The 60,948-nt window shown below is 30.4% G+C and overlaps 6 protein-coding genes and 1 non-coding gene across 8 annotated transcripts; 3 read left to right on the top strand and 4 right to left on the bottom strand.

The window, feature by feature from the left end:
• Positions 1–342: 342 nt before the first annotated feature.
• On the bottom strand, positions 343–5,528 carry 5PT3 (inositol-1,4,5-triphosphate-5-phosphatase). Of its 2 annotated transcripts, NM_001246843.2 has the most exons (12): positions 5,393–5,528; positions 5,198–5,276; positions 4,423–4,488; positions 4,225–4,309; positions 4,019–4,123; positions 3,147–3,891; positions 2,858–3,051; positions 2,558–2,666; positions 2,299–2,447; positions 1,885–2,160; positions 1,398–1,475; positions 343–938 (listed from the first exon to the last, which is right to left on the bottom strand). In NM_001246843.2, exons 1-10 carry the CDS (start codon positions 5,420–5,422, stop codon positions 1,941–1,943), a joined length of 1,782 nt encoding a protein of 593 aa, NP_001233772.1. In that variant the 5' UTR covers positions 5,423–5,528; the 3' UTR covers positions 343–938; positions 1,398–1,475; positions 1,885–1,940. The 2 variants fall into 2 exon arrangements, with proteins under 2 accessions (NP_001233772.1, XP_025887066.1); XM_026031281.2 differs by lacking the exons at positions 5,198–5,276; positions 5,393–5,528 and adding an exon at positions 4,661–4,783.
• Positions 5,529–17,250: 11,722 nt separating this feature from the next.
• On the top strand, positions 17,251–18,775 carry LOC101258376 (chlorophyllase-2). Its single transcript, XM_004240993.5, has 2 exons — positions 17,251–17,672; positions 17,993–18,775. Exons 1-2 carry the CDS (start codon positions 17,412–17,414, stop codon positions 18,668–18,670), a joined length of 939 nt encoding a protein of 312 aa, XP_004241041.1. The 5' UTR covers positions 17,251–17,411; the 3' UTR covers positions 18,671–18,775.
• Positions 18,776–28,228: 9,453 nt separating this feature from the next.
• LOC138349384 (secreted RxLR effector protein 161-like) lies at positions 28,229–28,744 on the top strand. The gene has a single exon (XM_069299715.1). It carries the CDS (start codon positions 28,229–28,231, stop codon positions 28,742–28,744), a length of 516 nt encoding a protein of 171 aa, XP_069155816.1.
• A 5,875-nt stretch (positions 28,745–34,619) lies between these two features.
• LOC101257776 (heat stress transcription factor A-6b) lies at positions 34,620–37,390 on the top strand. Its single transcript, XM_004240991.5, has 2 exons — positions 34,620–35,629; positions 36,551–37,390. Exons 1-2 carry the CDS (start codon positions 35,357–35,359, stop codon positions 37,283–37,285), a joined length of 1,008 nt encoding a protein of 335 aa, XP_004241039.1. The 5' UTR covers positions 34,620–35,356; the 3' UTR covers positions 37,286–37,390.
• Positions 37,391–38,246: 856 nt separating this feature from the next.
• Positions 38,247–38,319, bottom strand: TRNAE-CUC (transfer RNA glutamic acid (anticodon CUC)). The gene has a single exon. It is a non-coding gene; the product is annotated as a tRNA-Glu (tRNA).
• Positions 38,320–40,118: 1,799 nt separating this feature from the next.
• LOC101257476 (calmodulin-like protein 8) lies at positions 40,119–42,306 on the bottom strand. The gene is made up of 4 exons (XM_004240990.5): positions 41,967–42,306; positions 41,611–41,768; positions 41,410–41,490; positions 40,119–40,461 (listed from the first exon to the last, which is right to left on the bottom strand). Exons 1-4 carry the CDS (start codon positions 42,040–42,042, stop codon positions 40,327–40,329), a joined length of 450 nt encoding a protein of 149 aa, XP_004241038.1. The 5' UTR covers positions 42,043–42,306; the 3' UTR covers positions 40,119–40,326.
• A 13,031-nt stretch (positions 42,307–55,337) lies between these two features.
• On the bottom strand, positions 55,338–60,221 carry LOC101257179 (protein LIKE EARLY STARVATION, chloroplastic). The gene is made up of 4 exons (XM_004240989.5): positions 59,627–60,221; positions 57,491–58,131; positions 56,570–56,760; positions 55,338–56,036 (listed from the first exon to the last, which is right to left on the bottom strand). The coding sequence occupies exons 1-4, from the start codon at positions 60,078–60,080 to the stop codon at positions 55,661–55,663; spliced, it is 1,662 nt and encodes a 553-aa protein (XP_004241037.1). The 5' UTR covers positions 60,081–60,221; the 3' UTR covers positions 55,338–55,660.
• Positions 60,222–60,948: the final 727 nt, after the last annotated feature.

Genomic DNA, 60,948 nt, shown 5'->3' with positions numbered 1-60,948 from the left:
TATATATATGGTTAGAAACTAAGTGCTATATTATTAAAAGTCATGACGGCAAATATTCTTGTGAAGCTTACTTTTGGTCGTGAGTACTAATTTAAATTCTGTACTCTTTTGTTAATTAAAATGTGCGTGTATTTTTGAAAATTTTTGTAGTTCAAGAGTGTACATAAATGTTAAAATGTTTTCCAATTTGACTTCACAAATTCTTTTAGCACCGATCTCTTTTTAAAATTAATCAACCTAAATTTGACCGGTCAACTATTTTAAACGGATCTTAAAAGATGTCTTATACCTTCCCTTCAAAATAAATTAGAACCCTTACGTAGAATCATATAAAGTTAGTAATTTAGTAAAATAGATGTCCTAATTCACCTTTTAACATAATTAGGTGGCGATTCTTTAAAATAGAATCAAGATTCACCAATATGTTGTACACAGTACGAACCTCAAGTTAAAATGAGGTATAACAATCTGTTCTTTGTTTTCTTAGTTTGTGTTTTTGTGTTCCTCTGAAGTTTGTAATAGAGTACACACCAGATAATCAAACATGATAACTTTCCACCATGTCTGGTTCTCTTTATGCCGTTGAATCTTTGGTCTAAAACAAATTGAACTGTCATTTTCTCTCTTGGTAGTCCTATTTAACCGTAGCTCGAGCTCATCTTGTTAAAAATTGACCAAACAAGAAGAAGCTAATTAGTATCGTGGCGAGGCATTAGCTTCAGCTTCCAATGCTCAAGGGGAAAAGAGTCCCAAAGACAGTTTGTTCTGTTGACTGTAGTTAACTTCACCTTCTCAAGGACCTACAACAACTTGATCTTCCATAACTGAGATACCAAAAGCAGACTCGTAGCCACAGCTCAGACATCAACTGTGTTGACACACCGTGCTCTCTTGCATGGCTGGCCATAATCTCACCAAAGCCACCAAGCTCGAAGATTCTGTAATAAAGCGGACAGTTACTTCAGTGGCGTGAGTTGCCAAAGGGATTCAAAACAAAATAAAGAAACAAAACACACGAAGAGCTAAAAAGCCATTAGAAACTATGGCTAGCACGAAAGTCAGAGAATTTGAACCCCCTTTATCACTGAACTGAGCTTTTGGTTTGTGTTGGGGGGATTCAACATCTAATATAGATACACAAAACAAAATTTTGTTCCTATATACAGAGTTATTTTCTGAAGGGGGTTTGGATAAATCCTCTTTGATCAGCCCATGATATTAACAGGCAGATAACCTATGTTTACAAATAATGCTGAAGTACATCATAATTACCTAACAAAATGAAGGAAAGATGACAACACTATGGAACATCAATATTTTGCTACTAATGAAGTGTTAACTTGCAAGGGAAAAGAATGTACAGTTCAAGTCTATCTTAAGGACAGAGAAGGAATAACCTTTTTCAATTTGTGGGATATGGATGGTCCCCAGTATCCCTTTGTGGTTGAGTTTTCCAAAGCAACGCCTGCCCGAATCTGGTGAGGGAAGAGAGATAAGATAAGTACCACTCACTAATATACTTAGACGAACATTTAAAGGTTACAAGCACTTTGGAGTTTTGAGGCACAAGGCTAATTAGGAGACTTGAGAAATAGTAGTATCACGAGCAGGTTCAAACATATGCCAGAATATTCTATTGAAGAGCAATCTTACTGAGAATCTCAGAGACCAAACCACAACATCATGCCTGGAAATGGTACATGTCGATATCTACTTTATCCAGAATTTGAGCAAGACCAATTAAGAAATCTTGGGAGAAAGAAAAGAGAAAAGTACAGAGCTTTCTTTCCTCATTGGGCACTTCATGTCCTAGTTTGCACCCCATAGAGATCATATACAAAAATAAGATTCACATAAATAAAGAAGTCAAAAGATAAAGTGTACCTAGACAAAAAAGGGGAGTACACCAGACACTGAGGATTTATGTCCTCACTTCTACTTCAAAAGAAGCATAGTTCGGTATAACCATGTGAGTAAGGCAAGAGCTCCTCCACCTCAATTCTTGAGCTTGAACGTCTCACTTTCCTCAATCTAATGTGTTCTGATTCAACCTCGGCCAAAAACATACTGAAAACAGGTCTATGATCTGAAAATCTAGACTCCCCACGGACATAAGACAACTGTTGGAGACCCCCACCATGCCACAAAATACGATCACACCTTCAGATGGAGATTGCACAGATTAATTCTAGACTTGTATATAAATCCTGATCCTCCACTAGATATTTTGATAAACCGTATAGAGATTTTAGATTGATAATATATGTTCTTTTTGGTAGTAAAAAAAAAATCACTTACCATGCAGGTGTTCTACGCTTGTCCTTTGGTTGCATGTCATCAACTGAATACCTATCTGAATTCCTAGAATATTTATATGTTGGTGGGAAATATATCTTTCCTTCTTTCCATCCCTCAAAAACTCGACCACGTCTCTGTTCTAACCTCAGCTGTAAGGAAATAGAAAACAAGATCAGTTGATTATTGCCCTATGACATTATTTAAGTGAAATAAATTTCAAGCATGAAAGTGGGGAAAAAACACAAAATTGCAAGGAGACCTGGTCATTTCCCAACAATGCTCTCCAGTTTTGCATCTCAACAAGTGCTTTTGCAGAACGATAAGAGAGTGCAATTCGATAGTTCAGATCCCCAAGCCAAATAACCCGGCTGAAGAGAATTGGAAAATCATCAGAAAATGGATGCATTGGATAATCTCAGATGAAACGAATTTATAACCTAATCATGGTTGTACATGTAAGCAACTATATTAAACTCAAGCCTTTCCATCATTTTCATTTTTCAGTTAACTACATGAAACAGCAATAGAAATTATTCCAGAAAGTAAACAGCCTTCTTACTCGTGCTCAAGAATAGTTTCTGGTGACTTCTCTTCATCCACACGACTAACTTGCGGAAATCTTGTCTTCTTTAGGATCTCCATGACATCAGAATTTCTGCGCAACTCATCACCCTCTTTCTGACCAGAGGTTAAGTGAGTGCAGACAAAGCAAAAGCTTGTTTGATGCAACTGCATACTCATTGAAATAGATCCCTGCAAAACCAAATATGGGATGGTATTTAAGTCAATATGTGGAAATCTCTCAAGTTAGACAAAACATAACCAAGCTCTTTTCCACTTAGAATTACCTTATTCCTAAGGTACCCCATCAACCCTCTGCCAACACATGATACTTTCAGATTCCGAACATGTTCCCTCAAATCACCCCGCACCCATACGGTGAGAAAAATACCAACCATTTGTTTACTTGCTGCTAAACAGTAGGTTGAATTTCGGGGCATTCTATAACCATCTTCCGCAGGAGCATACCCTCTATTCGTTACAGGTGAAAACGAATCGGTAGGTGAATCTCCAGGTCCATACTCATCATCTGATGAGCCCCATCTGGAGACATCACTTGGCCTTTGTCCGCAGGAATAGTCACTAGGCCTATGACCAGATGAATAATCACTTGGCCTATGAAAAGAGGTATAGTCACTTGGTCTGCGAGAAGATGAAAAGTCACTTGGCTTCCGCTCCCTATTAGGATCAAAATCACTAAACCTATGTCCAAAAATTACACGATCACAAACACTGTATCGTCCATCCACACAAAGTTGCGAGATTGATGGATCATTTTCCATGCTTCCATACTGAGGTGTCTGAACTGACCGACGATGAGAGAAGTATGATGTTTTGTATCTATTTGACCCCTCAAAGTCAGCATTCCACTCGGCAATTGGAACAGGAGAAGAAGAGTAGCAACCATAACCTCCACTAGTACCAGGACCGCTGTTTAGTGTCTCCCCGATCAAAGCGATCCACTTTTTAGCAGGGCCACTGTCTTCGGCTCCCAGGATATTACCAGCATTCAAAGGAACAATTTCCTGAAATCTGAAATGTAATAACAACATTTCAGTCAACCATGGTAAAATGTCACCTAAGATAATGTTTCAGTCAACTGTGGCATATGAAAAATTTTGTAAAGGAATAGATGAGAAACAACTCTGAAAGCTCATACCCAAGCACATAGATATCTGCAGGGGGTGAAGAATGAAGCCATTCATCTAGATTCAAATTGCTTAGCGGCGATTCTCCACCCACATTCCATGTAGACACAAAGAGTCTGAGGCAATAAGAAATAAAGCGAAAAAAAGTTCATGTAGTGAGTAGTGAACTATATAGGAAAAAGAGACAAAATCTGAAAAATCTATCAAGAAGACAAACCTATAATCTTGTACATTTATAATCTTAGGGCGATCAAGACTAACACTCCCCCGTGGGAGATGCTCCATACACCTGGTTGATTTCTCTGCTCATTTGAGAGGGCAAAGAGACTAGAATTAACTCAAGTCACGTAAGAAGAATCTCTTAAATACTACATAGGGTATTATAAGGATTTGGAATATTAATCGTGCCACTAACCTGTTTTGGTCTTCTTGATTGCGCAATGTTCCCACTCCAAGATGCTTGTTCTCCGCTCATAACTTCCTAAAGAAGAGAAGATCAACATTAGTTCCGAATTGAAGAGTTGGTAAAAAACTATAACTTACAACAATTTAAACAAATCACAAAAATTGGAAACAGCCTATTGCACAAATCATGGGTTCGAGCTATGGAGACCGTCTCTTGAAGAAATGCATAGTAAGGCTGCATACAATACCCTTGTGAAGTTGTGATCAGTCCCTCTCCGAACCTCACACGTAGCAGGAACTTAGTACACCGACTGAGTTTTCACAAAATTAGGAATGATTATGTTTACCTTAATCTTAAGGGGAGAGACCCATCAATTTCTACTGGAGGTAAAGACAGTGAATAAATACAATTTCAATATGAGACAAAACCTTCACTAATCACCAAACACATGTGCTGCAGACAGAAATTATTATCCATCACGCAAAGTTTTAACACAAGAATAAAACAAAATATTCTATTTAGAATGTTACTCAACTAATAGTTAGTATCTCAAAAAAGCCGTCTTTACTCTTAATTCCGATTTTCTTCAACAAAGAAAGCGACTTTCTTAGCGTATCAGTGGAGTGACCATACGAAGATTTGACTAAATTTTGTAAGTTACAATCTACTAGTTTTAGTCACCCCAGAAGAAAAACCCAATTCAGAATAAACATTTCAACCCCTCAAAAGAAAAAGGGTAAAACACAGATTCATAAACCTAATTAAGAAAAAATAAGATGCTGACCTCCATAAACAGATTCAAATTCTACAGCTTTTCCCTTTGAACTGAACCATTTCCTAACCAATTTTCTGGACCAAGACAGCTTCAGAAATCAAAGGGCAAAAATGTCAGAAATCAAAGTACAAAACCCCAAAAATTGCATTTTCCAAAGAAAAATGAAAGCAAAAGGAGAAAAGGGGTTGTGCTATGAGTATTCACCTTGCTTCTCTTTGAATACTCATCCCTCATTGCATCACTCTTCTTTCAAATTCTGAATTATATATTCAGAATCACTCAATAAAATCAAAATCTGGTAAACCTTCTTCTTCTTCTTCTACTTCAATTTTTGATCAGTAAATGAAATCAAATAACATAAAAAGATAGCAACTTTATAGGCAATACTCTTTATTTTTTGGAAAAATCATTAAATATACACATTGCATTCATTTTATAGGAGAAGAAATTAAGCAAATGAGACAATCACTTTTAATTTAGCAGAAGAAAGAGAAAAAATGGATGTATATAACAGAGTAAAGTGCAAAGTCCAACTGTTTTATTCTCCATTTATTTCTCTAATTTTAACTTTGACTCGGAGTTAAAAATTTTTTTTAAATATTCATAATATATTAAATTAAATTTTGACTCGAAATAAATTATGAAATTTTTTAAATATTTAAAATATGTTAGACATTGTCTAATCTTATAAATATTTGTATGAAAAAAATAAAATTAAGGAATTGTTTTTTAAAAAAAAATAAATTGAAGAAAAAGTGAGATAAGTAAATTGAAACTTAAGGGGTATATCTTTTTCCACCTTTCATATTTTAGTGTGACACTTTTACTCATAATCTATTTTTAAAGAAAGTAATTTTAAATACAAAAATAATGCTAAATTTTTTTTAACATAATCTTTTAACAATAAAAAGATGTCATGACATATTTTTAAATGTTTTTAGATCTAATCAAATATAAAGAAAGTAGTTGTCAATCTTGATTGCTTTTTTTTTCGGTGTTTGATATTTATATTGAAGTTGAATCATTTCAATTTCACGATGTGTAGTTTTTCATTCGGAAAAAATCTATAAATTATTATACATAAACTTGAACTCGAGACATATGATTAAGAGAAAAAGGATATTATTTGTTAATGGTTCTAACATCAAATTATTCTAAAAAAGAATATATGTTATGATTGTCACATCAAAATGGATGGTGTTATTAAAGGTTTACTATATGAACAAACATATTGTTGCAAATTACGTAAAATATTATTAAGAGAATCATATATATATTCAGTATAAAACAAAGTTAAAATAAAAGAATGAGGCTGGATGGCCAAATAAGAAGGGACAAAGACAAAAAGACAATTGTGATGGTTAAAACGATGAAACAACCTGGTCAGCTGCCAAGATTCAAAGAGATCATACTTTTTTTTAATATATATTACAACCTTTAACTAATTTAGATTTGTATAACATCGAGCTTATTTAAGAGAAAAATGTGTTTCAACAGAACTATTGCTTTATATCTTCAGGTCTAAGGATCGAACATGATCTCTGATTAGAATTGAAGAAATCTTATCCATTCTGTCACAATTCTTTTTTTTTTTTTTTATGACAAAGGAAATTGGGAGTCGTTACCCTTTGAGTGCAAATTGGGTAAAATCTCCGTTTCTATGCAATAGCTCGCAAATCACATAGGAGAGGTAACCCACACAAGGCAAATCTGGTGTGACGAGCTCGACCCAGACCCGGCAAATTCCTTGCTTTCGCTGATAAGAAATTTCGAACTTGAGACCTCCAACATAAAATCTCAAGCTCAAACCACTGCCACAACTCTTATTAATATATTTCTTTTATATCATACGTTATTCTTACCCATATTTTAATTTTTTTAATAGCCTCTTACTTTTGGACTTTCTTTTGCATTAGACTCTTTTTAATATGTTGTGCAAGGAATGGTTTAGAGAAAGGTATTGTCGATTGTTCTCCTTGTTTACCTTTCACAAAGAAGATGATCTATCAATATGACTTTGTGGTAGAATAATCGAGATTCTTCAATTTGTTAATTAGATATTTCAAATTTCAATCAGTGAGAGAATTTTTTTTTAATCAATAACATTATTTAAATTTAGTCAAATCTCTACGAAATATATCAATTAGGAGATTAAAAAAGATGAGAGCACGGGTTGTGAATATTGTAAGAAGAAAAGTAAAAGAGGAACTAATTAAGTTTTATGATGAGGTTGAACCATGCGGCATGCACGGTGAAATAAACAATATGCAACTTTAATAATCTAATCATATTGTTTTGTAGGGTATATATCCACCTCTTCATGTCAACAATTAATACATGATCAAGTATGATGCAATAAATATATCCAAATCTAATTAACCAAAAGGGACTAAAATGTAATAATAATTTCTTGTCTATTAATCTAATCAATGTAGTCACTAGACATAATAATTATATAAAAACTGAAAAATATAAGCATGGAGAAACTTTAACAAACGTCATGCATTTAATTAATACGACAGATATGCTTTGTTGAGTTGGTGTAGTGTTATTGTTACTCTTTAATGCAATACAAAATATGTGTGTGATTGAATAATTTGAGGTTGAGAATAGCTAATGTCCCATTGAGAAAGAGTACGTAGTTGTCTCAATTTAGGTTATTGGGGTCCATGTATATCCTTCTCATACAAGAAGCTAATATTTGTGAGTGCGGAGTTAAAAGGGTAAAAAAAATTATCAAAAATTCCAAAAGGACATATTAATTTTTAAAAAAAACTAAAACGGTAAAATCGCTCACCGTGTAGCGATTTTTACCTTCTGAAAAAAGCGAAATCGCTGCAATAGCAGCGATTTCTTAAACTTGCTTTTTTTAAAAAAAATAAATAAAATTAAATAAATCGCTCCACACCGAGCGATTTTCAAAAAAATAAAATAAAATTTGTTTTATAAGTCGCTGCTTCTGCAGCGACTTGCACTAATTTTTTTATTTTTTGCTTTATTTTTTTAAAAAAAATTTGATTCAAATTTTTGTTTAAAAAAAAAATCATTGTCAGCGATTTTTAATTAGTTTTTTTTTTAAAAAATCAAATCGCTGTAAAGGCAACTATTTACACTTAATTTATAATTATTTTTTTTTGAAAATTGAATTAAATCGCTGTAAAAAAAATTAGCCGATTAAATTAAATTTTCAAAAAAAATAAAAATTTAAGTGTAAAGCAAAAAATGTGTTAATTAAGAATTCATTTTATAAACACATATAAAGATCAGTCCCAAAAAATGTGTTAATTATGAATTCAATTTTTTTTTTGAAAACTTAATTTAATCGGCTAATTTTTTTTGCAGCGATTTAACTAATTTTTTTTAAAAAAAATATAAATTAAGTGTAAATCGCTGCTTTACAACGATTTGATTTTTTTTTAAAAAAACTAATTAAAAATCGTTGTCAATGATTTTTATTTTTTAAAAAAATTGAATCAATTTTTTTTTAAATAAAGAAAAAAATTAAAAAACTTAATGGAAGTCGCTGCTTCTGCAGCGACTTATAACAAAAGTAATTTTTTTATTATTATTTTGAAAATCGCTCCGCGTGGAGCGATATATTTAAATTTTTTTTAAAAAAAAAGCAAATTTAAGAAATTGCAGCGATTTCGCTTTTTCAAAAGGCAAAAGTCGCTGCATCGTGAGCGATTTTACCGTTTTGGTTTTTTAAAAAATTGATGTGCCCTTTTGAAATTTTTGACAATTTTTTTTACCCTTTTAGCTCCGCACTCTAATATTTGTGGGGTGATGTATGCAATTGTACTAGAGTATTTGACTTGGAAAATCTTGTGGATTTGGAGCTTCCTTACTTACGAATTAATTATCAATCGTCAAATTTAATCGTAGTTTTAATATGGAATGACATTATAATATAATTAAAAGGAAATTTCATTTCACTTGCGTACTATTTTCCTTGTTATAGTAAGGAAGAAGAACGAGTTGTCTCGCATCACATAGTTGAATTCTGTATTTTGTTCTCATAATAAATAAATGAAGCGGTAGATGCATAATTTGAAGATTAAATACCCTATATATTTTTATCTTAACTTCATATCTGGAAAGTTTGGCCCAAAAATATTTGGAAAAATCTTGAGAAGTGGTGTTTGATCATATACCTTGGCGGCGAAGTATTTCAGATTCTTGAATACTAGAAAAAATCAGTACTTGAGCCAAGTTTTAATGTTTGGGAATTTTAAAAAATTCAAAAATTATCCAAACTTGTATGTTTAATTTTTTTAAAAATATTTTATTAATTTCATCTAATATTTGTTACTACATCCTCCGAAAAAATTTGAAATCTAATTTGAGCGATAAAATTGAGAATATTGAACAATTTGTATTTTATGAATTTAACTATAGTTGAATCAGTGACAAGTTTGAATATGTAATTATTGTATTGTTTTGACTATATTGTTATTTTGTTATTGTTGATTGTTATCAATTATATAATAAGGTTATTTTTAAACGGAACATACTCATTATAAATTGATCATAAACATATGTATATTTCTAATAATTTTTGTAGAACTTGTAGGTATAAATCATATTTTTTGAAATAGTCAAATATTTTTGAAAAAAAAAATGATCCAAACTAGAGTTGTGAATAGGGCTAGGTCCGTTGGGCCGGTCTGGCCTAACCAGGATTTAATAAGGTTGGGCTAAGAATTTTGGAGCCCATTTAAGAAAATGACTTTTTAGCCTTGCCTGAAAAAGTCTGTTGATTCGTAGGCTTGAAAAATATGGGTAGGGTCGGGCCGTGGACCAACAAAAATTAATTAAAAGATATAATATAATTTTAAAATTAAAGAGAGTCCAAATTCAAATCAATTAGTTAGAATTTCTATTTAGATATTTATTATTTTACTAGAAAAAAACTTAATTAATATTATAAATATATTTTTATTTGTGGATTTGATTAACAAGTAGTAACATTAACATCATGTAATATTGCTTTGTCAATATTTATGATAATAATTTTTTATTATAATTTATAATTTAATTTAATAATTATTAAAAAATATAATTTTTTAAAAAGTGGGTTGGCCCGGCAAACCTGTAGCCCACGTACTTGTTGTTTGGACCGATCGTTTTCTGGCCCATATAAAAAATGAGCTAACTCGTCCTGACCCGTAAAATGTCAAAGTCTGCATGGATTAGCTCGGATGGATAAGGTTTTTTTTCAACAGAACATACTCATTATAAAATGATAATAAATTTATGGATATTCTAAATAATTTTTTAAGACTTATAGATATAAATCATATTTTTGTAAATAATCAAATATTTTTTAGAAAAAATTGAGTCTAAATATATGGTAAAACTTCACAAAAAAAGTTTTATACAAATATAATTCGTCAAAAATATTTGAAAACTTAAGACCAACCGTTAGCTAAATCATGGCTTGAATTTGACTTTTCGTTACCTTTGGGTTATAAACTCTCAAGACTCCGTATTTGTTGGTGTGTGTATACTTTCACGCTCCTAAAACAAATAGAAAATGTGTCAAAGTGACAACACATTTCATTTAAACTTAGAATTAATGAGTAAAACTTAATTCATATATTATTATTATTTTATGAATTTTGTATTTAAACTATACTTAATTCACAAATTATCATTATTTTATGATTTTTATACTTAAATTATCTTGATCTGCCTCTGTTTCTACTTAGACGGATTATTTTTGCTTTTTTTGTTAAAAACTTTTGAAAATCACTATGAATCTCTCATACCTGGTCTTCACTTGGGCATACGTACTCCTACTTTTTACATGTCTAAATCATTACAGTCTCACTTTATACATCTTGTCTGCCATTGAAGTCACTCACACCTTATCCTGAATATATTTGTTTTTTAATTTATTTCTCCTAGTGTGCTCAAACATTCATATGAACATCCTCATTTTCATTACATTCATATTTTAAACTTGTGAATCTTATATCTGGTCAAGTAATGGTTTACTACAAACATCTAATCTAAGTCTTCATGGCATGTTTCTATCCCATTAAATATTGTGTGAGCCTCTACTTCATCCATCTCATTCTAATACAATATTTGATATCATCGTCAATCTCTCTATTTTCTTGAATATTTAATAACTCGAGATACTTGAAGTTTTCTCTCTTTGGAATTACCTATGTACCAATCCTCATTCCACATCTATATTATGCATGTAATGCGTCACTAAACTTGCACTTCACGTGCTATGTCTTGTCATTTTCAACCCAAGACCTTTAACTCTATGATCGTGTCTCCAAACTCCTGGTATATCAATGACTTCCTCACATATCTCGTTAATTAATATTATGTCATTAGGGAATAACATACATCATGGTATCCCTCGTCGAATATATATGTCGTGCCAATTCATCCGTTAGCAAGGTAAATAAAGATGGACTTATAGTTGAACTCTAGTGCAACCCAAACTAGACTGGAAAGAAAAAAAATTAAAATTGTATCATACATGTCCTAAATTAATGGACTTTAAGTTACGAATCAACTAGGACAAACTATATACTAAAGTTTATTTAACCAAAAATTTGATTTAATTGATTGAGTTGACAGAGGAATGAAGTGGCTATATCAGGACCCATAAGCCATAAATATTTGTCACAGACAAATAAGATGGAAACCTAACATTGAAAGTTAATTAGAACACTTTACCAGCCAAGTGTAGCTTCAAACACCATGAATGATGAATCCAATAGGTCCCATCATATGATATATCATTAAGACTTGGGGAAAAAAAGTCTTAGATGTTATCCATTAATAATTTAAATATCAATTGATATAATAACTACATAAATGATTTTGGGACAATTATTCATATGAAAATATATAACAACACTTTATATAAACATCGTTAAAGATTCCGTGAGTGATTTTGAATGTAATTGCATAAATTTAATTATCACTAAATATTTTTACGACAAAAATAAAGTTAGTGTCACTAAATGTCGTGATTATATATTAATGTTAGGTGGATATCTTCATTAATTGTCAAATTTAATCAAGACCTTATTTGTCCATTGACTTCTTGGTAGAGCTTCTAGAATTAATCAGGTTTCAAGATCCTTTGAAGTTATATCTATTAGTCAAATTACATGAAACATATACTAATGGAATAGATTTTTTCTTAATTAATTAGGACCACATATAATACGAAACCTAAAAGATGTTTGTAATTATATATTAAAGATTCAATTCCGTTCCAGATTATTGCAATTTGAAATTTTTTTATGTTGCATGTATATTCAAATTTTAAATAGATATAAGACTATGACAGTCTACATAAAATAGATCGATTCCTCCGTAATTAATTAGAACCACATATTACATATAATATGAAATTTACAACATGTTGCCTATGATTTTATAATAAAGATCTAATCTCGTATTAGATTATTAAACTTTTGAAATTTTCTTATTCTACATGTTTATTCAAATTTTAAACCAATATAAGACTAAAAACAGACCACATAGAATCGATTTCCTTGTAATAACATATAATATGAAACTTAAAAACAAATTGACTATGATTTTATAATAATGATTCAAACTCATACTAGATTATTGAACTTTTTTTTTATTTTTTAATTTTACATGTATATTCAAGTTTTAAACAGAATTAAGATTAAGATTTACCAAAATATGTCATGACCTAATTCATTGCTTTGCATATTTAATTATTTATTTTCGAAGTACGACGCATCATTAATGGACTTCTATTATTATATCGTGCTCCACAATGTTTATCTTATTATCAGAAGAAAAATGTTACTATGAAGGGCTTTATAATATGCTGAATTCAATACGTGTTAGTTACCTATTTTTTGAAATAACTATCTAATTAAACAAATATTTCTAATTATATTACAAATTAAGTTTTTCTATATTTTAAAATAATTATCTAAGTTTATCAATTAATATTTGTATAAAGAATTAGCTTGTTATTGCCTTTTTAAGACCATCAATGTGTGTCCTACTTGACGCACCTCATAAAGTTTCTTTTTAATATCATAATAAGATTGTTCAAAAAACTTTAAATTAGTATAATCCCTTCATAAGTAAAATTTCCAATAAAATAAATGAACGGTCTAATTAAATCGATACACAATCATGCCTCGATTAAACCAATAATTAAAGATAACCTATGAATAAACCCATTCTCAATAAGCACAATCGTCTCCTCTCCACAAATTAAACCTAAAATTAATTAAAGCCTCAAAGGCTATAACGATTACATAACTCTATAAATGCCAATGAACATTCAAACTAACATAAACACATTATATTTAATTCAAACAATAATATTCTCACTTAATTGTGTCGCACAAAAAAAAAATTATCAAAAAGAAAAATGGGATCCAATAAGGTTATTGCTGTGTTGTTCGTCGTTATGGTGACAATGTTTGCATCTTCAAATGTAAATGTTGTTGAGGCACAACAAGAACTTGCATATAAAGAGTGCTATGAAAATGGCATGAAGCTTGGTGCGACTGAAGAAAGTGTCAAAAGAGAATGCAGAAATATCGTCAAGGACCATAATATGAATGTCTAGAACACATTAAGGAAGTGATATTTTTCATTTTCTAATCTTTTTCGCTATGCTTTTGTCATTGGCTTTTATATATGTTGTTTGACAACCAAAAAAAAAAAATGTAACATGAAGAATAAATGAAAATTAAAAATTGCAGTTATATTTTCTCTTCTTCTAAGATTTATTTTTTTTCTCACGAATTCGATCTCAAGGATTGAATTATGAGCCTTTAGTTCTATTTTATGAGTACGTCCATTTGCTCGAAAATAGAAGTGATCGTCCTGCAGTTCGATTTGATTTTTCAATTTTCGAGAGTACGTACCATACAAATCTAACAAAGTTGATTCAAACTTGGAGTTTACTTCGGATTTATCAATTTGATTATATTAAATTTTCATTTTGAGTCTGTAGTTGGGCGGCTACTATTTTTTTTTTAAACAGTGGAAAATTAATTAGAATCAGTAGTTACCAAAAAGAAATTGAAACGGATTAAAAAAAAAGGTAAAATCACAATCAAATTGAAATGGAAGCAAAAAATTATATTAGAGCTCCCAATATGGGCTAGTCCACTCCATCCGGGCTAACCCATACAAGCTTCTAAATTTTACAGGTCAGGTCGGGCTAGGCCATTTTTGGTGTGGGTCAAAAAAGGCCAGTCCAACACACAAGTACGTGGGCTACAGGTTTGCCGGGCCAGCCCAGTTTATTTAAAAATTATATTCTATTTATAATTATTAAATTAAATTATAAATTATAAATTATAATTTAAAATTATTATCATAAATATCGACAAAAAAATATTACATGACCTTATGTTACTACATTATAATCGAATTCACAATAAAATTATTTTTATAATATTTATTAAGATTTTTTTCAAGTAAAATTATAAATATCAAAATAGAAATATTAACCTAATTGTTTTGAGTTTGAATTCTCTTTAATTTTAAATTTTAATAATATATTATATTTTAAAATTAATGTTTATTAGCCCACGGGACGGTCCTACCGATATTTCTCTAGCTCCTCAAATCAGCAGGTTTATTCAGGTCGAGCTAAAAAATTCTTCTATCAAATGGGCTTTAAAAATCATAATCCAGCCCTATTGAATCTCGGATTAAGCCAAGCCGGCCCAACATGCCTAAGCCATATTGATGCATCTAATATATATATATATATATTGATTTTTTTTAAAAAAGAACACATTTTGGCAACTAAATGTCAATTGAAATTATATGGCCGTATATTTAACAACCATATTATAGTTTTTATATATGTAAAATATATACTACTTTCCTTTTTATTTTTCATGGCACTGATGGGATGACACATTCTATCAAGTTTTTTCTTTTTTTTTTAAAGCTATGACTCGGAATTGAAACTTGTAATTAAGTAATGCATAAATTTTTCCACTGCACCATATTTTTTGGTAATTATATATATATTGTGCCTCATTTCAATTTGATTGTGATTTTTTTTAGTCTGTTTTAATTTATTATTATTATTATTATTAATAGCTATCGATTCTAACTCTCCACCGGCTTAAAACACCAGAAAAAGTAGCCCAAGTGCCAAACTATACTATAGGCTCAAAATGAAAATTCAGAATAATCGAAAAATTAAAAATTTGTATGGTACGTAATTTCGAAAATTGAAAATTTAAATAGAACTGCCGGACGGTCACTTTTATTTTCGAGAAAACGGACGTACTCGTAAAATAGCACTAAGGGCTGATAATTCAATCCTGAGATCGTATCCGTGAAAAAGAAAATCCTGAAGAAGGGAAAATATAACTGAAATTTTTAATTTTTATTTATTCTTTATGTTACATATTTATTTTTTTGGGTTGTCAAACAACATATATTAAAGCCAATGAAAAAATCATAGCCAAAAAAGATAAAGAAGTGAAAAATATCACTTCTTTAATGTGTTTTAGGTTTTAATATCATGGTCCCTAACGATATTTCTGCATTCTCTTTTGACACTTTCTTCGGTCGCACCAAGTTTCATGCCATTTTCATAGCACTCTTTATATGCAAGTTCTTGTTGTGCCTCAACAACATTTACATTTGAAGATGCAAACATTGTCACCATAACGATGAACAACACAGCAATGACCTTGTTCGATCCCATTTTTCTTTTTGATATATATATATTTTTTTTGTACGATACAATAAAGTGAGAATATTATTGTTTGAATGAAATATAATGTGTTTATGTTAGTTGAATGTTCATTGGGATTTATTGAGTTATGTTATTGTTATAGCTTTTGAGGGCTTAAATTAAATTTAGGTTAATTTGAGGAGAGGAGACTATTGTGCTTTTGGAGAATGGGAGAATTCATAGGTTACCCTTGATCATAGATTAATTCAAGACATTGTGTATTGAGTTGACGAGTCTATTTTTCTAGTAATTTTACTTAATAATAAATTTTGAATCAACTCAATTTATTGAAATAATTTTTCACATCATTTGTAGTATAATTTTATAGTGTGTTTTTAACAAATATATCTCTGAATTATACAAAATGACTATCGAACAAATTGTTCTATTTAAATAGTTTAAAAAGCAAAATGGAGAATATCTCCTTATCCTATTTTGCAACATCCATTTGTAACAGAGATATTTTTGAGCTACTTTGCTAGTTTAAGGCCTATTGAACCAAAACAAAATATTTTCAAGCTAAAAATAGAACGGTAGGTAAAAATAACTCATTTTAATTAGTGTTGAGCATACTTGCTCCTTCTCGAATATATGGGAAGACATGGAATTCCTCATTAGTTAATCACTACTCATTCTAATTAATGCATACGGTTCAAGAAGAAATAACTAGAAAATGTGACGTAGTAGATAAAGTTGATTCTTTATTAATTAGAAGATTTGTGTTCAAACTCAAAATATGTAAAAAAATATTTGATAGGAAGCATTTCTCTTTAAATGGGTCGCACACAATGTGAAATCAAATTAGCCAAGATTCAATATGTTGGATATTATTTACTCTGAGTTTCTTATCATAAGTAGTTTTTTGTTTAGAAAAATAATTTGGATTGGCTAATTATTTTCTTGTAAGAAAAGGTTTAAGAATCTATAAATATTAGTTTATTCCCCGCATTCACAATATAGTCCTACGATTTTGGTTGTTTTGGTTAGGAACATAATTCGTGGGGCACAAATGACATGTGTTATCACTTGCGTGAACCTCTTTGTATTCCGAGTGAATTGATTGAGGTTATTTCTCTCAATATGATATACTCTTATATTTATAATGAATTATTCATATTTTTTGTGAATGTAAGTCAATTGACTGAACCACGTTAAATCTTTGTATATTTTGATGTGTTTCTCATTTATCTTCTTACTCATAATCTTTCAAGGTTTATTTTGCTAACTTTTGCATTACAACTAATTATGAATATCAGACACCAAATAATGGTGACATTTTACCATGCCAAAAAATATCTAAGCAGATTCTAGTTACTTTCTTGCTTTCCCATTGCCTAAGTCCCCAAGTCATCAATCAAACACTAAAACACACAGTAAGGTGGGTCTATGAGGACCACAAAACTGACCCCTATCTTAAAGCAAAAGCAAAAGTAGGAAAAAATCGATGTGTAAATCAACAGAGTAAAAGAAGAACCATCAAAAATGGTGATAACTAGTACTTCCTCTGTTACTTGTTCTACTGTTTTTGATATTGGAAATTACAAGACTAAGCTATTGAAAATCGAGCCACAAACATGTAGCAAACACAATTCTCCTCCAAAATCTCTGTTAATTGGGACCCCATCAGAAGCAGGAAACTTCCCAGTATTGATATTTCTCCATGGCTATCTTCTTTACAATTCTTTCTATTCACAACTTATTCAACATCTCTCTTCTCATGGCTTCATTGTTGTTGCTCCTCAGGTTTCTTCCTCTCTCTGTTTTTTTTTCGCTTTATTGTGCTCCAAGAAATTGATAGTTTTGTACACATTTTTAATTTACCTGGCATCCAAACATCTCACCGGAGGTTGCCACGATAAATAAAAAATTGTACAAAATCTCAATTTAGTTAACGTGTGTGTCTGAAATATTGATCCTAGTCTAATATAACAGGGTACTTGTGCGTTATTCCTATGAACGTTATTTCTATAACTATCATTAACAGCTTTTGGATTGTGAAATTAGTTGGTTCTAACTACTGCTAGTCTGGGTACGGGTTTGCTAATGAACAATTTTCATTTTAGTTATATTTAGTGGAAGGAGCAGATGCAACCGAGGATATCAAATCGACAGCTGAAGTCACCCATTGGTTATCTGAAGGATTGCAGCATCACCTTCCACCTGATGTTGAGCCAAACTTGACGAAACTTGGACTAGCAGGCCATAGCCGTGGGGGAAAAGTTGCATTTTCGCTAGCTCTTGGTAGACTTGCTAGTGACCTGAAATTTTCAGCGTTGATCGGTGTTGATCCTGTGGATGGAATGGAGAAAGGAAAGCAAACTCCGCCATCAGTTCTCACCTACGTTCCGCGTTCCTTCATTAATCTTGATATGCCTGTGATGGTAATTGGCTCGGGTTTGGGAGAAGTTAAAAAGAATCCTCTGTTCCCTGCTTGTGCTCCTAAAGGGGTGAATCATCGCGATTTCTACAACGAATGTTGCAAGCCAGCTTGTTACTTTGTTGCAAAGGATTATGGACATAATGATATGTTAGATGAGGAGACCAAAGGGATTCGAGGCAAGGCTACTTATTGTTTGTGCAAGAAAGGGAAATCTAGAGAGCCCATGAGGAGATTTGTTGGAGGGGTTTTGGTTGCATTTTTGGAAGCTTATTTGGAAGGTAATTCCAGCCACTTGATAGCTATTAGAGATGGCCATGTTGCACTGCCTGTAGAGCTCCAAGATATTGATTTTCTTGTCTAAGCTATGGTTGTGGTTATATTGTACCCTTCGCTAGCATGTATCCAAACCATAGCCGTATATGTGTCTATTTATTCAATTTAAATATTTACTTGTGCACAGCTAAAATTGAAGTGCATAGAGGCCAAATTAAAATCATAGAATCGATACTATTAAGAGCTCAGTTGCAAAGACTCCTCCAATGATTTCACTCTTTATTACAAAAAATCTCACACATGTTATATTGGTCCAGATACACCCTTCGCTATTAAGTATTTTTTTTTTAATCAAATCAGGATCAGAGTAACTACTTTTGCTTCTATGATTTGGTAGGCTAAGGAATTCGTCCGATCTAGTATTTGATAGTTCATGTAGCAATAAAACTTCATTTCTAGAATTGTCTTCTCAACTGTTGAAAAATCGAGTGAGAGTATGCTAAAATGACCCACAAACAAAAAATCTCATCATATGGGAATGCGATTCACCATATTTGGAACAAACAAAGTTGTCCAATACTATCGAATCAAGAATTTGAAGAACTTTAAACTGTACTTGTATTTATAAAAATTCCTATAAGTAATTTAATAACAGTCCAATAACTTTTTAAATTTTAAAATCCAAAATCATATATCTACATCTCCAAAAATTTCCTCATATTATACTAGTATTATTTTTTTACCCTCTGAATTGAGAGTGTCGAAGTCAAAATTCACCGTCAACTTTAATTAAAAAAAATATGCTCTAAAGTAACCTGCAGTAACTACATAAAGATATAAACGAATCGAACATCAATTCGAGTCATTTCCTTTACTTTTACTTTTTCTAAAAGTTACTAATTCCCTATATTAAAATAATTCGAAATGATAGACTATAGACTATACATATTATTGTGTGTGAAATTGGAATAGCCAGACTGAGTGACTACACCTTTTATTAATTTAGGTTTTTAATAACTACAATTGATGTCTGTGGTCTGTCCCTATCAAAATAGAAATAGAAATTATCTTCATGATCTTTTCACAGGGTGCATAGTAAATATAATACATATATTAGTTTCGTATACTATAAATATTTTATTTGGCATAATTTTCAAACCTATTGTCTAACTATTCATATTAGTAATATAATCTATTTAGCATTAAGGTATTTTCTATTAATACGTAAAAATTTATGGTATTGATAATATAACGAGTTTTACTAATGTATCAGTATAATTAAAGACATAATTATCTTTTAAAAGAGTTTTTCATTAAATTTATTATATGTGTAAAAGATAATTTTAAAAAGAAATATTTTCTAATGCATTCAACTAAATATTATATAAGAAATAATTTCAATATAATTAATACAAATGTAATTAATACTAGCATTTTAGCATTTACATACCCTACCAAAAACAATAATTTCATTACTTTTAATTATTTCTTTTTTAAATTCAAATACTGTCCTAACATATATACAATTTTAATATAATATAATTAATGCCAAATGTCGGGGTTTCGACGTAGACGCAAAACACTTTAAATAATAGAGCTTACAACAACCTGGACGGACACCTCTGCCCTCTAATTCCCATACTTTCTCCATGTTAACTTTTCTTATTATTTAAGCTCCGATTAATTTGGCCATGAACGTATTACGCTACCGCCATAAACCTTTTGCGATTTTCACATTTCTTCTGCTGATTTCTTCGTTACTACGATTTATTTCAGCTTTACCCTTAATTAACCCAACTAGTGAGTTCCATTTTGCTTTTATTTCTTAGAAATTCTATTGGGTTCTGATTAACTAACTGTATTTAGTTTGTTGTTTTTTTTTTGTGAAGCAGAACAGCAGCAAAAACTCAGTGGACCGGGTTCATCGCCCCCAACGTGTAGATTCAAGTGCGGACGTTGTTCGCCATGTAAACCGGTTCGAGTCTCGGTTCACCCCGGTTTTACTTTTACTTTAGAGTACTACCCTCAAGCTTGGAGGTGCAAGTGTGGTAACAAACTCTTCATGCCTTGACAAGTTATACATATAATTGGAGTAAATTTAATTAGATTTTTTTATTGTAAAAAAAATAATTTGTAAATTTTTAGATTTGTTTCCTCTGTTTTTCTGAGAAAAATACACTTCTCTTCGTAATTTATACAATTTTACTGGTGAAAATTTAATTCTCCGTCTCATAATCTTTTCTTTCCACTATTCAAAATCTTCTTAATAATTCTGGCACTAGCTACTTATTCTGTGAATTTCTACTTTACTTCGCAAGTACAAACACTTTTTTGGTTTAAAAAAATATTGAAAGAGATTATTTTGTCGTGAGATTATTATGCATACGTTACATGCACCTTCAATGAAAATGATTTAAATATTTGCAAGACCTATTAATAATTTTTTATAGTTTCTTTTATATGTTCTTATTAAATCCTGTTTATACATTGAACACGCATTCTTCTTTCTTTCTCCGTTTATATTTACTTGTTCATTTTAAATTTTACACATTTATTAAGAAATAGTGGTTGATACAAGGATTTTAATTACTATATTACATGTATTATAAGAAAAAATAATTATCTTTTCTTAATTTGTTAAAAGTGATTTGTAAAAGAAAAAAATATATATTTAAAATATTTGGATAAATAAAACTAAATAGATAAATATTTTTTTTAGAATTTAATTCAATAGACATTGAGAATATATTACCAATTTTATATATATATATATATAAAAGAGTATTTAACAAATTATTTTGATTAAAGCATTATAAACGTTTATTTTTTATATAACAATAACAATATAACAAAAAAAATTGAAATCTCATAAGTGATCAGGTATGAGAAGGTAGAATGTACAAAACTTATCATTGTTTCGTAGAAGTAGAAAACTTGTTTTTGAAGTACTCTCGGCTCAAATACAATAAATTTCGATATAGAAGAAAAAGATAATGTAGTATATATAGCAAATAACAAGCAACAATGCAAAAGTATGAAAAAATCATGCGATAACAAAACACCAAAAACAATAATGATACAGGTTTAAAAAAAGCAATTATTAGAGCACACTAATATCATCGCAAACATTAATTACCGTAAGCAACATAAACACTACACTACCTACTATCCTACTATCCTCCGAATGTGAGTCATATCCTAACTCTCCTGTATAGCATTATGACCTCAACTATTTGAAGCTATGTCACATCTTGTGTTATCACCATCTATCTATTCTTAATATAATAAATAATAAATGTGAATGAAGAAAGTACTCAATTATGAACACAAATACAAGTTGAGGAAAATATAAATAATTGGACAATGAGAAAAGGCAAATGTAAGATAAGAAAATTCTTTCAGATGAAAAGTTCCATCAAAACTCACTTTATAAGCAGATAAATTATTAGTACTTCAATTATGAGATATTAGTTGACACGGTTTGTGACAAATTCAGAGAACTGGTTTCGAAATCACCACGGTATTAATAATTTTAATTTTTAAAAACATTATATTAATATCAATTGAATTATAAATTTCACTTATAATATTTTTAATTTTAATTTTGATAATTTACGGTACGATAAATTATATAATACCTAACACCTTTGTAAATCAATTTCATGTGCGTGCACACACAAAAAAACCAATCAATCAAAATATAGTAGAAAATTTTTTAAAATCTAAAGTATAGTTATTTTTTTACTAATACTAATCTGTATAGTATTTATTAGTATTATAAATATATATATGAAGTTAGTTATATTTTGATACTATATAGATATTTTAATATGAAATATTGTATTCATTATCAAAATTTACGAGATACCTAATATTAAAATGGGAAAATTATGCGGCTAAGCAAATTTATATTATTTAATTACTGATCATAGCTATAGTTTGTTATAATTACCACTCGCGACTAACATTACACATTAATTACGTGGTCTGACTTCAAGTTTGTATAATTAGTTAAGTTTGTATATGTATAATTCGCCAGTTTATACAAATATATATGAATAATATATAATTATTTAACCTATATACATATACAATTCACCTATCTCCCACTCTCTGTCCTCTCTCGCTCACCTCTCTCCTCCCTCTCCCAATCTCGCTTTCCATATATACAAATGTATATGTATAATATACAATTATATACATATACAATTCACCTCTCTCCCACTCTCTGCCTTCTCTCGCTCGCCTCTCTCCTTCCTCTCCCGATCTATCTCGCCTCTCTCCTCCCTCTCCCAGTCCCGCTCGCCTCTCTTTTCCCTCTCCCAATCTCTTTAGCCATATATACAAATACATATGTATAATATATAATTTTCTAACCAACATACATATACAATTCACCTTTCTTCCACTCTTTTCCCCTCTCTCTCGCCTCTCTCCTCTCTCTCCCAGTATCACTCGCTTCTCCTCTCTCTCCCAATATCTCTCTCCTCTCTCCTCCATATAACATGTAGCTACAAATTGTATATAATTTATCAAACTATAGCTCTGAAGAGTAATTATTTTAAGTGGCTATATATGAAAATTTTTCTATTAAAATCATAATATAAAAATTCTAATTCGATATCTACGATACCCTACAATTAGAAGCTCTTATCCAGAGATACACACACAGCCGGCTTATCTGCCCATGTTCCAACTGCGGGCTTTAAAAACGTTTGACCGGACTGAGCCCAATGACCACTACAGTACTTGTAGGCCCTACTTATCATGAGAGGGCCCACCAATCCCGGCCCACGTACTGTTGTTACTTGTTCGTGTCCCCATAAAATTGGTGAAACTAAACAACTACACTATAAAAGCAAAATAATAATAAATATATTCATCCTCACTAAATAATTACATTATACACCCTTAAATTAATTTCACTCACTTAATATTAAATCTTAGAAATTACTAATTAGTCAATAATATTATACATACATATATATTTTTTGTGGTAACTTTAAGGTTTATTTGTCATACGCTACTTATTAGTCAATGATACTATATGTGTGTAGTATCATTAAATTTATTGTTTAAAAATTACTCATTAATCAATAATACTAAATGATATTTTAAAGTGTATTACAAATAATATCACTAATAAAGAATAAAATAAAAAAGGATAAAGAAAGTGAAGGAAATTGGACCGGGTCATCCATGTGGGTTAGCCCAGATCCATGTGAAGAAAAATAGATATATGTAATTATGTATTATGAAAAAATTATATATAATAGCAAACTAATAATCTAAAATAAATGGAGTAGCTAGGGTTTGATTTAATTGTGCTCCATAGAAACGTTAGCCAAAGTTTGTCAGGCGCTTCTCTCAAAAATCTCGCTTGCCACTCTCCCATTCTCGCTCGCCACTCTCCCTCTGCTCGCCTCTCTCGCTTTAAACACAGAAGTATATAAATTTTGTTTCTGTTTTATATAAAGCTAGAGAAAATTGTATATACACATGCAAAAACATATATCTTTGTGTTATACACTTAATTATACAATTTACAAATATTTTACTTCAATTCAATTGTAGACAAATGCAAATTTTATACAAATATTGCAGAGGAAAAGACCAACGAATTATACAATTACGAATTATACAATTACTCTGAAATACAATATTCTCTAACTTTATACAACAGAAGTGTATATATTGTGTTTCTGTTTTTGTATAAAGCGAGAGAAAAACATATATCTTCTTGCTATACACTTATAATTATGCAATATACATACATTTTAATTCGATTCTATGCAAAGCAAATTTTATAAAAATATTGCAGCGAAAATAGGCAGCGAATTATACAATTGCAGTGAAATAGGATAGCGAATTATACAATTGCAGCGAAATAGGATAGCGAATTATACAATTGCAGCGAAATAGGTCAGCAAATTATACAATTATATATGTATAGCGAATTATACAGTTTTATGTTTGCTATGGAGCGCAAGTATGCAAACTTTACTATATCATACAAATATAAAAAATTTTATTTGCTATATGTGAAAGTTGCCTATATTATAGTAATAAATATAAGAAAGAATTTAAATGGTTGTGTCCCTTCGGAATTATGAAAAGGATTAAAAAAATCTTTTCATTCTCTACAATTTTAAAAAGACAAACACTTCTTCTAGTTCTTCTCCTCCTTCCTCAACAATTCCATAAAATTCGTGTGAAGAATCGTTAAGGTTTTTTTCCCAAAAAAGTGTTTGATACGAACAAATAATATTAACATATGCGATTTTAAATTATTTCTTTATATAATGTAGTTCGCATTTATATACATGTAATTAGATCTTTTGATTAGTGAAATAATATTTAATGATTCTATAATCTAAGAGTTTGATTAGATTCTTCGGACAAAATAAACAATTAATTAAATTGTAAAAATATTACCATGCCTATCCCTATTTGTTCTTGCCCCATAAATATATAACTATACGAATTAAAATCACATATATATCGTACGGTGCTTACCTACTTTTTAATTAATTTGCCGCTACATCATTTAAAACGAAATCTGTTTTTTAAATTTTCCGACAATTTTTAGGAACAAATAAATACTCTCCATTAATTTGTTTGACTGCACATGAAATCTGAAAAAGAAAAGAGGAACCCAACTCTTTTGGACATATTTTATGTCCTTAATGGAATTATATATGTTATTTTTAGGAAGAAAAAAAAACAATAAAGAGGGTATAAATTTAGTGGAAAAATCATTTCATCAAGAGAAACTAGGAATATAGTTTTAATCGGAGTGGCTGATTATATTTGTCGGTTTAATTTGATTTTATGTATTATTTTTCAGTTTAATATTTTGTATAATGTGAAATTGTAAATTTAAAGTGTCATGACCCAAAATAAGTCATGAATGACACTCATAATTATTCTCCGGGGAGGGGGGGGGGGGTGGACCAATGAATTCAACTCCAACTTATATTTATTATTCAACTTACAAAATATCAAATCATAATACAGAATTAAACTCAAATCTTATTAATGTAAGATATACAAATCTACTAAAATCTATTAAGCATCGTTTTCCAAAGCCTGAAAGTCACATCAAGGACATCTAATTGAAGTATAAATTGAATGTTAAAGTGCAATAACTATAACTAGTAAGGTTTAAGATTAATACTTAAATATTTATGAACGGATAAAAGAGTAAATTACTAAAGTTTTAATGGGTTATTGATTTATCCAATAACTCATTTTCAAAAAACAAAATCGAACCAACAATTACTTTTTAAAAATAAAATCATTAAAATATCGTTAACCCAATAACAATAATAATAAGAGCAGCTTTTCACATATAGCAAATAAAAAATTCATATTTGTATGTTATAGCAAAATTTTCATAATTGCGCTCCATAGCAAACATAAAAATTGTATAACTCGCTATATATATACAGTTGAAGCAAATTGTATAAAACGAAGTGTATAAAGCAACAAAGAGAAAGACACTTGGGCAGAGAACTGTATAAAAATAAAATGTATAAAACGAATTGTATCATTATAAGTGTATAGAAGATTATATACAATTTGAATTTGTATAAAATGAGAAAGAGAGAAAAATAAAAGAGAGTTGACAAGGAATATACAATTGAATCAATATGTATAAAACGAGAAAGAGAGAAATTAGACACAATTTGAAAATTGTATAAAAGGAGAAAGAGAGAAAGGCAAAATAAACTGGATAGGGGAGTATTTTTATTGTATGATTATAAGTGTATAGGACGAAAATATATGTACTTGCATGTGTATATACATTTTTCTCACGCTTTATACAAACAGAAACACAATTTATATATTTCGCTTCTGTTTGTATAAGTGAGAAAGGCGAGGGTGGCGAGCGATATTTGGGAGAGTGACGAGCGAGATCTGGAAGAGGGGAGAGAGAGGAACAAAAATATATGTATTTATACAATTTTCTCTTTTTTATACAATTATAAACAAATTTTTATACACTTATGTTTGTACAAAAAGTGAGAAAGCGAGCGAGAGATTGGAGGAGAGTGGCGAGCGAGATATTTGGGAGAGAGGCGCCTGACAATTTTTTACAATTTGCTATAGAGCACAATTAAATCAAACCCTAGCTACTCCATTTATTTTAGGTTATTAAATTGCTATTATATATAATTTTCCGAAATTTTTTTGAAGTATTGGGCTGGATCAGGGGAAATATGCTGGTAAAATTTTGGGTTTCTTTGTATTTTGAGAAGTGGGTTGAGATTTTATTTACAATATTAGGAATAGGCCTGGAAATGATGTATGGGTTTGCTGGCCCAGAAAAATGACTATTTAAAACTTGACTAAACTTCAATTCTAATTATGTTTTCGATGAGTTTAGTCAAAATTTAAAATAGCTGAATTTATACAAATTAACTAATGAGTCTTGCTTAATTTTAACAAAATAAAATAGAAAAAAATGCACAAGTATCCTCTCAACCTATGTTCGAAAATCCAGAGACATACTTATACTATACTAAGGTCATATTACCCCCTGAACTTGTTTTATAAGTAATTTTCTACCCCTTTTCGGCCTACGTGGCACTAGTTTAAAAAAAAGTCAACCAGCGTTGGACCCACAAGATATTGCCACATAGGTCGAAAAGGGTAGAAAATTATTAATAAAATAAGTCCATGGGGTAATAGGACCTTAATATAGTATAAGTGTGTCTTTGAGATTTCGGACATAGATTGAGAAGGTACTTGTGCATTATCCCAATAAAATAGTCAACTTAACTTAAATCAAATAATTAAAGATATAACTCATTATATAGATAAACTAAGTAGTAAGAACTTATGCAAAAAAAGTAAAATCTTTTTGACGCAATTTTTTAAATATTTATAAAATATACTAATTATATATTAAGAGAAAATGTATTCATTTTTCAAAAAGATCAAAAATAACTAAAATTAACTTGAAAAATATTTGAATTTCATTAAATTAATTATTTTCAATCGTTTGGAATTAAAGAAACTCAAAGATTAATTTATATCGAAGAGGGTTAAAATTGGGTATCAACACTATTGACAGGTACAAGGCGCAATTAATCGCAAAAGGTTTCACAAAATGTCCAGGATCGGACTTTCATGAAACTTTTTTAGTCCGGTTGTCAGACCAACCACCATCAAAATTGTCCTTTCTATTGCAATTCAAAATAACTGAAAAGTTCAGCATCTTGACGTGAATAATGCATTTTTGCAAGATAACTTGCAGGAGCAAGTATCCATGGCGCGGTCGAAAGGCTATCTCAACCCTGACTTTCCCAATCATGTCTGTCGTCTCAAAAATGTCATTTACGGCCTGAAACAAGCTCCTCGTGCCTAGTATGAAGCTTGTTAAGTCTGAATCAGATGTTTCTCTATTTATTTTCACATTGGAAACTGTAACGATGTATATTCTAGTGTATGTTGATGATATCCTCATTACTAGGAATCATCCAACCTGGTCACACACGTAATCAACTCTCTGGCTTACAAGTTCGCCCTAATGAACCTTGGTGAACTCAACTATTTTTTAGGGATCTAAGTTAAACATGTTCGAAATGGGATTGTCTAATCATAATTCGAATATATACTTGAGATTCTCTCAAATGTGGATATGACCGACTGTAAAGGAGTTACGACATCCATGTGCTCAAACTCACCACCTGAAGTAGGGGATGGTTCACCTCCAGTCGATGCAAGCTTGTATCGATGCACTACTGGTAAATGGCAATACTTATCATTCATGCGTCCTGATGTTGCCTTTGCAGTTAACAAACTATCACAATTTATGCAATCCCCAAGTTTGGAGCATTGGAAAGCAGTAAAAAGGGTGCTTCAATACCTCAAGCCTTCATCAACGTCGTGCTTGCAAATCCCTAGCCACTTTGATACTAATATGTATATGTACGCCGATGTTGATTGGACAGGTAATCCCTATGACAAAATCTCCACATTTGGCTACATACTCATCTTGGGACCAAACTCGGTCTGTTGGTCCTCTAAGAAACAACATTTAGTTGATCGTTCCTCTACTGAAGTAGAATACAAATCGGTAGCCAATGTACTCTCTGAACTTACTTGGGTACACAACCTATTGACTGAATTTGCAAACGCCAAGCATTTTTTATGATAATATTGGTGTTTCATATCTCAGCAAAAACCCTATGTTCCACACTAAGATGAAGAACATTGCATTGGATTTTCACTACCTCCACAACATTGTGAAACAGGTAGAGTAGTAGTCAAGTATCTTCTTGTCGGAGATCAAATTGCAAACACTCTCACAAAGCCGTTGTCCAAGCCTGCCTTCCTTCGGTGTTTATCCAAGTTAGGCATTGTTGCATCACACCTAACTTGAGGGGGTGTGTTGACATACTCTATAGTTTGTTATCAATTCTTATCAAGTTGTTAGAGTAGATTTAGATTAAGTTGTTAAAGTTATTCCTTAGATTTAGTCAACTTAGTATATATTAAGTTGTTACAATAGTTCCTTAGAATTAGTCAAATTAGTTTCATCTTACTTGTATTTAAATTGATGCTACATTTGAATAAGATTCATTCAAGTTTGCTTTGATTCTCCATCTCTTTAATCTATACGAAGAGATCCAACATGTACCGCATTTAAAGTGAAAAACTATGTGATAACTTCTTTCTTTTAACAATTAAATCGCTTTAGAGTTGAACATCAAATGAGAGTGACAAAATAATTAATTAAAAACACGAAGTGGAGAGATAAGGTTCCTCGCAAATGCTTTCTCAGAGATAATACCCTTAATGAGAAATCTCGGTCTGCATGCTCTCTGAATCATGAATGGATTACTATCGTCACTAAAGAAAAATATGGAATTAGTTATGAAATTTATCGATCGTTTTTCACTATAATTTGTTACCAAAATGCTTTTCAAAATTCTAGTAATTAGATTATATTGCAAATGAATAAGTATAATTTTTATATCACTCAATTTTATAATTTTATATATCGTAAATGTTTTATTCTCTAATTATATAAATCGTGAATATATATGTTCTTGTTTCTAGATAGACAATTGACAAATCACAAACAAAGCAGTGGATTTTTTTCGCAATAATAATAGTGGGACGAAAAAAAATTCACGAGTTTACATTATAATATTAATCTAATACGGGATTAGTTTATTTATTGGAGTACTATGTGGAGTATTATTTAAATTATAATATATCACTGTTCTGATTGATTATTTCAGTTTTTTTCAGTGGGCTAACGATGCAACATGTGTCTTTACATGTTGATAGTTTCATTTTTTTTAAAAATGAGCTCCATTAATTTGAATTTGTATTAAAATAAATTAATTGAATAATGATAATTGATTAGCTCCGACGCATACACTTAATGGGTATTAATTCATTTATTTTTTGGAAAGTTATACTATTATATACGATTAGAGATATATTAACCATGCTGTGTATATATATCTTTTGACTTTTATATTGTCTAATTTTTTTTTATATATTTTAATGTCTTTTAAGTTAAAATTCTACCTGCTAACAATACTCTAAAATCTCAATTCACATTTTTAATTGAGAGCAGCGAATCTCAATCATACCGTCACATTCTAATCATACTAATAATGCATGTAATCACAAGTACTTTCTAGTTCAATTAATTATTATTATGCTTTTAATGATTAGTATTTGTTTGCCCTGTCCCCCTAAGGCTTTTAGTTGTTTTTTAGAGTATAATTTATGGATCCTCCTTTTTGTTCATGTCATAAAGCAAGAAAGAAATATGGATAGTTTCATAATCATATCGACTGGATTTGGTTCACACTGTGATATGGGATACTTTTAGATTTTGTCTTGTTAGTGTTTTTGTAAAATAAAAATAGAAAGATCATCTAATAATAAATTAAATTAATGTTCCTCATTACTTTATGGTTAGATGAACTGTCACCTATTCAGATTCATTTTTTTCTTGTCCATGTTGTTTGAGCACGCGCAAGGCTTATTTTATAACGGGGTAATGCTAAATGTCAGAAAATTTTATTAGAAAATAAATAACAACTTCTTGCTTTTTCAATGTAATAAATAACAATATTTTCTCTTGTCAACAATAATTTTCTATTATTGACTTGTCAAATGAATTAAGAAATGGTAAATAATAGGAGTAGTTTTACAAAATCACCGTTATTAAATATAAGTCATTTAAACTTTGAAAAATGAATAGTATTAAATAGACACAACATGGTTAATTGTTCATTTATTTTGTAAGCTGGACAAATATTTTTGGACATTTTAAAAAAGTATAGTGGACAAATATTGGACGGGGAAGTTTTTCTTTATCTCAAATTATTTATCGTGATTTCTAAAAGTGATTATAGACTATTTTAAATTATTTGTCATTTTAGAATTTTAAGATAAAATTAAGGGATAATTTCAGATACCTCTCTTCAGGTTTCTCTCTACAACACTCACCTTCACTGTGATTTACGATATTATTCCCTTATTTCAATTTTCTTATAATCATTCTTTAAACTTATTTATAATAAATATAAATTAATCTAAATTTGACAATTTTACCATTCTTTATATGAATTTCTTCATATTAATAAATATTATATTAAAAACAATTATTTAACCAATACTTTGAAAGTGAATCAGCACAAATACATTTTTTTTTAGGAAAAATGCACAAGTACCCCCTCAACCTATGCCCGAAATCCCAGAGACACACTGATACTATACTAAGGTCCTATTACCCCCTGAACTTATTTAATAAGTAATTTTCTACCCCTTTTTAGCCTACGTGACACTAGTTTGAAAAAAAAGTCAACCATCATTGGACCCACAAGATAGTGTCACGTAGGCTTAAAAGGGATAAAAAATTATTAATAAAATAAGTTCAGGGGGTAATAGGACCTTAGTATAGTATAATTGTGTCTCTGAGATTTCGAGCATAGGTTGAGGAGGTACTTGGGCATTATCCCCCTTTTTTTTTATCAAACAAAGATCAAAATCTTCATTCAAGTTCACCCATCATTTTCACCAAATATTAACTCTTCATCTCCATTTCACCTTTATCAATTTACATATATTTTCCCCCACAATAACCCATCATTTTTCGACAACAGTTTCTTCAAATAGAAGATAAACATGAACTCCCCAAGAGAGAAATTCGAAAAGAACGATCAAAGTTTCTTTTAGTTAAACATTTCTATGAGCGAAAAAGAAACATGATCCAACGAATAGAGATAACTCGTTGAAATTAGATTGAAACTTGCATATATAATGGTAAAATTGTCAAATCTAAACTAACTTATATTTATTTTAAATACGTTTAAAGAATGATCATAATAAAATGGAAACAAAAGTGGTAGACATAGTATCTTAAATCACAGGAAAGGAGAGTGTTATAGAGTGAAACCTAGAGGGAGGTCTCCGAAGTTATTCCTAAAATTAATTATTTTTATCGTTTTATCCTTAGGAGCAATTATATATTAATCAATAGAGTAAATATTTAACGAAAAAGAGATTATAAGAATGAGATTAAAATATTTTTTTGTTCTTCCTTTTTAATTTTTTTATTTTTATTTTTTCTTATAGTATTCTCTCCATTTTTTTACTTGTCCACTATGACTTGACACACCCATTTAAAAAATAATTATTGATATATGTATCTTATCAAACTATCCCCTAGTAAACGGTGTCCTGAAAAATAAAAATTTAAAAAATAATTAAGTATTTAATGCTCAGGGTAAATGAAAAAGAATATTTTTTTTAATATATTAAAAGTAACAAGTAAAAATAAAAATTTATTTTAAGAATAAGTAACAAGTACTTTTTTGTTCATTTTACTTTGCCATACTGTTTAAGAGCAATAACTAGGACGATATTTTTAATATACCCTTTAAAATAATAATAAATTTAATGTTTTACAAAATGACTATAATTAAAGATAAAATAAAACTTAGAAACTGTAAAATAATAAATAAATTGTCATATTCTAAGGGAAGCTTTCAAAAACAGCCAACATTAATAGAATTCCTTAGCTCCAATTTCTCGATTGAGCCAGAGAGGAGAGAGGATGAATATATGTTGTATTTATATTATTTTAAATATAATCAATATAAAATATGAATTTGATTTTTCGAATATAATCGATATAGAATATAAATCTTTCTTATTTATATTTGATTTGATATGATTGATACATCATACATTTGACAAAGTGAATAAATACATATTGTATTGCATGAATTCAAATACAGTTAATATAAAATACAAATACAATTTTTCGAACACAATTTATCTAAATACAACACTCTCAATTATAATAACTAAATACAATTTATACATAATATCTTTGAATAAAGTTCTTCTTATAGGCAAGGGGGGGGGGGGGTCAGGAGAGAAAGAGGGAGTTTTCTGCAATAATAAATAATATATATAGTGATTTTTTATAATATTTTTAAACTATAATTGTGTTTCATAAATATATTTGACATTTTTCTTGTTGGGTAATTTTTCCATTTTTTAATATGAAAAGAAAAGTAGATATTTATTTTTCTATTGATAAAGTACACAAGTAAAAATTGACGGATGAGTAGTTACAATTTGAGAATATTGCTCTTGTCTTGATTTGTCAACTTAATTAATTTATTTTATTTTATGGTAACAACTTAATTAATTTAATTGTATGCAAAATGGGAAACTTTGTAATCATGTGACCGTTTATATGGAGATTTGATTTGAATACTAATTGATTAATTAAATCTCTTTTTCTTTAAAAAAAAACAAGAGCCTAATGATGTTATGTTACCACTAATTCAATTACAAATTCTCCACCTGTTTTGCCATTAAATGATATTTGGAACTCTATTGACGTGGACGAACGTTTCTCACTAAATTACCTAATTTTTTATTGTCAAAATCATAACCAATCAAATGCTTTTACATGACTTTTGCTTTATACCAACAACCTCCCAACTTTGTCTTTTGGTAACCATATCACATATCATGTTTATTGGTCTACGTATTAACAAACATAATAAATATATATATAATTCTGATAAAAAATAATATAAATTAAAAAACTAAAATCACTATTTGCTAAAGAAAATGAAACTCTTTTGTTCACTAGTGATAATGAAAATAGTTTAAGTGATTTTGTAGATAACGATCCATGTTAAATGACTAGTTTTGATCATGGTTATAGTATTGAAAGGTTGGGGTACTTAGAGTTGTAGTCATTGGTGGTGATGATGTTAATTAATATGTGATAATTTTAATAATAAAATTGATTGATATTATTAATTAGCGATGTTGATTGTTATTAGTGGCTAAAAAATGTGTGGTGCATATTGGTTAATGATGTGTGTTGTATTTGGCCGCGATATAGATGTTGATGGTGAAAGTGGCAGATGTTAGAAATAGATCATAGTGATGGTACTAGCTGATATTAATAGCGATGGTAGTAGTAGTTGTGACAGTGACAATGCGTGTGTATATATATATATATAATATCATAATGATAGAGGAGATAAGTGTGATAACGAAAAACAATAGCAACTGATTAACAATGATGATAGTTATCAATAACAATTGTAAATATAAATGGTTGACGGTGGAGGCCGGTGGTCGGCAATAATAAGGGTGGTCAGAAATGCGGTGATAATTGATACAATTAACCGTGATAGTTGATAATTACAGAGAAAGTAATAATAAAAATTATTTTAAAAAATATCTTTTAACAATATTATTATTTATTTAACTTTTTAGTGATTAGGACTCGTTCGGATCAAATAAATATTCAAATTACTAATATAAATCTATACCTTTAATATTTTAAAGCCTAATCCATTCAAATAACATGCCTTAATAAGTTAGTTGTTTTAAAGGGATCATATTATTAAAATGTGTAGAATCTTATTTGTTTAGCAATATTCAACATCTAGACGCGTGGTTCCATTAGATTCATACAAGTGGACCGTCCTAAAGCTATAATTATTAATTCAAAGTTTCATTTGATTAATGCATATAATAATATTTACTTGCCAAGATATTTTCCTTACTTTAGGGTAGCTAGCCAAGATATTTTCAAGCAAATCCTTTTTTCACAAACTTCTAAATATTACTACCATACTATGTAAAGAATTTTCAAATCGAACAAAAAAAAAAACATGTGATGGGTAGGACAGTTAAAACAAATTTCTAGACTTCATTAACATTTGGTAAAAAATTCAATAATTTTTATTCATATTATATTTTCTTTTACATAATTAAATTAATTAAATTTCAAAATAAATATCAAAAATATAAAAAAGAAAAAAACCAGAATCAAGGCTTAAAAGAATAACATGAGAATTGTTTCACTCACAAAGATTTTTTTTTTTTATGATTTTTAATATGGTATCTGATACTTATATTGAAGTTCAAACAATTTCGATCAAGAAGGAAGAAGGATTAAAAATATCTAGAATATCATCCCACTTAATAGTAAAAGAATGTATAAAATATTCATTGAACCCTCACTATACTTCCTTTTTAGTTCTCATTACTCTCTTGCTAATATACCTCCAATATTGCAAACATATTAATTTGTCCTAATTCTTTCTCCCTCTTACCCATACTCCAAATTAATATTAACCCTATCTTTTCTCATATATCCACAAACTCCTTTATTACCTTTGCCAAGATCCTCTATCTTCTTAACTTTGACATTGACTCAAAAATATTGTTATACTCATCTTTGTTGAAGAATCAAAGCATGGATCATTTTGGTAATTTAATAAAAGAAGAGTTTGATGGATCATTTTTGACGCCTCAACCGAAGGAGTGTCTTCATGAGAATGGACCTCCACCATTTCTTACAAAAACATATGAACTTGTGGATGATCCAAGTAACAACGACGTCGTTTCTTGGAGTAGAGGTTACAATAGTTTCATAGTATGGGATCCCCAGAATTTGGCCATTAATTTTCTACCAAGGTATTTCAAGCATAACAATTTCTCAAGCTTTGTCAGGCAGCTCAATACTTATGTAAGCATTATTTTCATTTTCTACCTATATATATATATATATATATATATATTTATGAGGACAATTTACCTATCGATCATATTCCCTCTGTTCCATATTATATGACAATAATTGACTAGATATTTGATTTTGTATAACACATATCATGACATTCGTAAAATTGCCATATCAAAATTGATACATAGTTATATTCTATGTTTAATAGGTCAATTTTGACCTGATTAGTGCAATATTACATCGTCAGTGCACATAACATAAACTTTTTTATATTTTTTTTATCTAATACTTAATCAATGGGAACAAGAAAGATGAAGAATTATATTAAAGCTTTTGAGGATCAAATGATGAATATATAGTTTTTTTTAAGAACTTTTATTTCTTAAAGATTTGCATATATGTTCCTGAGGTTCAAAAGTCTAGCCAGAGTTTGTTAAATCTAAATCCCTAAGAAAGGGAGGTGTATATCTTCATTGACTTTTCACTACTTAAAAGAAAGAAAAAAAATTAAGAATTAGCGACGACAGAAATACCATATATATAGCTAAAAAACAAAATCCTTCTTAATTCTACTTAGTGACAAAATATTAAACAATTTTGGTAGTGATTTGTTTCAACAAAGACTACTACTCCACAATTATTGTTTATGTACACTAGCACTACTACCAGCAATTATAATTGTTGTTGAATATGTTCCTTTAGCCGCAGTTACTAGTGACAAATACATTTTACCACTCTTTGTAAATATTCCTAAAGCCTATAGTGCTTTTGGATATAACGACAATTAACTAATATCAGTAAAGGCTTAATTAAGCACTGTTTGTTAATGTACATATTTAATTTATTGCCGCTAAAAAGTATTTTTCCATGAGCTTGTGTCTTTCTTTTGTTATGGAGAAGAGGAATGTGTTTAAAAAAATGCAGGGATTTAGGAAAGTAAATCCAGACCATTGGGAATTTGCTAATGAAGGTTTTCTGAGAGGGAAAAAGCATCTCTTGAGAACAATAAGGAGAAGAAAACCAAGTAATTTCATCAAGTCTTCGTCATCAATTAATAATCAAGGTATGGATTCTACTTCATCATCATCATCATCATGTGTTGAGTTGGGAAGGTTTGGATCATTTGATGGAGAAATCGATGAATTAAGACGCGACAAGCAGGTTCTCATGATTGAACTTGTTAAACTTAAACAGCATCAAAAGGCTACTAAATCACAACTTCAAGCTATGGAGCAAAAGCTTCAAGGGACAGAAATCAAACAAGAGCAAATAATGAGTTTTTTGGCTAAAGCATTACATAATCCAAATTTTGTGGAGCAAATAATGCAACAAAATGATAAAAGGAAACAACTTGAAGAAGCAATGAAGAAGAAGAGGAGGAGGCCAATTGATTATTATGAAGCTGGTCCTAGTAATATAATTAAGTTAGAACCTCAAGATCATGATATTATTAATAATGAATTTGATGATGATTTACAAGTGGCTATGAACATGTCACATGGGAACACATTAATCAATTTAGAAGAAGAAAATAATGAAGGATTTTGGGAGGATATGCTGAATGAGAATAGTAATGTTGAAGATGAGATTATGGCTTTGCTTGGTGTTAATAATGAACAAGAAGATGAACAACTTCATGTGGATATTTTCTCTGATTAATTAATTACTTGAATAAATTATCAGCCAATTTCTCTGGCTCATCATGATTTAAATTTTATGGATTGTGTTACTTGTTGATTAATTGGAGTTCGTACATTTAATCAAGGTTCAATGTTCTCTATTTATATTTTATTTCATATATTATTGGATTGGAGTGATTTTAATGAATCGGTATAACATAGTGAGGATTTATATAATTGATCTGATCAACATAGCTACATTACTATTATTGTCGATCAAATAAATCAATGCCAACTTTACCTTAGTACAAAGTATATATATGAGTTAACATATCTTCCCCATGGAACATCTAACTTAATCAAATTCATTTGTTGTGCATTGTTCTATTTAGCGTTGATGCTGTTTAATTAAATCATATTTAGGTACTTAATTGGTATTAATTATTGCTTTCTTTTTTTTAATGAAATTTCCATCTTCGCTATCATCGCAGTGTCGCCCTGTTAGTGTCCACATCGAGCTCCATCAGTTCCTATATATGCCTTAATTGTCCCCACCAATGTTTCCTTTTATACAAGTATGGCCAAGCATTGGCCCAATTAATTGGTTCCTGCACTTCACACTTCACACTTCACCTCCCCTTGTGTAATACTAGCACTTATTTATAATGTCCAAAATATGATACCAATTAATAAGGTTTGTGGAACGATATGTACTTTTTAATCTTAATAAGAGGCGTCCTATTCGAGTTCTCTGACGTGTCCAGAGTTGCTTTTCTTAGGAAGCATTTTCTAATGGAGAACTTTTTGACGCAAATCCAAATTTTAATATGAATATCTAATACCAAATGAAAAAAAAAAACTAGAAAATTCTTTTTGCGTAATGCGTTAACTTCACAGGATTTTGTCTAGCTAGGTGATGATTTTAAGTAGAATTTTCATTGTGCCAATACCGTCTTTAAATTATTTATAGATAATAATAACTTATAAGAAAAAAAGTTAATTTCCGTTGCCGGGACTTGAACCCGGGTCTCTCGGGTGAGAGCCGAGTATCCTAACCAACTAGACTACAACGAAACTTGTATAGAATAATCAACAGTAGCTTCAACTCTTTTTGGAAGGCAATACTAAGGAGTGGGGGAGAATTTTCAGCTAAAATCTTGTTGGGTTGAATTCACTCTTGATAACTCTAGGAGAAATTAATTTAGACTTTACTACTACTTTCTCTATCCCAAATAAGTTTTCATGCTTCGCTAATTTAGTTAGTTTTCTGAGTTAAATTGAGTTAGACAAATTTTAATAGTTTAAAATTACGATTTAGATATTCAGAAATTATAATTTGTCGTCCTATCAATATGATAAAAAAAATATATATCTTTAATGTTAATCAAAGGACTTAATTTAAAAAGAAAAATATTTAAGTATTTTGAGATGAACAAAAGAAGACATCTACGTAAGAGGTTGTTAAATTAGGTCATCAGCTTAACTCACACCCTGAGGTCGTTTGGTTGGGAACTAGTTATGTAAAGGTTAATTATCACGTCCCATCACTATGCTATAAATGGTGGAATAACTTATCACAAACATGTCAACCAAACAAGATACCTAAATGATGAGGGTTACTTGTTAGTTATTCCTTAAGTCATGAAAAAAAGAATGCAACAAAATGATGAGTTCACTTTGAGTTGAATAACACAGAGAAATCTTGAAACAATCGACCCACCTCTTCACTGGCCTTGCTGCATTATTGCTTGTACCAGGAATACGAGATATGGCACAATTTTAAAAGAGGTGTGCAAAAATCTTAAAGACAGATATTATGCGAACCAAAGGTAATATTATGACGTTTGATATTACAAAAGAAGATAATGCTGCTGTTACCAACACTCAACAGAAACAAGAAGTTGTTGTTGATACAGAACGGAACATAATTCGTGAAGCCGAAACTAAATGCTATCTTGAAAAAACAGATGATGATCCTACTGTTTACTCTGAATGTGACAGAGGAGGTTTAGTTTATTATAGTTATGGAATTGGCTTCAATTGTGCAGTAGTTTTCGTTCATTTGTTTATATGGGAACGAATTGTCTTTCTCTTGAACCAACAGAAACCTTGTTTTTATTTCGTTTGCAGAGTTCTATGACTCAGTTAGTCCAGATATCAATGTTCAAATGAATGAACTTATGAGTGTTGGAAATGCTTTTTGACGAAAAAATGGAAATGAATTCACATATAAGAAATACTTCAAGTCATCTCAGGTCAACTAGAGGTGCCAAGTCGATCAGAAAATGCAGGGAAGAAACGCAATCATAAGAGAACTGAGCCCTCAAAACAGGCATTTAATGAATCGCAGATTAACGATGCAGCTCATTCAACCATAATGAGTATATGAGGATTATGCAATGAAGGTGGGGAATAACCAATATATGCCGAAGAAGTTTTTGAAATGTTGGCTGAAAGTCCTACAAAATTTACTTATTATGAACAAATGAAAGCCGGTATTGTTGGAACAGGAGTTGTGAAGTCGTGTAACACAGAACTGACCGATGCAGTTTAAATCAGGAAATGATGTGTTTCTTCTTTTTCGCTCAATTCTTCGTATAGAGATGGAACAATGCAAGGATCTGATGAGAGGCGCGTAGGGATTACAGCTCTAAACTTCTTGTCATTGAAGACTCTGATGTGCAAATTTTACGAAAAAAAGCAGAACATGAACAGAAAAATCACAAACAAGCATCGAACAACATGAACCAGAAATTAGCATACAAAGGTTCAGTGTTGAATCGAATTCAGAGTGCATAGAAAGTCTCCATAGGAGCACAGAGTTGAAAGATGAATACTTTTCTCATGATCAAACGATTCCTTGGTAATCATAATTCCAATAAAAATTGGTTCTTTCTTTTTCTTATAAATTTAAAGAAAGAGAGTACAATTTCATAAACTAATAATCAATTTCTTGTTTGTTACATTGATAAGTCAAACAAATGCTAAAAAATAGAAGAACAATAACATGGAAATTGATAAGAAAAGAATAAATTATGAATAGTAATTAATGATTTTGAGGTTCTAATTAATTAAATCCTATCAAACATTCATCATCATTTTAACAAATTCATCAAAGTTGACTTGACCATCACCATCCAAATCTGCTTCTTTAATCATCTGTTCAACTTCTTCATCTGTTAATTTCTCCCCAAGATTTATCATCACATGCCTTAGCTGCACATGATACAAAAATATTAAAATATTTTAATAATTTCTTCCTATTCCAGTTTTCTCACAATTGGTTCGTTAAAATATTTTCTTTAACAAAGAAAAATAAATAAATTCTATAAATTGCATTTCAAATTTATTGTCTTTTCGCCGCCCCTAATACTACTAACATTGTGAAACCTACCCACTATGGCAAACTTTCTCTAGATTACGTATAAATGTTTTTGGGACTTTGAAAATTAAAGAAGGTCAAAAAGAGCAAGTGCAATTGGTCAGTGTGAACTATGGAAAAATTCGTTGGACAAAAAGTTTGGTCTAGTGAGATACCCTAATTAAAACTTTGGATTTAAAACAGCTGTATAAATAAGATTATTTTATTTATACTATATAGTAGTAATGACAGATCAAACTCACATGTGAACCCTTTCCACAAAACCCTAGCAGTTGTTACGATGTCAAGAATTAATTTATATTTTTACCATCCAATGAGCATATTGTAACATTTTAAATTTAATTATAATGAAACTTTATGTTTTTGATTGGCCCTCGTCAACAATATGAGTACTGGCCGTACATGATTGACTTATAAACTGTACTAATTATTCAACATGCACATTTTTTAATTATATATTTTTTCTTTTAATGTAATTTTGCAAATTGACAAGATTAGTTAAATCTACATATGTTGTGATCCAAATGATAACAAATTTGTGATATTTCATTAACAAGTGATAAGAACAGAATTAGCACTATTCAGTTGAATAGAAGTAATAAAGTAAACACTCGAAGAAATCAAAAGAATTATAACGTACAAAAGAAATAATCAATAATGCATCCATGATCTAGTATCAATAGGTTCAAAATGATTATGATTTGATTATGTGTTTTTCGATTATGCTTCTACATTTGTATGCATATATGCTAAAAGTATTTGTATATAATCTAAACAAATACCTCGTTAGCAGATATGTAACCATTTTGATCTTTGTCAAACACCTTGAAAGCCTCTTTAAGTTCCTCCTCTGCATCAGTATCCTGTTTCATAAAGAAACAAAAGTTGCCATAATTTCTTATATTACTCATGTATTCTTTAAAATATTGTCATGTTACATTCTTTAAAATTACTCTACTTTTATAGGTTGTTGATTTTTTTACCTTCATTTTCTTGGCCATAAGGTTCAAGAATTCAGTGAATTCAATGGTTCCATTGCCATCAGAATCAACTTCAGTTATCATATCCTGCAGTTCTTCCTCTGTTGGATTTTGATCCAATGACCTTATTACTGTTGCTAATTCTTCTACCGTTATGCAACCTGCAGAGTCAAAATTTTAACTTTATGAGTTCAAAATATAAAAATATCGACTATAAGTGATTGTAACTGTATTCTAAATCTAATATATTCAAATAAACTTACTCTATTTAATTAAGTAAAAGTTACTAGATTCGTCCGTACCCTTTTAACATACTAATATATCATTCAAAAATAATTTGAAAAAAGACTAGTAATTACCATCTCCATCTCTGTCAAACAGACTGAAGGCTTCTTGCAATTCAACAATTTGATCATTGTTCAATACATCTCCCATGATTATGATTATTTTTGTATTTTGTACCTCCAAAGGACAGCTTGAAACAGAGAGGAAGAGTGTAGAATGAGAAAATAAAGAAAGTTGAGTATAGCTCAATCCTCCTGGCTGGGCTATATGTAGAGAATTTTTTATTTATTTTTTAATGTGACATAAGGGGTTTACTAATAAATGTGATATCCTAATGAAAAGAAAATTAAAAAAAAAAAAAGAGAGTCAAAACGTGAGAAAAAGTCTATTATAAGTACAAATATATAAAATGGTAGGTACTAATTAGAAAGGGTCCATATACTTATATTATAAGATATGTATTAGTAGAGCACTTAGCAGAGTCAAAAATGTAGAGTTAGTGGTGGGATTAGGTGGTGTTGTAAGTCATGACTTTGCCACCCTCGCACCATGACCTGACCATATAATATTTCCACATTTTCCATGCTACTTTCTTGAATATTCCTCCCCCACCCCCACCCCACCCCACCCCTCCATGGGTGTCTCGTTACGATATAATTAGTGGCAGAGTTATACTTGTTCAAAAAATTTCGATTGATATTTCTTCGCTAAAACATTATACAAATCGGATTGTAACAAAAATAATGAATATATATGCACATTAAAAAAGTGGTGTTAAGGTGTTTGTTTAATTTAGTTAATTGTAGTTAGATGCAATATTATTATAAGATTTAGCGATATTTATAAAAGAGTGTTAAAATAATTATTTCTAGTAATTACCTCTAAAAAGCATAAATAGCGACAATTAGCTTAGTGTTATTAATTAATTGCTGATAAATGTCATTTTTTATTAAGTAAAACATGTATTTGAATATACATTAATATGTTGAGTCTCTTTAGCTTTATTGTGCATTTATAATTTTTACTCGATGAAAATTTTAGCTCTATCGCTAATAAAAATGTTAAGAGTAAAAGAAAAAACAAATTTTCTTTTTCTTGGGAGAAAGATAATAAAGAAAAGGAAAAATAGTAATAGTGATAGTGCCAAGTAAATAAACAGCTGGATTGTTAGATGAGGAGGGGACAGAGAGCATTGAAAGAGAAGACTGAAGAGAGGGTATGGGGAGGTGTGTACAGTGAACTCAAATAAATTTATTCTATGTCAAGCAGATAAATGCTGCCTTTGGTTGCACCAAGTTGTTCAATTTTAGTCACTTGTGATTGGCTTAAATTAAATATAATACTACTCCCTCTTGAATCAAATTTTTACTTAGCTTGTCTATTTTTTTGAAATGTTAAATTTATTTCAAATATAGATGTAATCAATACTTTTTATGTTTGTTTACTTCCTTCCTATTGACCCAATAATTTAACGTTTGTATCTATTTATTTATTTTCAAACTCATATATTCATGATAGATTTTAACTTGTTTTCCTTCTAGTTTTTAAAAGTTAAAGGTAAAATTTTATTGATTTGAAAATTTTTTAGTTTTTTTTTTCTGAAACAATTTGTTTCCGACATTATAGAAAAGTCAACGGGAAAAAATATTAGATCGAAAATTTTTTGGTAGTAATTTGGAATTTTTTAACCTTGTCAGATTTGAACGAAATCGGAGTCAGTGTGGTGTAGAAAAATCTGGTAATAAATATGAAGTCTAATTATGAATTTTGACAATATGCATAGATAGGTAAGACGTTAAGAAAATCGTACGATTTTACAGAATCAAATTCGAGCGAGCCCGAAATTGATCTTATTATGAAACATATATTTTCTAAGAATCATAGGTTGAAGGTGTGTTGTGAAATGAGGGTTTCGAACTCAAATTCCGAGGTTCTGTCTCCATGCAAGCCACTAGGGTGGGGTCGTTGTGGCTGGACGGGATCCTTCGTAGCAGGGCAAACGCGACTTGAGTCGGGAATAAACCCCAAAATATCATTATTCTATAAGTTTTGACTTTGAGAGCTAAGACACGAACCCAGGTGTTTTCTTGAAGGTTTTCGATGATTTTTTATGCTAAAGACCAAGAACAAGTGGAAACAATTCGGAAAGGGAAGAATCACGTTTCTTAAGCGATTCAAGCTTTGTTCGAGGTAGATATTGGTTGTGATTTCATGTGTGTGATATATGTTTGTTCGTGCTTCATTATATTGCATGTATGTGTGTGAATGTTGCATTATTGATCACACTAATAGTAAATGAGTATGAACAAATAATTATGTGTCATGCATCACTCTTAATTGTATGAGTGTGAGAATGTACATTGTGATTGTGGTATGTTGAATGGAGTGAGTGTCACATTCCGACAAACTAAATGAGAGAAGATGTCACGTACCGACAAAAATATTGAAACATGTATCACAATCCGACACACTAACTTGAAAAGGGTGTCACGATCCGGTAAACTAACTGTTTGAGTATGGGTTCTTTAAGAGGACTAATGACTTGTTATACATATGCGTATTATTGAAAATGTGAAATTGAACATTGATCTTGAATTGATATCAATATTGTATATGTTCGGTATATGCATGTTATGGTATTGTAAAGACTTACTTGTGTTGCACTTAATGGGATAGCCACGTGATATTACAAATACACTGTAGTTGTGTACTGATACTGCACTTGCTCTTTCTTTGATGAGTGCAAGACATCTTCAGGTGGCTATTGACAAACCTCATTTAGAAGATCAGTGATCGTCATTGAATTCAAGGGTGAACCAATTCTTTCACGCTGCAATGAGTTCTCTTTTTGGTTTAGTCCATTTGCTTCAGACTTAGACTAGTTCTTTTGATGATTCTCTTGTTAGTTGGGTTGTACCCACTTTCTTAGACATGTTGGTTAGAGTTTTGGTACATTGACTTTCAGGTTCTAAGGAATATTTTCGCATTGATTTTAGTTCTTTTATTTTATTACACTTTCAGAGTTTATGGGAACTCATTAATATTGATTTAGTTATTTAAATATGCTTTCGTAGCTTTAAATTGCTTAGTTTGGTTGTAGTAATGGTTCTCCCACTAGAGAGCTAGTGTGAGTGTCACTCACGATAGTGTGAGTCGTGACACTTTCATGGCTAGTGATTCTCCAAATGAGAAGAATGTTTATTTTTGTTGCTCAGAAAACGGCAAGAAATTACCACTGTAATTCTCGATATTATCAGTCCTTCAAGTTATGAAATTCAAAAATGCAACAACTTTGACAAACAAAAGAGAAAGATAGTATGCAATTTGTGGCAACTGGAAAGAGGGTTTATGCAATAATTGTGATAAACCTTAACGAGGAAGAAGCTGAGAAAATGATTTTCTTTTATCGAATTCAAATTGTTGATGTATCTAATACATTCTTGAGTTAAGATTATATATATCTATTTTTTTATTAGTGTATATAATTAAATATATACATGTATCTAAATAGATATACACACGTATTGTAGATTTATGCATGTATATGTCACATTATTGATGTATCCGACATATTATTGAGTTAAGAGTATATATTTTTAAGTTTTTATCAGTGTATTTGATTAACTGTATATGTATCTAAATAGTAGTTTGTGAACCTGAGTAAAAAAATCTACACTTTGTTGAATCGCCCAAAAAAGAGAAGTATTTTGATTTTTTTAAGAGTAGTGATATGTCATATCTTGCGAACATAATTTTCTCCTTAATTAATGGTTTTGGTCATATTTTATAACTACACACACTCCTTAATTAAAGACTTTCCATTATATCCCTTATAAGTGTATATGTATCTAAATAATTGTTCGTGAACTTTGATCAAGAAATTTACACTTTGTTGAATCGCCCAAAAAGAGAAGTATTTTAATTTTCTTTTTAAAGAGTTGTGATATGTCATATCTTGCAAACATGATTTTCGGTCATATTTCATAATTAGACACACTCCTTAATTAAAGACTTTCAATTATATCCCTTAAGTAGACACAATAACTGATACGAGATACATATATTAAAAGAGACAATTTACATGTATCTGAGTAATATGATAAGTAGTATAATATTGCAAACTAGTGTAAATCTAAGTAATTAGATCCTAAAATAGAATGATTACACAAGTTACACTGTTATGAAGCATACATTTTTCATAAAAAACTATTACTTATGTCCAATTTATGTGGCACTTTCATTTTTAAGAATCAAAGATTTTAAGTTTAATCAGAAATATGCGCATGGAATTTTCAATATCTTGAAATGAAGTTTATATATTTATAAATAACATAAAAGTATTATAAATTTCAATAATTAATAATTTAAAATTTTATGATAAAAAATAGGCTTACTTGAATTTCAAAATTTTGAAAATGTCAATTAAGTTAGGACGAAAGAAGTATCTTTCTTTTTAAAATGCTTGCATAAGGAAATGCGACAGAATGATTTTATAAAGGAAGCTATAGTTGAATGTGTAATCTTTTTGTAAGCCTTATGGTCTCACTCAAATTCCTTGAGAGGGAAATAAGAATTTTTGAGCTAAAACTAAGACAACTTCCAAATTTTACTAGAACGTTATCTGTCTAATTTATGTTTAAAAAAATATAATTTCTATTATCTAAATAAATTCAAATTTATGAGTATAAATTCTTTCATAAACATAAAATAAATCTATTTTGATGTTAAATTACTTTTAAATATTAAGGTGACATTCTTAAAAAGATTTTAAAAAAAAGTGAAGTACATAATTAAGATGAACAAGCAGTTCATATATATATATATATATATATATATATATATATATATAAATTAATGGGCTGAGTCTCAATTTTATTTTAATTGTGGCTTATACTCTATTTATATTAATTTAAAAATTAATAAATGAGTTATATAATTTACTAGTTGTTTCTATAAAATAAAATAAATTAGATAGTCTGATTTTTTTTCTCTTAAATAGTTGTTTTCTTATTTAATATTAAGATATACTTGATGATTATCTATTTGAATTTATCTTTTTTTAAAAAAAGAATGATTTCTTTTTTACTTTAATTTGTTTCAAAAAAAATATTTTTTTCTTTTTTTAAAATAAAACTTTTCACGTAATATATTTAAGATTATCAGATTAAAGAGAAATTTTGTACATTTAACATAATTTTAATTATAATTATATAATCAAAAGTTTTCTTTATTTTTTAAACATCATATCAAATTAAGCTAGAATATTTTATGTAAAACGTAGGAAGTAACTATTATTAAAATATATTTTTAAATTAAAGTGACTATTAATTTGAAAGAAAGAAGTATTCAACATTTTCAAACATTCCTACCACTAAAACAGTGTCAAAGGAAATAAAACTCTAGTGTTATTATATTAAACATTCCAACCGAAATATTACTTGGAGGAGATGTATTCGAATTTTTTAAAAAAATTAACGTGATTTATTAGTTTTATTTTTAAATTATTGATAATTTTAAAAAATATATTTCTATTTTATTATCTAAATTAATATATATATCTCATTTTATAATACGAGTGAAATACATACATTTTTTTAAATTCTCATCAATATTTTCCCTCAATTTTTTATCAATAGCTCGATGATTCTACAATAATTTAAGATAACTTACTATATATGTGATAAATTAAAGATGTATATAAAATTTATAAGTGAAATATATAATATATTAAATAATTTATAATACATTAAAAATTGAGAAATATTTTCAATATCATAGCCGTCATCTTGATTAAGGTAAGTCTAGAAAATTGACAAGTGTTTAAAGCATAGGGGTTTGTGCTAAAAGACTGTAAACATTAATAACCCAGGATTTGATTAGTAGAATAATTAAGTTTCAAATCAAAACACATAAATGTGATTAGCTGTCAATACGCGCTTTTGCTTCTGCCGAGGTCACCTGCATTATCACTTCCATCTTTTCATGCTCATGCTCGTAGTCAAGTACTTAATACTCACATAGTTTCATTATTTTAATTTATTTGTCTAATTTAATATTAAAAAGAATTTTAAAAAAAATTTATAAATAAGTAAATATTTTGATTTTAATAAATAACATGTAAAAATTTAAAACGAAAAATTATTGAAATAAACATTCTTTTCTTGATTAAATTAAATAAATTATAAACAAATTGAAACATAAAAAAACAGTGTGTAAATCGAAGAATACGAATCTAATAGGTGCCAAATGGTGGAATGATAAAGGCTATTTTAAGAGTTATTTGATAGTGTGTATATAGGAATTGTTTGACTTGATTTAAAATTTAAGAATTATTTTTGAAATTTGTGATCAACTAAAATAAATTTTAAATATTTTATAAATTATTTATCGAGAATACAAAAAAGTAAAGATAAGTTGTTTCTTTTTATTGAAGTGTCACGTCTTTTTGAATTACATTAAAAGAAAAATGTATCGTATAAATGAGGATAACTAAAGTACTATTGAAGGTAGATAGAGTAAAGTCTTCGCAATCCTTACCACTATCATACATTGAAGAGGGTAAAATATTCACACACCTACCATTATCTTAAAGATAGAGAGATTATTTTCGATGAACTATCAACTAAGAGAAATAAATAACATAAATGAAGAAAGTCACGTAAAAAAATTGTAACCAACCTAATAGATTATCCTAAACAATAGTTATAACAAGATAAAACAACAGCCTAAAAATTTCATAGATAATAATCAAACTTAAGAAAATAAACTAGTAATACTATGACTAATAATATGGCTAATTGTATAGAAGAATAAGTGAGACAAGACTCAATTATCTAACTAACCTCTCGTCCTAATTTGTGTCATCTATAACTTCCTATGTAAGGTCATGTCATTATTAAGCTAAAGTTGTGTCATGTCTTATATAATCACCTCCCTCAATACTTTTTCGGTCTACCTCTACTTCTCTTGAAATTGTCTAACCATCCACTCAGACTCTGCACTGGAATTTTTTTGCATATTCTCTACACATGTCCATACCATCACAACTTCATTGTCTAATCTTATCTTCTATCAAGGTCATTCTTACTTTGTCCTGAATATGTTTATTCTTAATCTTATCTCTCTGAATATGTTCATTCGAGTATCCTCATCTCTGCAATTTCATTTGCTGAACGTACAAGTTTTTAATTGGCCAACCCATAGTTGGTCTAATCACTGCTCCATAGACTTGCCTTTGAGTTTGGTGGCACCTTTTTATAAACATTGAACTTCGAATTAAGTTTTTATTTCATCTATCATCTACTTATATGAAGTATCATCAATATCTCTATTTTCCGTGGATAATAGAATAAAGATACTTTAAGCTTATTGTCTTCTACTGACATTTGTATCAAAGCTCACTTTCATGTTAGCCTCAAATATCACATCATTAAACTTGCATTCCAAGTAATTTATCTTGATTTTACTCAAGAACATTTTAGACTCTAAGGTCTGGCTCCAAAGCTTTAGCTTAACATTTATTTTGCCTCGGGTCTCGTCAATCATAACAATGTCATCAACAAATAATATACACTATAATACTTCATACATATATATCGTGTCAATTCATTTATGACCTCCAAAGTGTTTCTCCAAACCTCCAACTTTTAAGAACTTTTTTATTATTTGAATAAGATTAAATAATATTCTTTTAAGCTAAATTAACAAAAATAAACAAAATTAATAATTCTATTTTATATCTTTTGACTTATAAGCCCAACCAAAAAAAGCTCACAAACTATTTTGATGTGTACTATTTTGCAAAAGCCATTTTCCTCTTTGAAACGTGTGAAGATCCGTGTTCATTACATTAGTCGGTCCTTTTTATTAAGGAATTTATTTATTTGGTATTTTGTCTTTAAAAAGAATTATTGAGAAAATTGAACAACTAGTAGTAGAGGTCTGTTTACTTTTTGTAAAAGAACTAGAAAACTTCCTAGTGTTTGTTTGAGACTTCAACATTTGTAATTAAAAACTAGTCATGTAAATTGATATGATTGAAAAAAATATTCTTTTCCTGTTGTTTGATGACCAGAAATTACCACTGAAAGGAAAACAATATCTAACCAAAAAAAAAAAAAAAAGAAAAAATTGACTTTTATCATAATTATTTATTTGCTTTTCCATATGGTGTTTAGAGTCTGTATTAAAATCTCGATTAAAATCAGATCGCACATACAAACCTATTTTTAGATGGTGTTGTCAACAAAATTTTCTCCATATTCTATCATGAAATCTTTGATCAAGTACGGAACACTTCCACTAATGCACCACAATCCATATCGATAACTTTCTTTCACTTTTTGGATGGACGTCAACATCCTCACTGTTTCAACTCTTAATTTCATATATATGATCAATCCAACCAACACTTAAAAAACTCACCATTAAAACACTAACCTATTTACTAACATTATTATCAAAATCCATTAAACACTTCCCAAACAAATGCTAGACATTTTCCAATAGCTTTTAAGAAACTTTGACTTGCTAAGTAATAAAACAAATTTAAAAGTCTCCCAACAAAACGCGTTTGTCAATTTCTCCCCAACTCAAACAACAAGGAATAGGAAAAATAACATATATGGTCGGTCAAGATGACTGGCCTTTCTTAAATCTAGAACCTACCCAGTCAAGTCTTGACTCACCAATTTATTAAAATGGATTAATATATGATATATAGTCATAATAAGGGGGAAAAAGAATAGTTTTCTTAAGTACTAAAATATTATTAAAAACAAATAAAATAATAAAACTTGGTAAAAACTATGTAAATTGAATTATGATATGCATTTTAGTTATTTCCATCCGAATAACTTTAACGGATCAATAACTCATTTATTTATTAACTCAATTCATTTTGATTCGTTGAAATTCAAGCCCAACTTACCCATTTACCACATTAAACATTGTGCAATAAACTCTGAAAACAAGCCAAGTTCGATTAAGCTTTCAACAAAAATAGTCAATTATGGTTAAGACCATCTTCAACGCACCTCTATTTTACTCTCCATTCTCTATATTTGGAGAGTAAAATAGAAAATGGACTCCAAATTTAGAGAGTTGAATAGTAGTTCTCCAAATTTAGAGAACTACTATTCACACTGTCTATAACGACCTATTTAGTCGTTTTGAGCAGCAGATTTTATTCTGGAAAAACAGGCTGAGACGACGGAACGTCATCGGCACGACGGACCATCGAGGGTGTCTCGTCCCAAAACACTTAGAAATTCTGAAATTTGGGTGCTGAAATCGACTCTCTGAACTCTGTGACGGACCTGCAGGACGGACCGTCGTAGGTACGACGGACCTTCACAGACCCTTCAGAGAAATTGAGTCTCTGAAGTGTGTGACGGAGCAGCAGGACGGACCGTCGCATGCGCGACGGGCCGTCACAGACTGCGTAATCCCAGTCGAAGTCGGATTTCTGGTTAAGTTTTAAAGGGGCGTTTTGGACTATTCCTGCTATAATTATATATTTCGTGGGTTTATATTAATAACTCAATTTCTTGGAGGATAAAAGAGGTAACCTTGAGTTAAATTGTGGGTTATTATTGTCATCTTTTACACTTAATTACATGTTAATTAGGGTAAAAGAAAGAGGGTTTGAATAAGAAAAGAATAGAAAGAATAGAGGAGAAAGAGAGAAACGATCGAGAGAGGGAGAAAACGAAGAGGATAGCCAAGATCTTGAGAAAATTGCTTGCTTGATCACTAATCTTCGGTGGAGGTAGGTTATGGTTTTTATACTATTCGTAGTAAACTCTTAATAGCGAATGATATGTATTGATAATATTGTAAACCCTGCTATGTGCTTAATTGTATGCTTGCATGAATGTAATTATATAATTATGATTATATAAGCATGATGAAGTTATTGAATCCTAAATCTTGAAAAAGAAATCCTAATTTCTTTGTTAATGATGAGGCCTTGGAATAAAAGAAGGCGTGATGAACTAAAATCATGAGATTGATGATGTCTTGGTATAAAAGAAGGCTTGATGAACGAAAGTAGTGAGATTAGGGAATCGGGTGCCACGTTCCGGTACCAGGATAGAATGAGGATCGGAATGTCACATTCCGACACCAGGATAGAATATGGATCGGGTGCCACGTTCCGGTACCAGGATAGAATGAGGATCGGGTGCCACGTTCCGGTACCAGGATAGAATGAGGATCGGAGTGTCACGTTCCGACACCAGGATAGAATATGGATTGGGTGCCACGTTTCGGTACCAGGATAGAATGAGGATCGGAGTGTCACGTTCCGACACCAGGATAGTATATGGATTGGGTGCCACGTTCCGGTACCAGGATAGTATATGAGGATCGGAGTGTCACGTTCCGACACCAGGATAGTATATGAGGAGCGGAGTGTCACGTACCGACACGAGAGGAATAAAGATAATGAATCTTGAAAGATGTTAATATATTCAATCTAATGAACCTGATTCCCAAATGAGTATGAGGAGGAGGTGTGAGTCCTCATTGATGAGCTTGGTGTTGTAACCAAGGGCTATGGTAATTGTAAATGCTGCATGCTAAGGATATTAGTTGATTTTATGATATTATTTGATATACACTGTTTTCTATTTTGAGTTGGCCGATGATACCTACTCAGTACTTGTGTTTGTACTGACCCCCCCTACTTTTATGTTTTCTTCTTTGTTATTTGTGGAGTGCAGCAAACGTGTCATCGTCTTCAACTCAACCGCAACTCTAGCCAGTCTTCATTATTCCGGATATCAGGGTGAGCTAATGCTTCTAGCTTGGACTGGATCTTCCTCTTCATGTCTTGATGCCTTGAAGTTCTGGCATGGACTAGCTTTTATGTATTTTTAGCTTCTTAGAAACTCTTAGAATTAGTAATTTGAAGTAGATGTTCTTGTGATGATGACTTCCAGATTTTGGGGAATAATAGATGTTGAATTTCAGAAGTTAATGAATTGATTTTATTTAATGAGTTTAAGTCTTCCGCATTACTTTATGTTGATATTACATGGAAATGTTAAGGGTTAGATTGCTTGGTTCGCTCATATAGGAGGGTAAGTGTGGGTGCCAGTCGCGGCCGGATTTGGGTCGTGACACTGTCTATTTTACTTTTTCAATATTTTATTATTATTTTCATTACTTATATATAGTTTCATTGATTAGCTATCTAATATTCATAAGTCATTTTAAATGTAATATAATATTTTTAAAAATACATTATTTTATATATACTACTTCAATTTCAAATTAATGTATTTTTTATATATAATTTTCACCGATAATAAAATTTTATTTTATTATTAATTTTCATTATAAAGAATACACAAAATTAAAATGGAATGATGAAAATTTTAATTTAAATAGAAGATAACAATACAATACATAACATAATAATTTAAATACAACATAAAATACAATAATAACATAATAATTAATTCGCAATGAAACAAGAACCATGTCAAAAAGATGTTGAACGAGAATAAGAAGTTCTGCAATTATTGCAAGTCCGTCACGTTTTCAAAGAAAGAAAGTGCATGATATAATGAATACATGTTGTACTACACAACATGATAATTGAGGATGAACGTGATCTTAATGCACCAATTCAAGATGTTGTAGAGGCTCCAACTCCAACAAAGAGATGATGTTAGATGAAAATCTCCTATTTGAACAATTTTTAGCTAGACATAATCAAATTAAGGACAAAAATGATCATTTTGAATTTCGTAATGCATTAATAGAGCATATATGCGAGCAACGTAAGAATTTCAAAAATTGAGTAATTATGTAATGTTTATCTAATTATATTTCAATTTTATTTGAATTTGTTCATTAATTTATATATTATATAATATTTTTGTGCAATTTATGATATTTAAATTTTTGAATAAAATGTAATAATTAAATAAAAAAATTGAAAAAATAATTTTGTATATCACATGAGAATAATATAAAGTAATTATTGGGAAAAAGAAATAAATGATTTATATCATGAAATAAGAAAATAAGAAGAAAATTGAAATAATAATATAATATTGAGAAGAGAGAAAAAGATTCTTTTTTTAGAGAGTAAATAGAGATTTGGGTTGGAATTATTATCTGAAAAAATAGAGAACTCTATATTTGGAGAGTAAATAGAGTGTAGATTGGAGATGCCCTAATGAGGAATACCAACAATTTGGAGAAAAGAAAATAAAACCGGCTCCCTTCTTTTCTTTGCATATATCACTTTTTTAAATTTCACTTCCATTTAAAAAAAAACTAAGAAAGTTTACAATTCTATCCTTATTCAATTATGATTTAATGTTTTTTAAGTCAGCTTTTCAATAAATAATAAAAGGGTTAATGCACAAATACCCCTCAACTTATGCCCGAAATCTCAGAGTCACATTTATACTATACTAAGATCCTATTACTTCCCTGAACTTATTTTATTAATAATTTTCTATCCCTTTTCGGCCGACGTGACATCATCTCGTGGGCCCAATGTGGTTGATTTTTTTTTCAAGCTAGTGTCACGAAGGCCGAAAGAGAGTAGAAAACTACTTATAAAATAAGTTCAGGGAGATAATAGGACCTTAGTGTAATATAAGTGTCTCTGGGATTTCAGGCATAGGTTGATGGAGTATTTGTGGATTTTCTCAATAATAAATAAATCTATCTTAATTTTTAATTTGATTGTGGAGATTCATTTTTTAAAATCAGATTTTATAGAGTAATGCAATGGTTGGAGTAATTTATCTTTGTATGAAGTAATTACAATGATCATTAATTATTTATAGTTTTTCCAGATTGATCAAATACATATTTTCAAAACTAGTTAACTATAAGGTATAATAGAAAGAACATTGTAATGCATTGATTTTTATGTATTTTGGACGAACTATTTATAATAAAAAATAACATATAAAAGAACGGAGGGAGTACTTCCCTATATATATATATATATATCTCGCGCCTTATACAAACACAAATTGTGAAAATTGTGTTTGTATAAAGCAAGAGAGCTGAGATATACAAATACAAAATAATATCACTTTTGTCCTATACACTTATAATGTACAAATACAAAATTTTCCCTATCCAGTTCTCTTTTATATTTCTCTCTATACAAACACAAATTAAATTTTGTTTTTGTGTAAAGTGAGAGAGAGATTGAATATACAAATACAAAACTTTTAACTATATCCAATTGCATGCAGATACAATACAATAATTCATACATATACACAATATTTACGTATATACAATTATCTAACTGATACACATAATATAATTCACCTCTCTCCATACTTCGCATTCTCTCACTTGCTTCTCTCAATCTCGCTCGCCAGTCTCCTCTTTGTAGCATGTAACTATAAACCATATATCTTACCTATAGAGTAACTGTTACAAATGTTAATCTCCAAGAGAACTAATACTGAAAACATTAGTTTAGTATACAAATAAATATTACAGCTCTTATGTTTTGTTGAGGTCTCATAGTTAATTGCAGGGGAATAACATATATAAATAAGCCTCTCAATAAGTTAGCTCTTGCGTAAACAAACAAACTCTCCCTACATTAACTGTTTCACAACTAACAGCTAGATTTCATAACCAACTATCATTAGCTTCAAGTCACTCAGGAGGAGGAGCTGAACTTATATTTTGTCGCGAAAATTCAGTAATGGAATTCCTATACACTTTTTATAATAGCTTGATAAGCTGAACGAACTGATAATATCTTCTATATTCCTCATGGCCAATCAGAAGGTCTCTTGACTTCACGGAGTTGGACTGAATTCTGAAAACAATGGTAGAAACCAAAATGAGGGAATCTCTCATACCATGTTTCTTCGTTTACATGAGTGTCCCAGTGCTCCCCATCGCTGCTCTTTCCATACTTGTGAACCCATCCTGAACCATTGTGGCCCTCTCCCCAAGTACGATTCCAGCGTTCTCCATGTTTTCCTGCCCACCATGTCTCCCCTTGCTTCACGCCATGTCCATTTAGATCAAAGTTCTCATCCCATTTATCACCCCATTTTGACCAACCGTCTCCTTCAAAGCGCTCTGCCCATTTATCAGTATATTTTATGCTGCCGCCTTTTCCATCATACTTCTCACCCCACCTGCCAAATGGATTTGCACCATATACCCTTAATATAATATGAAGATCATTTGTATTATAGAAAATATAAGCATCCCAAAGTTCTAAAAAGTTGGCAAGCATGCTCCAACTCTGCCACTCTCATGGCCAATGATAAGTGTAATCAGTGTACGACAGCATTCACAAGAAACAATATCAGAGATGGCAGTGTGTAGCTCCTTTTTTATTCTTTTGATAGGTGAGAGATGCCAAGGTAAGCTTTCACTTCATACCAGGTTCATTACAAGGAAAGTCTATTCAAACTTCTGTGCTTCAAATATCAAACTTTATGGAAGAATGCCACAGTAACCTCCGACTGGAATAGTCAGAAGATATGGAAGTTCGAAAATAACAGAGGATGCCAGAGAAATGCTTCCAATTACCAAAAGCAGAAGTAAATGACTACTGAAGAAAGAAAAGGTGGTTTCCATAAATGATAAACTCAATGCTAGTTACGTGAGTGTACATATGAACTAGGAGTTTAACTTGGAAAATAGAATACAAAGATCTTAGTACCTTTCGTGCCAAACATGAGCATGACCAGCATCAAGGGGTGTATTTGGATCAATGCTGCACCACTTATGGGCCCATTTCTCCGCTTGGCCACCAGCACCATAGTGCTCCCACCATTTCTCATGCCATTCCTCACCTTTATCATTCTTTCCCCACTTATCTGCAGTTTTCTCCATGTGGACAAGCCCACCATTCTGCACAGAGTCACAATAAAGAGAAAGTAAGAGAAGATACAGTGTCTCGGGATAGATAAAGTTATCTCATAGTTTCTCAAACCCCATCCACAGGCCATTTTTCCAAGAAACAACGTTTCTTAACCAGAAGTATACAGCAGCACAATTCTTTGTCATTTAGAATGTTAGGAATGGAAATTTCAAAGAGAGATAAGAAGACAGAAAACAAGAAAAGAAAAAATAGGAGCACATAAAATTTTCAGTTTAATAGCATTTAGTCACCTAGAAGAGGGTGGTAAAAAAAACCAACATATTATCACGAGAATAGTTATAATATGATTCAACTCTTCACCAATCAAGCAAGGGACCAACAATTGCCATCAATACATGAAGTACAGAGACTTGGAAACCTTAATTTCAATGATTTTGTTAAAGTAAATATTTTCTGGTGCCTTTCTGTAGTTCATTAGCTACAAAATAGGTGTCGTTAGATCACACCTTATTTCGTCAAAAGCATCTAAGAACTTAAAGAGAAGAAGTTATGACAAAGGAATTTTACGTTCTCCAAATTTTTTTTAGAATTTCCTCTTTATATCCTCCTCCCCAGCCTCTTTCTCTTGAAACCTTCCTTCTTCTCACTTCAGTCAGCTAATAGAAAGCAATCTTGCAGTTAAACTCATAAATTCTAGAAGAATAATTAACACAAAAGAGAACTTCTTAGTATCATGATGATTAGAACAGGAAGCCTGACCTGCCACATTGATTCTTTCCAGAACTCATGCCATACATTTCCAGCAGCATCTCGTCCTGATTTCTCAGAACCTAGTTCCTTATGACCAAATTCATCAGCAGCTTCCCAATACTTGTCTTCCCATTCAACAGTTTTGTCAGCACTAACGCCCCTGGTTAGCGTCCACTTGCAGACCACCCCATCAGCTCGTCGTTCAGTCCCAGTCTCCTTCCACCATCTTGATCCATCAGGATTGATTCCCTCGGATGATGCCTCGTCTTTCTGCTTAAGGGCATGAGCTGCTTCTGCTGCATTTGCAGAGAACAGAATGCCAAGTTCACGTTCCTCCACCTGCTGAGGTATCTCAGGCGTTGAGCTGGAATCTTCCAAATTTTCAACTTCCAAATGTGACTGAAGCGGTGGAAGAGGAGGACTATGTTTTTTATCAATCGTAGCACTCTGAAATGGGATAGATAGAAAATCTGGAGATCGTTCTTTCTCTATAACAGGGCTTGGTGGGTTTGGAGACAGAGAGACATCTGACTTCATCTGAATGTCATCAAAAGAACTGTCTGAAGGAGGTATCCAGGACCAGAAGCTTGGACCTGGTGTTCCCATCATAGTTCCAGATCGAGGCACAATGGAAATGACATTTCCCGCTCCTGATCAAGAGAACAAAGATCATGATTGAGCCACCATATAATAGCACTGGACTAGAAGATTGGAGAAAACGATATCTCAATTCTCAAATTTGTGGAGTGCAACTAAAACACATACGAAAACATCACAGCTAAAAGATATCGATATGTATGGCAACCTCATATAAAAAATGGATTGAAGTTCGACGTAGTGTATTAATATCTTGGAAAGCAAGACAGATCCACTCTACCCAAATTTGAAATTGAAGATGCTTTATCTATTAGAAGCACTTCAATTATGCTGCACAAACAGGAACTATACAGAGCTTTTTTTAATAAGATAAGGTAAAATCATCAGATGTGTACCATAAAGGTACTGCAGTAGTACAAAGATACAGAATATGGAATCATAACAGAGCTATAATAGCGTAATGAAATGAGATCAGAGGTTCTCCTTGAACCATTAAAGACCATAATTCTTGAAAGGAAAAAAAAAAATTTCAGCAGTGTAAACGGCGATAATACGGAAAAGGAGAAGGGTAGCACAAATCATAAAAGGTTCTTGTACTTCATTTTACTCATCCAGACAGCCTTGGGATGTTGACGATAGCCTTTTACTTTACAGTAATGAGGCAAAACACTTGGACACTGAATGAAAAAAATTAAGTCTCACTTGAAGTTCCATGTCAATCAAAAGCTTATTTGTGTTTATGTGTCTGGTAAAAGGTAAAGCCTGCAGACTGTTCCCGTCCCTTTCAGTGGCGATGCAAACCATCAAAAGCTTATTTATGTTTATTTCATTGGAACGAAATGTTTCTTGAATCATGTCACACAGAAACATCATCATTATCCTTGTCTTACATCCAACTAACAGAACAACGTAATAGGAGTTGAAAGAAGAAATGGCAACTCCACATTCAGAATCAATCGTCAACAAAGTTAATTTCAGAATAGATATGCAAACATCAAGTAAACGCGTGTAAACTTATATGGTAGTGTTACTCATTGAACGAACTTAATTGAGAACATAAGCAAGTTCCCTGCATCCAATCCAAGTTTAAGATAATCTCCACGACCACAACTAATAAATACACATCCCAACATGGAAGATAAATATTCCTCCAGACCTCGAAAGAGAAATCTATCAGAAAAGGGACAAAATCTCGAAGTATCAGACAGGAGTATGTCGTATAGCCATTTATCTTTAACTTCTTTTTCCCTTGTACACACTTAAGTAGTCCCTGGAGCCTTTCCCTTCAAGCTTTCAAGAAAAGGCAACACATCATTCACTTCCTAACTACAGGATCAATGTCGTAAATCACGACTTCCTAATCTAGATCAAGAGCATAATAAAAGCAATGTTAACATTACAAACAGTTCTATCACAGTGAAATTATACACTTTCCTAACAAGCAGTTCTTCTAAACCCATTTTGTATTTACAATTTTTTTGATTTCTGTGTACATATAATCTTAAAGATTTTATCAGAGGAAAATAATGAAAGAAGAAAGGAAGTTACCTTGTTTTTTACTTTTATCAGACTCATCATCATCCTTTCGAGGCAATGGATTCTCCTCAATCAATGCTTTGGCGGCAGCAAGAGCAGCAGCAGCACGATCAATGATCTGCATACTTTGAACTCTATCTCTTTCTTCAGGAGAAACTTGAAGAATCTTGTTGAATTCCTTGGTCTTCTTCTCCAATATCTCAGGGCTTTCATCCACTTCAGGAGGAGCAATGTTCTCAGCTATTCTTTTGAACTCAGCTGACTTTCTCTCACGCTCCATTGCTCTTTTCCACATTTCCAAGAATGAATCTGAATCTGTAGCTTTGATTCTTGAACTCTTCCTTCTCCTTTGTGTTACTACTTGCCATTTTCTGGTCGAAACGGAAAACGGATATTCTACTTTGGGTTCGCCGGAGCTCGTCGCGACGACGCGTGAGTGAGTAGTTGCCGGGAAACGAGTCGCCATCGGACTTCGAGTATCGTAATTTCTGCCTTCTGTTGGCAGTCTGCAGAGCAAAGAGAAGTGGATTTTGATTACTAATTTTGGGATTTTTCAAATATTTATAGTGAGCTTTGAGAGTATTTTTCACCGTCTATTTTTAACTGTGTTTTCATTTTTTAAAATTAAATTAATATATGATAATTTTTTTTTTAATTTATGAATATATAAAGAATTAGAATTTATAGAAATAGGTTTCATATAATTCTAAATATTTAATTTATTTATTTAAAATATTAAATTAATATAATCTCATTAATCGTTATAATTTTTAAAAGTAAATATAACTGATTTTTAAAATTAAATTAGAGTATACTAATTCAATATTTTAAATAAATAATTTAAATATTAAAAATATATAAAAAATTTAATAAATTATAATTTTTTAGATATTAATATGATGAAAGATTAATCATAAAATCTTAGACTAAAATTCTTTGATTCTCCAAGAGAAAGACAATTACTAAAAGTTAACGGAGGGGAAGATTAAAAAATATTACTAATAATAATAAAAAGGTTTTCTTGAAATTGAAGGAAGGTTTTTGATGCGTCTCTTAAAAGAAATTAAAACAGAAAAAAGAAAAGAAAAAGAATCAAAATATTTTTGAGAAACGTGGCCGGATTGCATCGACATATGAATTATGATAAGATTAAAGAGTAACTATTTTTTTCTTTAGTTTCATTTTTAAATATTCTTTGAATCTTAAAAAAAAAATAACAATCAAAATATAATTACTATGCGTAATTACTCATTTTTCCCACTTAACTTGATTTTACTAGGCATAAGTGCTTGTTTGGATATGTTATATGAAACTATAAATTGAAATTAGATTGA

Source organism: Solanum lycopersicum, chromosome 6 (genome assembly GCF_036512215.1).
Source record: "Solanum lycopersicum chromosome 6, SLM_r2.1".
NCBI lineage: Eukaryota > Viridiplantae > Streptophyta > Magnoliopsida > Solanales > Solanaceae > Solanum > Solanum lycopersicum.
The sequence above is the reverse complement of the archived record's forward strand: the minus strand, read 5'-3'. Positions and strand labels throughout refer to the sequence as shown.

Coding starts and splice junctions, on each gene's coding strand:
- LOC101257776 (XM_004240991.5), top strand. CDS start 35,357: ATGGATCATTTTGGTAATTTAATAAAAGAAGAGTTTGATGGATCATTT. Junction 35,630..36,550: donor TCAGGCAGCTCAATACTTAT/GTAAGCATTATT, acceptor AAAAAAATGCAG/GGATTTAGGAAAGTAAATCC.
- LOC101257476 (XM_004240990.5), bottom strand. CDS start 42,042: ATGGGAGATGTATTGAACAATGATCAAATTGTTGAATTGCAAGAAGCC. Junction 41,769..41,966: donor GTTTGACAGAGATGGAGATG/GTAATTACTAGT, acceptor TTGACTCTGCAG/GTTGCATAACGGTAGAAGAA. Junction 41,491..41,610: donor TTATGGCCAAGAAAATGAAG/GTAAAAAAATCA, acceptor TTTATGAAACAG/GATACTGATGCAGAGGAGGA.
- LOC101258376 (XM_004240993.5), top strand. CDS start 17,412: ATGGTGATAACTAGTACTTCCTCTGTTACTTGTTCTACTGTTTTTGAT. Junction 17,673..17,992: donor TCATTGTTGTTGCTCCTCAG/GTTTCTTCCTCT, acceptor TTTTCATTTTAG/TTATATTTAGTGGAAGGAGC.
- LOC138349384 (XM_069299715.1), top strand. CDS start 28,229: ATGACCGACTGTAAAGGAGTTACGACATCCATGTGCTCAAACTCACCA.
- LOC101257179 (XM_004240989.5), bottom strand. CDS start 60,080: ATGGCGACTCGTTTCCCGGCAACTACTCACTCACGCGTCGTCGCGACG. Junction 58,132..59,626: donor TGATAAAAGTAAAAAACAAG/GTAACTTCCTTT, acceptor TCTCTTGATCAG/GAGCGGGAAATGTCATTTCC. Junction 56,761..57,490: donor GGAAAGAATCAATGTGGCAG/GTCAGGCTTCCT, acceptor GACTCTGTGCAG/AATGGTGGGCTTGTCCACAT.
- 5PT3 (NM_001246843.2), bottom strand. CDS start 5,422: ATGAGGGATGAGTATTCAAAGAGAAGCAAG. Junction 4,489..5,197: donor ATTTGAATCTGTTTATGGAG/GTCAGCATCTTA, acceptor TCTCTTCTTTAG/GAAGTTATGAGCGGAGAACA. Junction 4,124..4,224: donor ATAAATGTACAAGATTATAG/GTTTGTCTTCTT, acceptor TTATTGCCTCAG/ACTCTTTGTGTCTACATGGA.